A 72,089-nucleotide genomic window follows, 5' to 3' on the forward strand; every position below is an offset into this window, starting at 1 on the left:
CCACCAATTTTATGAAACAGTAAGGACAGCAGACGCTGGAAGCCAGAGTCAATAAATTTGAAGCTGGTAAAGCACAGCAGGTCAAACAACTCAGTCCTGATGAAGGATTTCGGCCTGAAACGTTGACTTTCCTACTCCTACGATGCTATTTGAGCTGCTGTGCTTTTCCAGCTTCATATCTATTGACACCACCAATTTTAGGGTCACCTGCAAACTTACTAACCATACCTCCCAAATTCACATCCAAATCATTTATATAAATGACGAAAAACAGCAGACCCAGCATCCATCCTTCTTGTATACTGTTGGTTACAGTTCTCCACTCTGAAAAACAAGTCTGTTCCACCGTAATGTCTCCTGCCTTCAAGCCAATTTTATATCCAATTGCCTAATTCCTCCTGGATTCCATGTGATCTAACTTTACTGACCAGTCTACCATGCCGAACCTTGTCAAATGCCTTGCTGAAGTCCATATAGACATCTTATGCTCTGCCTTCGTCAACCTTCTGTCATTTCAAAACACTCAATCAAGTTACTGAAACACAATTTTGTATGAGAGCATTGATACGTGTTATATATATTAATTGAGCTTCTTTTTGGCTTGACTGGGTAAATGCAGAAAGGATGCTTCCTTTGTGGGAGAATCTTGCATGCATAATCTCAGAGTAGGGATTTCTCATTTAAGACAAAGATGAGGAGGATTTTTTCTCTGTTGGAGGGAGTAAATGTGTGGAATTCTTTATCACAGAAGGCTGTCGAGAATGGGTCATTAAGTATATTTAGTGCTAAGACAGGTACATTTTTAATAAGGGAACCAAGGATTGTGGGGAAAAGGCAGGAAAGTGGAGTTGAGGATCATCAGTTCAGCCATGATCTCACTGAATGGTGGAGCAGACTCAATGGGGCAAATTAACTACTACTACTACTATATCTTACGTCATGTGCATACGAGATTACTAGAGCTACACTCAGGTGGTAACACACTTGCCTCAGAGTGAGACAGTGCTAGGTTCATTGAAATGACTTAAGCTCAAAACCTAGGCTATATTATGACAAGTTGAAAACTCAAAATACTACGAGCATTTTTATCCCTTTAATTCCAAAATGTGTTGTTTTAAAAGAGGATTGCTCCAGAGACATTAACTGCAGGTGTAAAAATAAAACCCGCTGTATGGGAACGATAGTATGTAACACCTAAAGCTGTCAAAGTAACCTCAAACAGACTGGACCACTAGATCGTGACTGCAAAGATAATGAGGGACTGACAATCCATGTTCAAGGTAAGCTACCCCAACGGATTATGTTTCATACTAAAGACACATTTTGTGTTTTTACCTTTGAAGAACATAAGATGACAGGGGTTAAAAAATATTTCAAGTCTACAAGGGTGGACTAGTGGGCAAAGTGCTCTCATGTGTACCAGCCTGTGTTCGAGTGTGAGAGTACTGTTAAGGTCACAGTCAAAGAACTATCGTTAGTTACTCCTCTGCTGCAGATAAGACTCTCTAACTCTGAGCACTGCAAATCAGTTAAAAATTAAACAGTATAATATATCTTTCTGACCCCAAATGCTGGAATTTCAATCAGCTTACAAAGCTAAGAATATGACTGTTCAACTATCAGCATCACACTACTGGTAACCATGACTTCAACAGCTACAATGTTCAGTTATCTGCTTTAAAAACATAAATTGATTTGGTATGAGAAGGGAATCCTTTTAACAAAACCTGTCGCAACCAACCAAGGCAGTGGGGTAAATAGAGAAAGGGATCCAGTGCAACACTCCCCACCCAGGAGCTTAACAGTTTCAAGTTGTGTCCAGAACCTTAACAGATTGGGAACCTCACCTAGAATCTAGTCATAAAAGCTGTCATGTTTCAGTAAGGTGGTACACTGGAAGTCAAATCTGCTGTTCCCAGAGTCATCAGCAAGTTAAAGATTTTTAAAAATCCATATATTGTACTGTAATTTCCCAAACTACCTCTTTTAGATCCAGAGTGACAGAAAATGTGATTTCTGTATGCAACTGAAAATGACTATTTATTACCAAGTAATCAGACTCCAGCTCCATGAAACATTGGCATATAACTCGGTGAAATCAAAATTTTAAACGCCTTACAAAGTCTCCCTTAACAGACAGGAAAAAATGGGTGTTGTAGACACAGGGAAAGACTGGGAAGGTAGTTCAGTGGTCCCTATTCATAAGAGTTGCCAAGGTGATTCTTGTGCTGGTCAGAATGCTGTTTCTCAGCTGCAAAGTTCCCCAAATCCTTGCGCAGGATGCAAGAGGCACCGGATGGCTGGTTCACTTAGCAAAGGTCTTTGGCTTATCAATTAAAAAATCACAGCTCACAGTAACTGCTGGAGGAAAGATAAACTGGTTTTCTCAAGGCTCACAACGTATTCTACTGAAGAGGAGAGAGACAGCAAGCTCCTGAGCTGGCAGAGATCTTTTTTCTTCTCCCTATCTTGTTCACAGTTCCAATCTGTTCAGCTGAGAACCAATCACATAATTGTTGGCAGGTATGAGGCATTTGTCACAGAAAACTGGTCACTAGTCCACAGACCAAATGGCTACTCGGACCAACTAAACTTTCATCTGTTCACAACCCTTCAGCCCCAGTTCATCTACAGCCACACTTTAATCACTGCTTGAACAAATATCTCTCCACCTTGCAGGCACCCTGCCTCTATTCCTGATGAAGGGCTTTTGCCCGAAACTTCGATTTTCCTGCTCCTTGAATGCTGCCTGACCTGCTGTGCTTTTCCAGCACCACTCTAATCTAGACTCTGGTTTCCAGCATCTGCAGTCCTTGTTTTTACCCTCTGTTAAAAATGTGCTTACATTAAGTTACTTGCTTCCAAACATATAGCAATTCTTCAGCCATTTAAACATTAATTTTCTCATTTCAATTCACAATTAATAATATAGAAAATTAAAAAGACTCAGTCCTTACATAGCTCATAATATAGCTGAGGGACTGCTGAACTGTCTAAGATATGATATGGTCATTAGCTCATTGCTATTTGTGGGACCTTGAATTGTGTGCAAAGTAGCTTCTGTGTTTCCCTACATACAACAATGAGTACATTTCAAAATGTAAAGCTCTTCACAAAGTCATAAGTCTATGAAATGCATTATATAAATGCAAATATTTTCATGCATACTCAAAAATATGAATTATTTATTCATAATTCTATTGCATCTATTGGGGATATTAGTGATAGTCATAGTTTAACTCCCATCAACTACTCAAGTAGCTTTGACGAAAAAAAAGTCTTAATATTGTTGAATGTTATGCAAAGCTATTTTTGCATTATGAAAATATACATGTCAATTATTGATAATGCTTCTGTTAAATGTCCTGAATTAGCTGATAATGTTAAAAGCTATGCAAGTACAACCTTATCTTAAATGGTTGTATAAATTGTTTATTGTTATGAGGAATTTGTGATTTCCAGAAGCCACATACGAACAAACAAGAAACATTCAACCATTTCTGCCTATTCTACAATGTGAAACATAAATGTAATATTATAGTAGTGCAAATCCTTAAATATAATAACTAACAAAATCAATCACATACTAAAGATATTCCTTTTGCGGCATTACAGTGGAATAGTATAAAACAGACAATATACACATTATAGATTTACACTAATAAGGTAGCCCAACTTGGTATTGATGAAAAATTCAATAACATATAGTTAGTGGCAATTTGTGGAAACTACATTGCCTCAGGCAATTTGCTTAATATATGTTTAATACTCTATTACTACCCAAATGGATTTGCATTAAAAATATTAAAGGTCTCACATTAATTAATATTTTAAATGGCACTTAAATATTATGCAGGAATTTTTGAAATATTTTGGTTGTATTTACTCACCAACATATGCAGAACTAAGTAGAACCCAATGTTCAACCTTTATGCTGTTAATTTGTTTTAAAACTTAATTAATTTGTGGATAAATCATAACCAATGCCAGTTTAATGGATGTGAGTATGTGCATGTTACAGTACAAGGAGTTCTTGATTATTCCAATACTTTTTGCTGGTAGATTTATTTTTATAGCATATTATGCTTTTGTACTGATCCCTGGTCACCAGATTAAAAATTTCCAGGTTTGGGTGCGCTGAGACCAACTGGATATACACACTGCCCTTCGTATTAATTTCTCAATATCAAATGTCAGTTGGCATATTTTGCACTTTCTTAGGGTCAGCATCAGTATTCTCTTCCATTAGCTAATTCCACATAGAGTTTTACCCCAAGAAAAATCCAAATATTAACAGAAGGATTTTAAATGTGGATTCCCTTGTCCTACCATTGCTCTTCATCTCAAATTACAATTCAAACAGACTGAATTAAACCACTTAATCTGTTTGAACAGCTCAATCATGTACCTTATAACATTTTCTTAAGTAGCTATAACTTCAATCTTTGCCGCATAACAAAGAACCCTCAGTGAGTGAATTGAGTGACAGTATGATTGGGGAGATTAGGTTGAGTATTTGGGTTGGTGGTTTGTGCAGCAATGGAGTAGTTGGTGTGGACAGATTTGAGGAGCTGGACTGAGGGAGCGATTGAGTTTTGCTTGGGGGTGCTTGGGATGAGGGATTGGTTGATTTTAGTTGGAGCAAGATTTTGGTCGGTTGTTTAGGTTGAGGGGTTGGCATGAGTTGAAGCAATTTGAGGAGTTTGCATTGAAGAGTCGGGTTGGGGATTTTGTTTGTAGGTTTGACTTTGGCAGGGTTGAGGGAATTTAAGTTAAAGAGTAGAGATGGGTCAAGAGTTGGGGCAGGGTTGAGATAGGTGGGGTGGGTTCGGTTGAGTTTTGCAGAGGGGGACTTAGTTGGGAGAGCTTGGGTTGAGTTGGAAAGGTTTAGATACAGCACTAGTATTGTGTTTGGATTGAGTTAATGGGGTTTGGTTGAAGCGTGGGTTGCATTGAGAGATTTGTTTTGAGTTGGAATGGAGTTAGGGTTTAGGGTGGGATGAGGTTGTAGGGATTTGGATTGAGTTGTGGAGACTTGCTTTGCAGAATGGGGTTGAGTTGGGGATTTTGGTTTCAGTTGGGAGTGGTTTGCACTGAATTGGGTATTTGGGTAAAGAGGTGTAGTTGATTTGGGAGCGTTTATCTTCAGGGGTGGGGCAAAACGGTATGGAGTTGCATTTGCAGTTATTTAAGTAGAGTGATGGGATTGATTTTAGGGGGGGAAAGGTTGAGTAGAGACATTGAGTTGGCAATAGGTTGGGGTGATTGGTTTTGAAATGAAGGGTGGGGATGCATTATGGTCATTTTGGTTGTGTTGAGTAAAAAGGATTTGCATTGGATGGAGAATCTGGGTTTAAGGGGAGGTGAATGGGCTGAGTTCTGGGGAGGATTCAGGTTGAGGTATGAGATTGTGCTCAGTTTGGGGGAGAAGACTGGGCTGAATTGCAGGTATGTTGGGATGAGAATTTGGTGAACGTTTTCAGGTTGTGGGGAGGTTTTGGGATGAGATTGAGTTGTGTTGGGGGGTGACAAGTTTGGCTTGAGGATGAGATTAGGGTAATCTGGGGAGTTTGGACTGAATTGAGGAGGAGACTCAGTTTTGAATGAAAGGTGTGATTTAGGTTTGGTTGGATTCTGGTCGAGGGAGGAGACGGGGCCGAGTTTGGGGGAAAGGGATTGGTGTGAGTTGCGTGGTGGGGTGGCAGGGAAGCAGGTTGGACTGAGTTGGGAGGGTTTGGGTTGAAGGAGGAGATTGAGCTAGCTTGGGAGGTGTATTGGGCTTTGGGCAGAATGAGCTGGGATAGTGACACTGTGGGCAATAGGAGATACTGGGTGGGGACGGTGACACTGAGAGCAGTCAGAGATACTGGGTGGGGATGGTGACACTGAGAGTGGTCAGAGATACTGGGTGAGGACTGACAAACAGAGCAGTTGGAGATACTGGGTGGGGACGGTGACACTGAGAGCAGTCGGAGATACTGGGTGGGGACAGTGAGGCTGGGGGCAGTTGGAGATACTAGGAAGGAACAGACACACTGAGAGCAGTCGGAGATACTGGGTGGGGACGTGACACTGAGAGCAGTCAGAGATACTGGGTGGAGACGGTGAGGCTGGGGGCAGTCGGAGATACTGGGTGGGGACGGTGACACTGAGAGCAGTCAGAGATACAGGGTGGGGACAGTGAGGCTGGGGGCAGTTGGAGATAATGAGTGGGGACGGACACACTGAGAGCAGTTGGGGATACTGGGAGGGGACGGTGACACTGACAGCAGTTGGAGATACTGGGTGGGGATGGACACAGAGCAGTTGGAGATACTGAGTGGGGACGGACACACTGAGAGCAGTCGGAGGTACTGGGTGGGGACGGTGAGGCTGGGGGCAGTTGGAGATACTGGGTGGGGACGGTGAGGCTGGGGGCAGTTGGAGATACTGGGAGGGGACGGACACACAGAGCAGTTGGAGATATTGGGTGGGGATGGTGAGGCTGGGGGCAGTTGGAGATAATGAATGGGGACAGACACACTGAGAGCAGTCGGAAATTCTGGGTGGGGACGGTGAGGCTGGGGGCAGTTGGAGATAATGAGTGGGTACGGTGAGGCTGGGGGCAGTTGGAGATACTGGGTGGGGACTGTCAGGCTGGGGGCAGTTGGAGATACTGGGTGGGGATGGTGAGACTGGGGGCAGTTGGTACAGTGGGTGGGACCGTGACACTGGGGGCAATTGGGGACACTGAGCTGAGATGGTGATATGGAAATTAATTTGGCAATTGTCTAACTGAATTAATGGAGCAATGCATGGATTCATGTGACAGATGAGCTAATGCTGAAGATAATAGTTTGCACAATATGATAGGCTAGTCAAATCACGTGATAGATGAGCTAATGCTAAAGACAATGGGGGTGTAGTGTGATAAGGTTATGTGTAAAGTAGAAGACCACTGTGGCAGAAGATGATTAGTTTAGAAAGACAATATGAGTTAATATGATTGGTTATGCTAATAACACCAGGTAAGCACAAGTACTAGAGGGGTATAAAAATATCGAGCCCCAAAATATTGCCATTTTCTAATTCTCACAGGTTTGGTTTGCAAAGTTTAACTTAGTGAAGAATTTTCTGTGTCTCCTGATGATTCTCACAGAACATCGGGTACAAACTCTTCATAACAGTGACACTGAGAGCAGTAGGGGATGGGGGGTACAGCGACCGGTGACACTGGGGGCAGTAAGGGATACCGGGTGGGGACAGCGACAGTGGGGACGGTCGGGGATACCGGGCAGGGACGGTGACACTGGGGGCGGTTGGGGACACTGAGCTGGGACGGTGACACGCAGGGCAGTAAGATAGTCAGAGAGATATACAGCACGGAAACAGATCCTTTGGTCCAACTTATCCCAACCCAATGTAGTCATGATTTTATAAACCTCTATCAGATCACCCTTCGGCCTCCAACACTCCAGGGAAAAACAGCCCTAGCCTATTCAAACTCTCCCTATGGCTCAAATTCTCCAACACTGGCAATATCCTCGTAATTCTTTTCTGAACCCTTTCACATTTCACAACATCTTTCCGATAGGACAACTACCAGAACTGCACGCAATATTCCAACAGTGGCCTAACCAATGTCCTATACAGCTGCAACATGACCTCCCACCTCCTGTACTCAAATACTCTGACCAATAAAGGAAAGCATACCAAACACATTCTTCACTATCCTATCAACCTGCAGTAAACTCTCAAGGAGTTAAAAAACCTGCACTCCAAGGTCTCTGTTCAGCAACACTCCCAAGGACCTTACTGTTAAGTATAATAATCAGGGCAGGACTTGCTTTTCCAAAATACCGCACATCACATTTATCTAAATTAAACTCCATCTGCCACTCCTCAGCCCATTGACCTTCTGATCAAGATCCCATTGTAATCTGAGGTAACCTTCTTTGCTGTCCATTACACCTCCAATTTTAGTTTCATCTACAAACTTACTAACTATACGTCTTATGTTCACATCCAAATCATTTACAAAAATGACAAAACGTAGTGGACCCAGCACCGATCTTTGTGGCACTCCACTGGTCACAGGCCTCCAGTCTGAAAAACAACCCTCCTCCACCACCACCCTCTATCTTGTACTTTTGAGCCAGTTCTGTATCCAAATGGCTAGTTCTCCCTCTATTCCATGAGACCAACCTCGCTAACCAGTCTCCCAACTTTGTCGAACTTCCCAACTTCAACTTTGTCGAACGCCTTACTGAAGTCCATACAGATCATGTCTACCGCTTTGCCCTCACAATCCTCTTTGTTACTTGTTCAAAAAACTCAATCAAGTTTGTGAGGCATGATTTCCCACACACAAAGCCATGTTGACTATCCCTAATCAGTCCTTGCCTTTCCAAATACATGTCCATCCTGTCCCTCAGGGTTCCCTCCAACAACGTGCCCAACACCGACGTCAGGCTCACTGGTCTATAGTTCCCTGGCTTGTCCTTACCACCTTTCTTAAACAGTGGTACCACGTTAGCCAACCTCCAGTCCTCCGGCACCTCGCCTGTGAGTATCGATGATACAAATATCTCAGCAAGGGATGCAGCAATCACTTCCCTAGCTTCGCACAGAGTTCTAGGGTAACCTGATCAGATCCTGTGAATTTAACCACTTTTATACAAAATACTCATTTAGTATCTCCCCCATTTCCTGCAGCTCCACACAAAGGAGCTGATTTTTGAGGGGCCCTTTTGTCTCCCTAGTTACTCTTTTGCCCTTAAATGTATTTGTAAAACACCTTTGGATTCTCCTTAACTATATTTGCCATAATTATCTCATGTCTCCTTTTTGCCCTCCTGATTTCCCTCTTAAGTACATTCCTACTGCCTTTATACTCTTCTAAGGATTCACTCAATCTATCCTGTCTATACCTGACATATCCTTCCTTCTTTTTCCTAACCAAACCCTGAATTTCTTTAGTCATCCAGCATTCCGTATACCTACCAGCCCTTTTTCACCCTAACAGGAATATATGGTGACACTGGGTGAGGATGGTGACACTGGAGGCAGTTAAGCTGGGACTGTGACACTGGGGGTAGTTGTGGATACTGGGCAGGGACAGTGACAAAGGGGGCAGTTGGGGATACTGAGGACACTGGAGGCAGTTAGGGACAGTGACATGGGGGACACTTGTGGATACTGGACAGGTGATGGTGACACTGGGGGCAGTTGGGAACCATGGGCAGGGTGATGGTACCACTGAGGACCATGGGCGGGTGATGGTGTCACTGGGGGCAGTTGGGGACCAGGGGCAGGTGATGGTGACACTGGGGGCGGTTGGGGACCACGGGCGGGTGATGGTGACACTGGGGGTGGTTGGAGACCACGGGCGGGTGATGGAGACACTGGGGCCGGTTGGGGACCACGGGCGGGTGATGGAGACACTGGGGGTGGTTGGAGACCACGGGCGGTTGATGGTGACATTGGGGGCGGTTGGGGACCACGGGCGGTTGATGGTGACACTGGGGGCGGTTGGGGACCACGGGCGGTTGATGGTGACACCGGGGGTGGTTGGAGACCACGGGCGGTTGATGGTGACATTGGGGGCGGTTGGGGACCACGGGCGGTTGATGGTGACACTGGGGGCGGTTGGGGACCACTGGCGGGTGATGGTGTCACTGGGGGCGGTTGGGGACCACTGGCGGGTGATGGTGTCACTGGGGGCGGTTGGGGACCACTGGCGGGTGATGGTGACACTGGGGGCGGTTGGGGACCACTGGCGGGTGATGGTGTCACTGGGGGCGGTTGGGGACCACTGGCGGGTGATGGTGTCACTGGGGGCGGTTGGGGACCATTGGCGGGTGATGGTGACACTGGGGGCGGTTGGGGACCACTGGCGGGTGATGGTGTCACTGGGGGCGGTTGGGGACCACTGGCGGGTGATGGTGTCACTGGGGGCGGTTGGGGACCATTGGCGGGTGATGGTGTCACTGGGGGCGGTTGGGGACCATTGGCGGGTGATGGTGTCACTGGGGGCGGTTGGGGACCACGGGCGGGTGATGGTGTCACTGGGGGCGGTTGGGGACCATTGGCGGGTGATGGTGACACTGGGGGCGGTTGGGGACCACTGGCGGGTGATGGTGTCACTGGGGGCGGTTGGGGACCACGGGCGGGTGATGGTGTCACTGGGGGCGGTTGGGGACCACTGGCGGGTGATGGTGTCACTGGGGGCGGTTGGGGACCATTGGCGGGTGATGGTGACACTGGGGGCGGTTGGGGACCACTGGCGGGTGATGGTGTCACTGGGGGCGGTTGGGGACCACGGGCGGGTGATGGTGTCACTGGGGGCGGTTGGGGACCATTGGCGGGTGATGGTGACACTGGGGGCGGTTGGGGACCACGGGCGGGTGATGGTGTCACTGGGGGCGGTTGGGGACCACGGGCGGGTGATGGTGTCACTGGGGGCGGTTGGGGACCATTGGCGGGTGATGGTGACACTGGGGGCGGTTGGGGACCATTGGCGGGTGATGGTGTCACTGGGGGCGGTTGGGGACCATTGGTGGGTGATGGTGTCACTGGGGGCGGTTGGGGACCAGGGGCGGATGATGGTGTCACTGGGGGCGGTTGGGGACCAGGGGCGGGTGATGGTGTCACTGGGGGCGGTTGGGGACCATTGGCGGGTGATGGTGTCACTGGGGGCAGTTGGGGACCATTGGCGGGTGATGGTGACACTGGGGGCGGTTGGGGACCACGGGCGGGTGATGGTGTCACTGGGGGCGGTTGGGGACCACGGGCGGGTGATGGTGTCACTGGGGGCGGTTGGGGACCACGGGCGGGTGATGGTGTCACTGGGGGCGGTTGGGGACCAGGGGCGGGTGATGGTGACACTGGGGGCGGTTGGGGACCAGGGGCGGGTGATGGTGTCACTGGGGGCGGTTGGGGACCATTGGCGGGTGATGGTGTCACTGGGGGCGGTTGGGGACCAGGGGCGGGTGATGGTGTCACTGGGGGCGGTTGGGGACCAGGGGCGGGTGATGGTGTCACTGGGGGCGGTTGGGGACCAGGGGCGGGTGATGGTGTCACTGGGGGCGGTTGGGGACCACTGGCGGGTGATGGTGTCACTGGGGGCGGTTGGGGACCAGGGGCGGGTGATGGTGACACTGGGGGCGGTTGGGGACCATTGGCGGGTGATGGTGTCACTGGGGGCGGTTGGGGACCATTGGCGGGTGATGGTGACACTGGGGGCGGTTGGGGACCAGGGGTGGGTGATGGTGACACTGGGGGCGGTTGGGGACCAGGGGTGGGTGATGGTGACACTGGGGGCGGTTGGGGACCACTGGCGGGTGATGGTGTCACTGGGGGCGGTTGGGGACCACTGGCGGGTGATGGTGTCACTGGGGGCGGTTGGGGACCAGGGGCGGGTGATGGTGTCACTGGGGGCGGTTGGGGACCAGGGGCGGGTGATGGTGTCACTGGGGGCGGTTGGGGACCAGGGGCGGGTGATGGTGTCACTGGGGGCAGGTGGCGCCCTCTTGCCGCAATTACCGAGCGCTCCCACAAGGGGCACCACGTGCCGGCAGAACGCCGCCTCGCGCGGTGGAAAGTTCTAGGCGGCGGCGATGTCCGGGAGGTCGCTGTTAAAACACTGGCCGGTTATGTCCAAGAGTATCTCCCGCCCAGGGACAAGCGCGTCCACTTCCACTCATCCAACTATCAAACATGACCGGGCAAACCATCAGTTCTCTATTAAGTTGGACGGTAAGTAAGATAAACAGAAGGAACCTCCGAACACGAGGCAGCAGCGAGGACACTGTACGCCTCCGGCTGTAATCCTTCCATCGACCTGGGCCGGGGCCCCAGCCACCCTACCCCGGAGCCTGAATATATCATAAAGAGTCTACTGCGCAAACTCCAGCGGCCTTCCGACAAGAATGACGGCAATGCGCATGCGCCTGTTTTCACTATTCAATTTATTGTGCTGGTCTCAATCTTTCCTGAGTTGTCATTCGTTCGGAAGCATTTCTAGAACCTTGTGGGGTTTTCATAGAATCCTTACAGTATGGAAACAGGCCATTTGGCCTAACAAGTCTACACTGACCCTCCGAAGAGTATCCCACCCAAACCCATCCTCTATTTGATTACATTTCCCATGACTAGTTCACTCACTTACACATCTCTGAACACTCTGGGCAATTTAGCACGGCCAGTTCACCTAACCTGCACATCTTTGGACTTTGTTCTCAGCAACACATTTTTGTTGTGCAAACATTTTCTTCTTACTGCAGGCCTAATTAACACAATTTACAAGCAAATGTGTGCAGAAACAATTCTGGCAGTTGTAACTGACACACCTGTGTAACTTAACTTACTAATATGTGTGTGGATTTATTGTATACTTTAGAAGCATGGTTGAAAGAGCATTGTGTCTAATGGACATTGATTGTGAAATAATTACCTCCTGGATACCTTTTTCCAACAACAAGTGCAAAAAAGCAAATTTGGACAAGGATCTCAATTGAATCAATGCAGCAAGTTCAAGACAAGGTTCCATGACAAGGATTCTGCCACGTTTATGAGACTGCTATCATAAACCATAATCATTGAAGTACTGGCATAGAAGAAGCTATTGGGGAGCGACAGATATGGGTTGTCTTAAGAGTGAGTATTTTTCCTATTATACTATGCTTCCCTATGTGTTGTACTGTATAAATTCAACATTAAATTGAGGACAGATTTCAAAACCTTGGCTTGTGTTCCCTTCAACACAGAAATTGGGCGGCACGGTGGCACAGTGGTTAGCACTGCTGCCTCACAGCGCCGGAGACCCGGGTTCAACTCCCGCCTCAGGCGACTGACTGTGTGGAGTTTGCACGTTCTCCCCGTGTCTGCGTGGGTTTCCTCCGGGTGCTCCGGTTTCCTCCCACAGTCACAAAGATGTGCAGGTCAGGTGAATTGGCCATGCTAAATTGCCCGTAGTGTTAGGTAAGGGGTAAATGTAGGGGTGTGGGTGGGTTGCGCTTCGGCGGGTCGGTGTGGACTTGTTGGGCCGAAGGGCCTGTTTCCACACTGTAATGTAATCTAATCTAAAAAAAATTGAGGGATGATCTGATCTAGATGTTTAAAATGTGAAAAGGCTCCAACAGAAACTATCCCTGCTGATGGGCGAAGGGAATCAAGATTGAGATATCACAATCTTAAAATAGGGTTAAGGTATAGAGCAACTAAATTAGGAAACACTCTTCCAGTAAAAGAATAATAGAATTTTGGAATTCTTTTCTGCCCACTTCCCCAACCACCAAAAGGCTGTGAGTTCAGGTTCATTTGGAACTTTCAGTACTGAAAGTAAGAGTTTTCTTTTTATGATCAGGATATGGATGGGGTTGATATGGGTTGAACAGCCATGAAAGGCTATTTGGCTTTTGTGCCTAAGTTCCAAAGTATTATTGGACGAGTTGGAATCTCAGTTCTCTTCACAGAAATTCCTCCTATTTTGTGTATGACACTGGATTCCAACATAATTGCCTCTTGAGTAACTCAATCTATATTCTTGTTTGTTTTCCACAGACGATCAGAACTGTTCACACCATTGCATCAGAAGGTACTCACAAGCTGCCTCTACTATACCAGGTACTTGTACAAAGACCAAATCACCAGAACAGCACATCAACATCGGCTAATATTTCACTCTTTTGCCACTATAATGTGCCATTTGATGAGCCCTAGATGTACTGCGGATGAATGCCACAAAGTTGATCCAGAGGAAGGAGATGTAAAGAATGGAAATGCTGAAATAAAAACAGAAAATGCTGGAAAACCTGGTAGCATCATGAAAAGAGAAACGTTTAACTTTCCATTTTCATGACCTTTCATTACAATAGGTTGGACTTGAGACAATTGAGTGCAGCAAGTTCATAGGATGGCAGGTTGGAATGAATGATGGAAGCAGTGAGATCAAGACGGTTACTGAGAACTGAAAAGATCAAGACCAGGAAGGAGGGTGGTGTCCAGTTGGTGTGAGACTACTAGAAATGAGTGAATGTGCCCATGCTGCAGTAGGAGAAAACTTGTAGGCCAAAGGGATCAGGAATTTGGCTGAAGAACTCTGTCTATTCATTGTTCTGGGGAGGAAAGGGACAAAGCTGAGTCTTTTACTGAGGATTGATCATTGAAGGTCAGAAAGAGGAATAGGGTTGGAGACTATCATTAATACATGGCAAGAGGTAACAATAGAAGATGTGATGAAGCCAATGTGAAGTGAGGGGAATGAGAGACCTGAAGGTGTCTTGGTAGCCATGAGTTGTTGGAGCTAGTAACTAAGGAAGATAAAAAGATTTTTAAGGCATTGGTGTTATGATCTTGGTTAAAAGCAGTAACCTTTTAAAAAGAAGAAATGCAAAAATATGAAATGCTTTTACCGAAGAAGTGAAGCCATGAAATTCTGTGGTTTAAAACAAAAATCAAACATTAAATACTGGTTTATGGGACCACCTGTACTGAAATCCAGAATCAATATATGTTAAGCATGAATTAATATGAAAATTGTGGTTGGTTATAAACTATAAATTATGGTAGATACAACTAAGACAGAGCTTAAGCATTGGCTTGGCAATCTACTTAGCATATATTCCATCAATCTCCTTCGCTTTTAAAATTTTGTATTGCTCTGAAACAATTTCATCACCTCTTCTTCCAGGGTGCAGTGTAGTCTTCTGGCAATACCCGTGCATAATTTAACTAAGATTTGTGTGCATCGTCCACAGCAAAAACGGCACGTGTCAGCAGCATCTCCTCAATTCCACTTTGCCGTAATTATCTGGATGATGTAGATCCCTTAATATTATGTTCAAGTATCAGGAAAAAAAAACGATAGCAATAATATATTTGCCAATTCTCAGTTTCTGGATCTGGTATCCTTTTGCACAGATATTAGGATTATCATCTCAGCTTTGCTGGCTCATGTTCTTTAATATAGTTTCAACCAATTTCAATCTTTGCAGGAGTTTTGGTTTCCAATCTCAGTCTTAGTCTTCCATTCCTTAGAAAATAGGAGGAATCAGTTTATTTCCTTGGTTTTCATTTCTCATTTAGTTTTGAAACTGCAAGTTCCATTGCATTGGATGAAATGAAGCTGTGAATCAGGAAAGCTTTGAGATAGTGAGTTGATACGACTGAAGAGAGACATTGAGAGAGCATGCATGTGGCACTGAATATGAATCTTGCAATATGGGAAGAACAGTGGTTTGAGGAAAGTGTATGTCTCAGAAATACCTATAATCATGGGTGGACTCAAAACATGTCGGGTAGAATTTTGGTTGGAATCCAAGTGGAATAACTCTGAGCTGAAGACCGTTGCTGAGGAAGATGTAGCTCTAAAGTGATGTTTGGTGGAGACGCAATCAAACAAAAGAAGGTCAATTTAAAATAATGAAAAAGTGAATGTGATAAGAGGGATCCCTTTGAAGAAATAATGAATGGAACTTTTTTTAATGTGGATGTTCCTGGAAGAAATGTTGTGCTGAATTAAGCACTAACACAAAAGCAAAATACTAAAGGTGAAAATTGAAATTGAATCATGAAATGCAGGTCTAGCAGGATCTGTGGACAAAGAAACAATTAACCTTTTCTGAAAGCAAGTGAATGAATGTGGTCCTTTTTAAAGGTATGTAAAATACTAAATGGAGTGCAGGTTAATTATAGGGCACCATTTTAAGTTAAATTATAATTTTATTCCCTGCCTTCCTATGTGTTTGAAGGTGACCAGCACTCGTTTCACAGAGAATGATAGAGGTGAAGGGTAGCCTGCTTGCTGTTGAATCTGGTGGGGGCCCCTAAGTGGGCCTCATCTTGACCATGCTGCTAATTTGTTTGTTTCAATAGAGGTAGCTTTTATCTATGGCCAAGTGGGTAACCTTTCATCTTTTGATGGATATGCTGGTGTCCACCAAGAAGTGGATATCCCTCTAATTGGTTGTGATGTTATGAGCATATATAATTCATCAAGAATTCACTAGATTTTGAGAGTGGATACCATCAGTTGTTATGGAAGAATTGTCTGACTAATCTTTGGTATTTTGTGTGAAACACCAGTTTAGACCGACCACCGACTGCAGAAAAGCATAAATCGCCATTGGGTGATGATGTCTTTCAGGAGGCTAATGAAGAGTTAGAACCAAATAAAGGAAGTGAAATTCGTGGGACTGTTTTCAAACTGCAAGTCATGAAGAACTAGTGTTTTATCCAGCATGTAACAGACCTGATATGCCTGTAGTATTGACAAAAGGCAGGTTACCTTTGTCTTCAATGCCCATAATGTGCTAGACAATGGTTGTCTGCTAAACACTGCACTTGACACTGTGCAACAGCTTGGAAGCTATACTGCAATGTAGTTATATTGATGTTCTGCATATCTCAGCTGTATGATGACTGCACACAATACTTAAAAGAATTGTGCGTTTAAAGAAACAATGGAGTTTTAAAGGGAACATTAATAGTTCTAGCCAAGTGCCTGTTGTGGAAATTTCAATAATTCAAATACTAACCAGAATGCTGCATAATACTGTGAATTGGTGCAGGATTTGACATTTAAGACTGCGTGTGGTGCAGAAAAGCATAGCCAATTATAGAAATTTCTCATGTAAGATTATCAGTCCATTCTTGAAAATCGTGACTTTAATAATCGATGCCTGTAGGATTCTATGTTAAAACTGCAGTTGGGTTCCTTTAGAAATCAGGCAGAAGGTTAATATGCTATACAACAAATAATCAGGAAAGCAAGGGGAATTAAATGCAAGAGTAGGGAGATCAGATTTGAGTTTTACAGGGGATTGGTGAGACCACATCTGGAGTATTGCATACAGCACAGCTCCCTGTAGATATGGAAGGATGTTAACGCGTTGGAAATATTTCAGTGAGGGTTTACCAGACTGAGTCCTGGAAGATGTGGATTGTCGTGTGATGAAAGGTGAAACAGGGTTAGGGCTGTATCCTGTGGTGTTTAGAAGCACATGGGATCCTGAGGGGACTTGAATGTGCAGATACCAAAGGAATGTTTCCTCTTGTGAGAGAATCTAAAAGTAGGGGTCATAGTTTTAAAATAAGGGGTTGCCCATTTTAAAACCGAGATAAGGAAACATTTTTCTCTCTCCAAAAGGTTGTGTGTCTTCTTTGCCTCAAAAGATATTGGATGCTGAAACTTTGAATTTTTTAAGGCAGAGGTAGATTCTTGATTAGCATAAGGATGAATGATTATCAGAAATACGCAGGAATCTAAGGTTGAGATTAAGTTCAGATCAACAATGATCTTGAACGGCGGAGGTGACTCAAAGATCCAAGTGGCCTACCCTTTATTCCTTGTTTGTAAAACAGATATACAGGGTGAAGTATAGTGCTATATATGTGCAGTATTGTGCATTCCTGGATAAGAACTTGAAAAGTAAAATAAAACATTACTTTTCAACAAAATATTGCATGAATTCAAATGAGATAAAACTGAAGTTTCTCACTTCGTAGGTACTCCCTTGTATTCCTGCTCCAACTCCAGTTTGATGGGTTTTTGAAATGGGTGATAAGTCCAGTGCAAAATCTTCAGTGTGTATGTCAGGCATTTGTTGCTTGAATATTCAGTTAGATGAATTGTTTTGAAGTTTTTTCATTTGCCTCTGCATTTTACTGATGAAGTCTATGTTTGATACCTCCCCGAACGAACCTTCTTCTATTTTGGTCAGTCACCATGTGTTGGCGGAAATAATTGATCCAGGAAGAAACATCTCAAGTATATGTTGAAATAATTTCGGCGAAGGTGCCTTTGAGTGATTAGTGTTTCAATAATATACTCTGTCACTGGTTTTAAAATAATCCCTCTATCTCACCTGTAGTAGAGTTGCACAGGGCAAGAACTGGGGCTCAAATAAATCAGAATGTTGCAGAATCTACTCATGAAGAGTAATCATTCCATCTAGTATTTCAAATAAACAAGGGACATGAAACGCAAATTTACCTGTGTACTGTCTGCAAGAAAATGCTTTGTGTGTGTGTCTCTCTCTCTCTCTCTCTCTCTCTCTCTTTCATCTCTTTAAAGTGGCTCATCTTCTGCACCAGATATACCTCAGGCTCCATTAGCTTGTACAGTCAAGAAATGGGTCGTCATAGAAATGAACAATCCAGATTTCAACTTGTCACGTAAAAAAAATCACTTTTAGTAAGTGTACACATTTTTCGCACATTAACTTGAGTTCTTCTAAAACTCAATCATGAATACTTCACCAGGAGAAAGTGAGGACTGCAGATGCTGGAGAGACGAAGGGCTTATGCGCGAAACATCAATTCTTCTGCTCCTCAGATGCTGCCTGACCTGCTGTGCTTTTCCAGCACAACACTCTTGACCATGAACACTTCAAGTGCTTCACCCAGGACTAATTTAGAATAGCACGAATAGGGTCACATGACTATATGAAACAATGACATAAAACAACATGAACCAACAAGGTGCAATGATGTGATGAGGAAGTGAAACAGCAGCAAATTCGAATTGGGTGCGTAACTTATTTATTCCAGTCCAAACACTGCATGCTTTTAAAATGAATTTTCCACGTTGTCAGGCAGTTGTTAATATTATAGCTGTATTGGAACAGCTCGCCTAGGGGTGTGGCAAGTTCTGGAGAATAAGATTTTGGTACTATTGCAGGAATGGTGTCAGGGCCCATAGCCTTTGCAGTGTCCAGTGCTTTCCAACTGTTTCTTGGTATCATGTGGAGTGAATCAAATTGGCTGAAGATGGTATCTGTGATGCGAGAGACTACTGGAGGAGACTGAGATGGATCATCCACTCAGCTCTTTTGGCTGAAAATTGTTATGAATGCTTCAACCATATCTTGGCTCTTCCATTATTGAGGATGACAATATTTGAGGAGCCTTTTCCCCCAATGGGTTGTTTAACTGTCTACCGCCATTCACAACAGGATTAAATTAGATTAGATTACATTACAGTGTGGAAACAGGCCCTTCGGCCCAACAAGTCCACATCGACCCGCCGAAGCGCAACCCACCCATACCCCTATATTTACCCATTACCTAACTCTACGGGCAATTTAACATGGTCAATTCACCTAACCTGCACATATTTGGATTGTGGGAGGAAACCGGAGCACCCGGAGGAAACCCACGCAGACACGGGGAGAATGTGCAAACTCCACACAGTCAGTCGCCTGAGGTGGGAATTGAACCCGGGTCTCAGGCGCTGTGAGGCAGCAGTGCTAACCACTGTGCCACCGTGCCGCCCACGCGGATGTGACAGGACTGCAGAGCTTAGATCTGATCTGTTGGTTGTGGCATGGCTTATGCTGTTTGGTAATCAAGTAGTCCTTTATTTTTGTTTTGGTAGGTTCACTAGGTTGATAGTTTGTGTAGGAAGCCTGGTACTGCTCCTGGTATGCCCTGCTGAACTTTCCATTGAGAGGTTGATCCTCCTGACTTGACAGCAATGGTTGAGTCAGGATGTGCTGGGCCATGAGGTTGCAGATTGTGTTGGCGTACAATTCTGCTGTTGTTGATGGTCCACAGCACCTGATGGAACGCCTGGTCTTGAGTTGCTAGATCTTTTCAAAGTCTGTACCTCACTGTGAAGATGGTACTTCATCTCAACAAAGACTGTGTGGTGGTTGCTCTTACTGAATTTTCATACAGACCTCTGCAGCAGCCAGATTGGTGAGGATGAGGCCGAGTCTGTTTTTCTATCTTGTTGGTTCCCTCAACACCTGCTGCAGATACAGTCTAGCAGCTAAGTCCTTTAGGACCTGACCAGCTCAGTCAGTATTGCTGCTTGGTAGTGTACACTGAAACCCCCCAGAATATATTCTGCACCCTTACCACCCTCAGTACTTCCACCAAGTGTCACTCAATATGGAGGGCTTTTGATTCATACTGAGGGATTTCAGTGCGTGGTATTCATCAAAAAGTTTCTTTTGCATGTTTAACCTGACACCATGAGATGTCATGGGGTCCAAATTCAATGTTGAGGACTCCCAAGGCAACTGGACTTGACTGGATTTAAAGACACTTTTATTGCGAAAGTTCTTCCATGCACATACCAGAAATTTCTCACCTTTCTTACCTTTGGCAATGTCTTTAACCCTGTCTCTAATGGGATAATTAAAGTCTCCTAGTATTACTGCTCTATCTTTGGAATGTATATTTGAAACTTGTTGGCAAATTTATTCACCTATGTACTTTTAAATGCTGGTATAGCCTGTATAATAACTTCCCCCCTCAGATTTTTAGTCTTAAACAAAATAGATTAATCCTAAAGTCATGTTGTATCCGGATTTAGTACTTGGTAGCCATGACTACTATGAATGTATTTATGACCTTGTTTGGGCTATGGTTCTGTTAATATAACCATATGACAATGTGTGCTTCTAACCCACTAACCTTATTAGTTCCATTTGATGTATACACAATTTAGGACCTCTTTACCATTATTATTTTCCTCAATATGACCCCTCTTTTAGGATATTTCCTAATTTAATGTTGTTTATATCTTTCTGTATTCGTCCCTGCTATTTTCACCTGCCAGATTCCTTCATAACCCCCATGTTTGGTAATTCTGAATATATATTTGTTACATTTTTCTATCCTTCTGACTCAAGATTATTAAAAAGGCTTCATGAGCAAGAACCAATATTTCTTCTCCCGCTCTTTCTCTTAAAGTAATACAGCATGGAAACAGATCCTTCGGTCCAATTAGGCTATACTTACCATGTTCTTAAACTAAACTAGTCCCACTTGCCTGCATTTGGCCCATATCCCTCAACGCTTCCTATTCATGTACTTACATCCCACCACTTCCTCTGGCAGTTCATTCCACACACCAACTACCCTGCTTTTTTAAAAAAGTTGCCCTTTATGTCCTTTTTCAAACTTACTCCACTGTCCTTTTAAAAATGTGCCCCCTAGTTTTGAACTCCCACACCCTAGTGAAAAGACCCTTGCTATGCATCTTATCTATGCACCTCATGATTTTAAAAATCTTTATAAGGTCAGCCCTCAACTTCCTATGCTCCAGTGAAAAAGTCCCAGTCTGTCCACCCTATTTTATACCTAAAGCTCTCCATTCCCGACAACATCCTGGTAGATCTATTCACCCTCTCCAATTATTAATATATATCCTGTCGCAGGGCACCAAGAGCTGTACGTAGTACTCTGGAAGAGGCCTCACCATTGTCCTGTACAACCTCAGCATGACATCCCAGCTCCTATACACACAGATCTGAGCAATAAAGCTAACCCGGGCTCGATTCCTGCCTCGGGCGACTGTGTGGAGTTTGCACATTCTCCCTATGTCTGCGTGGGTCTCCTCTGGGTATTCCGGTTTCCTCCCACAGTCCAAAGATGTGCTGGCTTGGTGAATTGGCCATGCTAAATTGTCCATAGTGTCCAGGCGTGTGTAGGCTAGTTGCTTTAGTCAGGGGAAATGTTGAGTAATAGGGGATTGGGGTTGGGTGGGATACTGTTTGGACGGTCAGTGTGGACTTGGGCTAATGGCATGTTTGCACACTATAAATCTATGCTAACTGCCTTCTTAACCACCTGTCTACTTATTATGTACCTGAACACCTAGGTCTCTTTGTTCTGCAACACTATCCAGTGCCCTAAAATTAATTGACTAAGTCCTACCTTTGTTTGTTTTACCAAAATTCAATATCTCACATTTATCCAAATTAAACTCCATCTGCCACTCCTCAGCCCATTGAACCAATTGATCAAGATCTCTTTGTAACCTTGGTTCTCCACATTCATGCTAATATTTAACTTTGTCATTGGCATTCAAACTGTAATTAAAGTTAGCGAACAACTGATAAGACTGTCCAACTTATTGCTGATGTTAAGCCATTTAAAAAAGTAAGCTTACAAAATGCACATTATTGGTTGTTTGGGAATTATTTTGAAATGTACTTCACATTTTATACATATAATAGAGAACAGTTGATGGGAAGCAAAGTTTTGTGATGTGACAGTTTTATGCTAAAAATAAACCTTACGTCACTAACTAGAATTCAGTTTGCTTCTGACCAACACCAATGCAATAAAATGCATATAAATGGATCAACACAGAATTCCCAGCAACGACTTCCCTTCCTGCCACTTCAATGCTGGAGACCTCAATAATCTATCCATCATCACCCTTTTGTACATTACCTTGAGATGCTGCTGTTTGGTGACCCCTGAATATGCCCTCTTCTAGCTTTCACTGCTTGCTTAAATCCTTAAATCTATAGCTCTGCAATTTCCTCTAGTGTTAACCTCAAACCACCCAAGCATGCATGCGATCTCTCTGCTCCTTTGATTCTGACCTTCTGCATTCACCAATATTTCAGCAACTGGTGGCCATGCCTTTATTCTATTTAAATACAATGGTATCATTTTTTATATACAAGTCTTTTGCGATGTACTTGTTGCCAAATTACTTTTTCTAAATATGGAAGCTGCAGGTCAAAATGATGAGAAATAATAGAACATAGAACATAGAACAGTATAGCACAAAACAGGCCCTTCAGCCCACGATGTTGTGCCGACCACTGATCCTCATGTATGCACCCTCAATTTTCTGTGACCATATGTATGTTGAGGAGTCTCTTAAATGTCCCCAATGACCCTGCCTCCACAACTGCTGCTGGCAACGCATTCCATGCTCTCACAAATCTCTGTGTAAAGAACCCGCCTCTGACATCCCCTCTATACTTTCCTCCAACTAGCTTAAAACTATGACCCTCGTGTTAGTCATTTCAGCCCTGGGAAATAGTCTCTGGCTATCGACTCTATCTTTGCCTCTCATTACCTTGTATACCTCAATTAGGTCCCCTCTTCTCCTCCTTTTCTCCAATGAAAAATGTCCGAGCTCAGTCAACCTCTCCTTATAAGATAAGCCCTCCAGTCCAGGCAGCACCCTGGTAAACCTCCTCTGAACCCGCTCCAAAGCATCCACATCTATGTACCTGCACCCCAAGATCCTTCTGTTCCTCCACACTAACAAGAATCCTATCCTTAATCCTGTACTCAGCTTTCAAATTCGACCTTCCAAAATGCATCACCTAGCATTTATCCAGGTTGAACTCCATCTGCCACCTCTCAGCCCATCTCTGCATCCTGTCAATGTCCCGCTGCAGCCTACAACAGCCCTCTATACTGTCAACGACACCTTCAACCTTTGTGTCATCTGCAATCTTGCTGACCCATCCTTCGATCCCCTCATCCAAGTCATTAATAAAAATTACAAACAATAGAGGCCCAAGGACAGAGCCCTGTGGAACACCACTCACCACAGACTTCCAGGCAGAATATTTTCCTTCTACTACCACTCGCTGTCTTCTGTTGGCCAGCCAATTCTGTATCCAGACAGCTATGTTCCCCTGAATCCCATTCCTCCTGACCTTCTGAATGAGCCTACCAAGGGGAACCTTATCAAATGCCTTGCTAAAGTCCATATACACCACATCCACAGCTCGACCCTCATCAACTTTTCTAGTCACATCCTCAAAGAACTCGATAAGGTTTGTGAGGCATGACCTGCACCTCACAAAGCCGTGTTGACTGCATTTAATCAAGCCATGCTCTTCCAGATGGTCATAAATCCTATTCCTCAGAATCCTTTCTAACACCTTGCAGATGACAGACGTGAGACTTACTGGTCTGTAATTGCCGGGGATTACCCTATTTCCTTTCTTGAAGAGAGGAATTAAATTTGCCTCTCTCCAGTCCTCAGGTACGACTCCAGTGGAGAGCGAGGATGAAAAGATCTTCGCAAGTGGCGAAGCAATTGCATTTCTCGTTTCCCAAAGCAGCCGAGGACAAATCTGGTCCGGGCCTGGCGACTTGTCAATCTTAATGTTTGACAAAATTTTCAGCACATCAGCTTCCTCTATCTCTATCCATTTCAGCAGGCACACCTGCTCTTCAAAGGTTTCATTCACTACAAAGTTTGTTTCTTTTGTAAAGACAGAAGCAAAAAACTCAATTAGGGCTTCCCCTACCTCCTCAGACTCCACACACAAATTCCCTGTGCTATCCCTGATCGGGCCTACTCTTTCTTTGACCATTCTCTTATTCCTCACATAAGTGTAAAATGCCTTTGAGTTCTCCCTAATCCGTTCTGCCAAGCCTTTCTCGTGCCCCCTCCTGGCTCTCCTCAGACCATTTTTGAGCTCCTTCCTCGCCTGCCTGTAATCCTCTAGAGCTGAGCTTGACCCTAGCTTCCTCCACCTTATGTAAGCTACCTTTTCCCTTTTGACGAGAAGCTCCACCGCTCTCGTCATCCAAGGTTCCTTTATCTTACCACTTCTTACCTGTCTCAGAGGGACATATTTATTCATCACTTGCAACAACTGTTCCTTAAACAGTCTTCACATGTTTATAGTGCCTTTACCATGGAACAATTGCTCCCAATCCATGCTTCCTAACTCATGTCTAATCGCATCATAGTTTCCTCTTCCCCAATTAAATATCCTCCCATTTTGCCTAACCCTCTCCTTCTCCATAGCTATGTAGAATGTGAGGCAGTTGTGGTCACTATCACCAAAATGCTTTCCCACCACAAGATCTGATACCTGCCCCGGCTCATTGCCGAGCACCAAGTCTAGAATGGCCTCTCCCCTCGTCGGCCTGTCAACGTACTGAGTTAGGGAACCCTCCTGAATACACGTTACAAAAACAGCTCCATTCAAATCTTCTGCTCGAAGGAGGTTCCAATCAATATTTGGGAAGTTAAAGTCACCCATTACAACAACCCTACTACGTCCACACTTTTCCAAAATCTGCCGAGCTATGCTTTCTTCCATCTCCCTGCTGCTATTGGGGGGCCTGTAGTAAACCCCTAAAGAGGTGACTGCTCCCTTGCTGTTCCTAATTTCCACCCATACTGACTCGATAGGCAGATCTTCCTCGACAACTGAAGTTTCTGTAGCTGTGATACCCTCTCTGATTAGTAGTGCTACACCCCTTCCTCTTTCTCCCCCCCGCCCTATTCTTTTTAAATGCTCTAAACCCTGGAACATCCAGCAACCATTTCTGCCCCTGAGAAACCCATGTCTCTGTTATGGCCACAACATCATAGCACCAGATCCATGCTCTAAGTTTGTCACTTTTATTCCTGACACTCCTCGCGTTAAAGCAAACACACTTTAACTGATACCTTGGTTCCTTGCCATGAAAATCCTTCCCACTAGCTGGTCTACCTCTTGCTACTGCCTCATCTGCATCAACTCTCATCTCCTATATACAGTTCAGGTTCCCACCCCCCTGCCATACTAGTTTAAACCTTCTCGAACTACTCATGCAAAACTTACACCCAGGACATTGGTCCCCTTCCAGTTCAGATGCAACCCGTCCTTCTTGTACAGGTCCCACCTTCCCCAGAAGGCATCCCAATTATCTACATATCTGAAGCCCTCCCTCCTATTGTCTGTTGCTTTTTTTAAAGTTTGGGTTGTATAACCTTCTACTGAAACTCCCTGAAGAGCAACATCTGTGTGAAGTCACTGTCAGTGAGCTGTAAAACACTAGCTTCATACCAAAATCGCAGCTGAAGCTATTTATTAGAAATAAGCTGTATTTAACCTCTCTGCAGACAAAGTACAAGTGTTGCCCATGTCTCGATGAACTCTCCCCATCAGCTCAATAACCTAAATCACATTCTGTTAATCATTGTTTGCTGCTGTGGACTTGTGCATCTGTAGGCTGCCAACAAAATAAAGGTTAAAAATGCTTTAGTGGTTTAACCAAACTGCAAACTGTATCCATCAGACATTAGGAGTTGAATAAAGGGAACTATGGAGCTATGAGGGAGGAGCTGGCCAAAGTTCAATGGTGCAATTCCTTAGCAGGGATGACAGTGGAGGAGAAATGGCAGATATTTCTGGGTATAATGCAGAAGATGCAGGATCAGTTTATTCCAAAAAGGAAGAAAGATCCTAGGAGGAGGCATGGGTGACCGTAGCTGACGAGGGAAGTTAAGAAACATATAAAGTTAAAAGAGAAAAAGTATAAAATAGCAAAGATAAGTGGGAAAACGGAGGACTGGGAAGCTTTTAAAGAACAACAGGGGATTACTAAGAAGGAAATACGCAGAGAAAAAATGAGGTATGAAGGTAAACTGGCCAAAAATATAAAGGAGGATAGTAAAAGCTTTTTTAGGTATGTGAAATGCAAAAAAATGGCTAAGACTAAAATTGGGCCCTTGAAGACAGAAACAGGGGAATATATTACGGGGAACAAAGAAATGTCAGAAGAATTGAATTGGTACTTCAGATCTGTGTTCACTGGGGAAGACACAAGACACTGAAGGGAATTTATATTTGCCAGGAATTGGTGTTGGAGAGACTGTTAGGTCTGAAGGTTGATAAGTCCCCAGGGCCTGATGGTCTACATCCCAAGTTACTGAAGGAGGTGGCTTGAGAAATCGTGGATGCGTTGGTGATTATTTTCCAGAGTTCAATAGATTTAGGATCAGTTCCTGCGGATTGGAGGGTGGCTAATGTTGTACCACTTTTTAAGAAAGGTGGGAGAGAGAAAGCAGGAAATTATAGACCAGTTAGTCTGACCTCAGTGGTGGGAAAGATGCTGGAGTCTATTATAAAGGATGCAATTATGACACATCTGAATAGTAGTAACAGGATACATCAGAGTCAGCATGGATTTATGAAGGGGAAACCATGCTTGACTAATCTTCTGGAATCTTTTGAGTATGTAACTCCGAAGCTCTCCTAGGGAGAGCCAGTAGATGATATTGTACCTGGACTTTCAGAAAGCTTTTGATAAAGTCCCACATAGGAGGTTAGTGAGCAAAACTAGGGTGCATGGTATTGGGGGCAAAGTACTAACTTGGATTGAAAGTTGGTTGGCTGACAGGAAACAAAGAGTAATGATAAACGGCTCCATTTCGGAATGGCAGGCAGTGACCAGTGGGGTACTGCAGGGATCAGTGCTGGGATCGCAGCTTTTTACAACATATATTAATGATATAGAAGATGGTATTAGTAATAACATTAGCAAATTTGCTGATGACACTAAGCTGGGTGGCAGAGTGAAATGTGAGGAGGATGTTAGGAGATTACAGGGTGACCTGGTCAGGTTAGGTGAATGGTCAGATGCATGGCAGATGCAGTTTAATGTGGATAAATGTATGGTTATCCACTTTGGTGGCAAGAACAGGAAGGCAGATTACTACCTAAATGGAATCAATTTAGGTAAAGGGGCAGTATAAAGAGATCTGGGTGTTCTTGTACACCAGTCAATGAAGGTAATCATGTGGATACAGCAGGTAGTGAAGAAGGCTAATAGCATGCTGGCCTTCATAACAAGAGGAATTGAGTATAGAAGCAAAGAGGTTCTTCTGCAGCTGTACAGGGCCCTGGTGAGACCACACCTGGAATATTGTGTGTAGTTCTGGTCTCCAAATTTGAGGAAAGACATTCTGGCTATTGAGGGAGTGCAGTGTAGGTTCACGAGATCAATTCCTGAAATGGCGGGACTACCTTACGCTGAAAGACTGGAGCGACTGGGCTTGTATACTCTTGAGTTTAGAAGACTGAGAGGGGATCTGATTGAGACATATAAGATTATTAAAGGATTGGACACTCTGGAGGCAGGAAATATGTTTCCTCTGATGGTGAGTGCTGAACCAGAGGACACAGCTTAAAAATACGGGGTAGACCATTTAGGATAGAGATAAGGAGAAACTTCTTCACCCAGAGAGTGGTGGCTGTGTGGAATGCTCTGCCCCAGAGAGCAGTGAAGGCCCAGTCTCTGGATTCATTTAAGAAAGAGTTGGATAGTGGAATCAAAGGTTATGGAGATAAGGCAGGAACAGGATACTGATTGAGGATGATCAGCCATGATCATATTGAATGGTGGTGCAGGCTCGAAGGGCAGAATGGCCTACTCCTGCACCTATTGTCTATTGTCATAATCACAGCTATGTGCTGGCCTGGGAGTACCTTAATTTATTAAAACACACATAAGAAAATTGAAAATATGCAATAAGTGAACTGATCACATTCTGTTTATTGCACTATTTCACTATTTGAGCAACTTTGCCTCAGAAGTTTCAACAAATCAAAAAAAAAGCCCATCATCATCACCACTTTTCCAGGGTAGCTAGTTACAGTCAGTGCCAGATAAATCTGAGAATTAATTACATTTGCTTCTATGTCTTTAATAAGTATATTTATTTAACAAAAGGTATCTAAAATTAGTAATTTGATGGCATCAAAATACTGCAGATGCAGAAAATCTCAAAGCAGAATATGATGGATAAGCTCAGCAGTTTGGGCAACATCTATGAAGAGAGGTACAGAAATAATGACTAGAATTTATATGTCTAGAAAGACTCCCCACCAAGAGAAAAGCAGGGGCTTTTCATGATGAATTGGCCTTGTTAGGTGCAAAATGCTATTTTTAGTGTAGTGTCACACTTCTGATCAAAACGATGAACCTACCAACGATGGCTATTGCCACTCAGAGACTCCTTCAGGTATCATGAAGCAAGCAGAAACTGAGCAACTACCCTTCACTCTGGAAGCCATTAGGAAACTTCCTCACAATCCAGTAGTATCTCTATGTGATGGGGACTTGTCCCAATATTAGTAAAATGTCAGCAATGGGGGAGGGAGGGGTTAAAGTCCCCACTAATTGGCCACTTTTAAATTAATTGGCTAACTGTCTCATGCTGGCACCCACTTCTGGGGATGACCCTGATGGCAGGAAGATGTTGGGCTACCCTCCTGAAGCCTTCCATTACCATTTTACAAGCTCATGCTCTCTCAGCCTATCTCTGGGCAAGATGATAAAATTCAGCCCAATGCTTCAGTTCAACAACTGCTCATCAGAGTGACTGCATATTTACAAAAATATATATTACTTAACTCTGAAAAAGATCACAGCAGTCAGGGGAGATGGTGGTGTCGTGGTAATGTTATTGGACTAATAGTTTATTCACTCAGGCCAATGCTCTAGGGTCGCCTACAACAGCTGATTGAATTTAAATTCAATGAATGTACCTGGAATTTAAAGACAGTAATGGTGATATAAAATAATTTATTTTTGTAGAACCCTATGTATTTCACAAACTTTAGGAAAGGAAATTTGTCATCCTTACCCAGTGTATTCAAGAGCATTTAGGGATGTGCAACAAATACTGACCTTCTAAATGCTGACGAATGCCAGTAATGCTCATGTTCTGTGAAATGCACACAAAGTTTCTTTCTCCTTTAAATCCTTATAGCTGTCAAAATCTATCCGTGCCTAAACCTCTTAAAAATATCTCTCAGATTTTTCTGTGTTTCAAGTGTTTCAAATTGACATATTCTAGCTTCCAAAAATCGCCTAGTTGATTGTGTGATTTAAAGAGAGAAGCTTAACTTTTCTATCTTGGGAGTTACTTAGACTTTGGATGTTGAATATCTGACTATATAACTTTAAAGGAAAAGCAGTCAGTGACATTCTGACATTCAGACTGAAGCAATCACAGTATTATTTTGATTTGAAAGTTTCCACAATCTAGCCTTGGGATAAGAAGCTGAACTGCTGTTGATTTTAAACTGCTTATGTACTTTGTTGAGACTGCAAGATACAATTACCACACCCAAGTTGGACAAAAGATACTTCATAATTGTCGATTGTTTTGAATATTGTACTTCTCATATCAAATCAATATCTAGATATTTAATTCCTTTGGCTAATGTGCCAGTTATGAAACCAAAAGAGAAAATGCTGGAAAATCTCAGCAGGTCTGGCAGCATCTGTAAAGAGAAAAAAGAGCTGACATTTTGAGTCTAACTGACCCTTTGTCAAAGCTAAAAAAAGGGAGAAATTAGGGAGATATTTATACTAGGCTGAGAGAAGGTGAGTCATGGCTCCAGAAGCAAAGGTAGCAATAAAGACTTGATAATGACAGTGCATGGAGGGATTATAGGGAGATTAGGAGCTGTGAATGACCAAGGCTGAAGCCAGTGCTATGTGACAAAATATGTGGGGGATGGGTGAAGCATAGGATTTGTGCGAGTTATGAATCTTTATCTTTATACTACTTCAAGCATCAATTTAACCAATCTGAAATAAAACCTGATACATGTTTGAAGCCCTCCCAAATTGTCAGCATGGGTGCATCCTTCTGAGAGGTGGCCTCCCAATTGGATTTGTTTTCGAGAACACACCAAGCCATTGACACATTCATGTATGCCAATGCAACTGTGTCCTTTGAACCAGCCATAGTGTCAGTTCTTGAGATATTGTATTTACAAATTCCCTGATTTGTTTACTTATTTTTGCCATTTCTCTCCTTGAATTGGGAGAAGGTATGATGCAAATTATAAGGCTTGAAAATTGCTAAAGCCCCAATCCATGGGATATAACAATGAAATTTTATTAGAGAGAACAAGAAAATGATCTTTACATTTTCTGATAAATTATCAAATTTAACAAGGTGGCCTGGGGCATTACTGAAGATTGTTGAAGTCAATATTTTCTTTGGCATAATATTCATTCCCAAGTAGGTATGGCATTTAAGGAAAAGCATTCTTGAAAAATTGTCCCATTCATTCAGTTTTTCTTATTTCATAGCCAAATTACGCTCAGATGTTCTTCTTGAGTAATCCTTTAAAGACTCAGAGTGGTACACCACAAAGGACTTAAATTTGAACTATTTTGCAGTTTCCCACCAAGCAGAAAAATTGTGTTTCTTTGGATGTAAACTCGGTGGAAAAGTATTGTTTGTGACATACACTTGGCATCTGAGAATCATAGGCAAATTACATAGAAACTTTTACTCTTACTAGAGGGATTAGTAATCACTGGGCATAGAATAAAGATGCAGAGCAGGAGGTTTAGAATGAATTTAAGGAAGAATTGTTTTCACCCAGAGGTAAATCACAATATTTAAGTATTGAGATGATTACTGGAAGCACCATAGCATACAAGACTACAGGCTAAGTGTTGGAAAATGTAACTAGAGTAGGTAGGTACTTGATAACTCATATGGACATTTGGGGCCAAAGGGTCTCACTGAAATTCTGACTTCTAATAAACTCCTGCCCCATCAACGTCAAATGTTTGTTTCAGTGGGGAGCCACTTTTCTCAATTTTATTTCAGGAAGTGAATTTTTCAGTTGATTTACAACCAAACTAACCACTTTACTATTCATCTTAATGACTTGCAAAAACAATGCCTCTTAAAATGTTGGCAGTCCTGAAGAAGGGTAATACCCAACATGTCGACTTCTCCATATCCTGATGCTGTCTGGCTTGGTGTGTTCTCTTAAAGTGTTAGAAACAACCATGATGAGCAGTAGAACTTGCCAACTGTGAATTTTCAGCCTGATCATTGTTTCAGTGGTGAGACAACCTTTTAGCTTTCACTTTACATGCCTATCACATTAGGAGAAATATATTGTATTGATTTTAGTCTTTCAGCCAGACTTCTTTTTAACATAATGCTACTGCTCATTTGACTTGTGTTGATAGCATGTAAACATTGTCACACTTGGTGGACTTCCTTTGATTTTGTCAACATTACTATGGATTGTTCTTATTGTGGTAGGAGGCACTCCAAGGGTTCTCCTGATAGTAGCTGCTCCAGCATCAAAATACCTTTTAGCCTCTAATTTAAAGTCTAAAGTTTTTCTTGCATTTTTTAAACCACCAGACTCACTACCATCAATAATTGGGTATATTTGACTCGCATTGACAAGCGACTGAATCAAAATATATTGTTATTGAGAATATACTTCAAACTAAGTTAAAATAGGCCTCTATATTCATATGTCAAAAGCAGTTCATTTATCCAAAGTAGTTTTCTATGACCCCATTGGCGAACTATGTAATAGCAAATGCCATGACATTAAAAGGATCTATTTTTCTTAATGTATTAATGAGATTATTACAAAACAACTTTGATCGAATCGAGGTTAATTGAGGAATTACTGTACTCTCAGCCTGCCCAGTTCCTCCACCTTATTTATTTTATCCACCAGGTTGACAAACTTTTCATTTATCTTGGCTTCGACAAAGTCCTCTTTCTTGTTAAATACTCATTTAATAATTCAACCATGCCTTATAGTTCCTTGAGTAGATCTCTGCCTTGGTCCTTAATTGTCTCCAGTAGGATGTAGAACAGTACAGCACTGGAACAGGCCCTTCAGCCACCATGTCTGCACTGACCATGATGCCATTCTAGACTAATCCCATCAGCCTGCACGTAGTCTGTATCCCTCTAATCCTTGCCTGTCCACATGTCTGTATAAATGTCTCTTAAATGTTGCTATTGTATCTGCTTTACCACCTCCCCTGGCAGTTCCTGATGAAGAGCTTATGCTTGAAACGCCGACACTCCTGCTCCTAACCGGCTGTGCTTTTCCAACACCACACTTTTTGACTGAGCACATTTCAGGCACCTACTACCTTCTGTGTTTAAAAAAAAACTTGCCTCACACATCTCCTTTAAACATTCCCCCTCTCACCTTAAACCTATGTCCCCTGGTATTTGATATTTCTACCCTGGGAAAAAGACTCCAACTACTCACCCTATCCATGCCTCTCATAATTTTATATACTTCTGTCAGTTCGCTTCTCAGCCTCAAATACTCTGGTGAAAACAATCCAATTATGTCCAACCTCTCCTTATAGTTAATACACTCTAATCCAGGTAACACCCTAGGAAAGCTCTTTTTCACCTTCTCAAGTCTCCACACCCTTCTGTTAGTGTGGCGACCAGAAATGCACACAATTCTCCAAAATTGGCCGAACTAAAATTTTAGAGAGCTGCAACGTGACACACCAACTTTTATACTCTCATGCCTTGACCGAAAAGGACAAGCATATCATATGCCTCCTTACTATCTTATCCACTCATGTTGCCACTCTCAGGAGACTGCGGACTTGCAATCCAAGGCACACTGTACATCAATACTCAAGGTTTCTGCCATTCACTGTTTACTTCCCTTCCATATTTGACCCCCAAAATGTATCACCTCTTAAATGCTGATATCGTATCTGCTTTACCAGATTGTCTGGATTATACTCTGTATGCTATTTCCCCGCTCAAATTTTCAATTGATCTATCTCCTGCTATAACTTTAACCATCTTACTCACTATCTACAACTTCACCAATTTTTGTGTCATCTGCAAACTTACTAATCAGACAATCCACATTTTCATCCAAATCACTTATTTATGTGACAAACGATAGACTTCTCTGTACTGATCCTTGCGGAACAGTGCTGGTCACAGATCTCCGTTTAGAAAAACACCTCTCCAAACTATCCTCTGTCTTCCGTGATCAAGCCGATTTTGTATACATTGACCAACTCACTGTGGTTCCCATGTGACTTAATCTTCTGGACCAACTTACATGAGGGACCGTATCAAATGCTTTAGTAAGGTCCACATAGACTACACCAACTGCCCTACTATCAATCATCTTTGTCACTTCTCAAAAAACTCAATCAAATTTGTGAGACAAGACCTCTCCCACATAAAGCCATCCTATCCTTAATATGTCCACTCTTTTTCAAATGCAAATGAAATGTTCTGACATTTTATTGTCATTGTAACTGGAGAAGGCCTTTGGTATCTGTTTTATGTTTGCCTTTATTCTGTTCATGTATTGTTTCTTTGCCCTTGTTTTGGTATGCGGCCAGGTTCTCCTTTTATATTATCAAGCTGACATCTGTTATATGACCCTTTTTCTACTTTATCTTAGTCTTTCAGTCCTTTGACATCCCGGGAACTCAGGTTTTGTTTGCTCTTAGTTTTTTCTCTTTGGAGGGAAGATGTTGAGACTATACTGAACCATCTCTTTATAGGCCTCCTGTTTGAGCATTGCATTTCTACCTGCCAGTCTTTGACTCTAATTTACCTGGCTAGATTCCTCTTCAGTTTGCTGAAATTAGCCTTTTCCTGGTTAGGTTTTTTTATTCTGTGGAGAAAGAGTGGAGCAATGGGTCTAATTGGTAGCGCAAAGAGTTGACACAGGTACAGTAGCTAACTGGACCGCTTCTGTATTTTCTGGTCTGTCATTGTATAATCAAGAAATTCACTGCAAATTGGTTAAAAAAGATTGCTTGTAAAATTATGTTGCATAGTTTTATAACCACTGTACACAAAAGTACTGCTGAATACTTCTGAGGGCTACTACAAAGAAAAGACATCTAGAGATTCAAGTTCTTGTTTAAAATTAATGGAAGGAAGTTTAGTTCCCTATTGCCATCAGGTGGATTCAGATACAGAGCTCCAGCAGTAGGTTAACTATTCAGAATTCAATTTGCCACAGCACAATGGTGACTAGTTAAGAAAAAACTGTAAAAGTGTGTGGTGGGTGCAAAGATGGTGGCTCAGTGGTTAGCACTGCTGCCTCACAGCACCAGGGACCCAGGTTTAATTCCGCCTTGTGCGACTGTCTGTCTGGAGTTTGCACATTCTCCCTGTGCCCACGTGGGTTTCCTCCAGGTGCCCACAATCCAAAGATGTGCAGGTCAGGTGAATTGGTCATTCTAAATTGCCCATAGTGTTAGGTGCATTAATCAGAGGGAAATGGGTCTGGGTGGGTTACTCTTTGGAGGGTCAGTGTGGACTTGTTGGGCCGAAGGGCCTGTTTCCACACTGTAGGGAATCGAAATCTAAAGTCTATTTTTAATGCAAATTGACACAAATCTGGCTGTACACTTCGGACATATTATTTTATTTTAAGCATTTGCCAATTAAGTTTATGTTATAACAACATTTGTGACAGTTATGCATGGAGACTCTGGATAATATTTTACATATAGTTGTCATTGTCCAGAAAGATCTTATAATTGAATGATACCAGTTGTGTATTAACAGATTCGAGAGATGAAGCTGTTTTGCGATACAAGTACATTGGAAAGAAAATGGTTGATCTATACTCCACTCAGGTGCCTGTTAAGTTTAGGGGACAAGGAATTGGCGTGCGACTGGCACAGGTATTGAATGTTCCCATAGTATGCTTTGAATTTTAAAGAAAATATGCAATAATTTACATATTTGGTGTGATCAAAGATGAGGAGCCAAAATTTTGGGTCAGCTATGGCCTAGTGGGAGCACTTTCAGCTCTGAATAAGAAGAGTTCAAGTCCCATCCAGAGACTTAAGCAGACCAGTTCCTGCAGGAGTGTTGTGTTGTTGGAAGTGCCATTTTTAAAATGAGCATAGGACCAGGAATAAACAATGTAGTTCTGTGTATGGTGTCTTTTAGTTAGATTATTGCTGATCTGAGACCAAACTCCATAAACCAACCTTAGTCTCCTATCTCCTCATATCTGTGAATAACAAAAATCTATGACTTGGTTTTAAATTTACCATTTATCTAGCATCAATTGCTATTTGTGGAAAAAGATCCACATTCTTCCCACCCTTTATAAAGAGAAGTTTTTCCTAATTTCTGGCTTGAAAGGTCTGGCTTTTGGCTTTTAGACTGTGCCTCTCAGTCCTAGACTTCCCTTCGTTGTCTCTGGGACTCTCTTTCTAACAGCAATTGTAGATGTACCTACATCCTAAGGCCAGTAGCTCCCTACCACTTTTTCAAAGGTAGTTAGTAATGGGCAATAAACTCTGGCCTAGCCGGCGACACTAACATCCCATGAGTGAAAAAACCTCCCCACCTATAAAAGTTGTTTCCCTTTACCTAGTTTCTTCCCCCAAATCTCTTGTAAACTTTGATCATTTCCCCTTAACCTTCTAAATTCCAACGATACCACCCTTGTTTATTTAAATTCCTGTTGTAATTTCACATTTAGTATCCAGGTATAAATTTGTAAACTTACTTTGCACATCTTTTTCTTTATACAGCAGTAGCATGATTTCTAGCCCAATGTTATCAATTCCTCCAGATTCGAAGGCCAATGATTCTGCATTCTATTCATGTTTTGAAATATTTTCTGTACCTGTTCATGACATTGTAATGGTTAATATACCTGAATCCCACAAATTTATTTGGATCTCCATTCTCTCTAGCTTTACAGCATTTAAAAAGTACCCTGTTCTAATTTTAGATCCAAAGAAGATAATGTCACCTTCAATTCCACGTTAAAATTCAATTATCACAGTTTTGCTCATTTACTTAATTGAACAATATCTCTTTGTAATTTCGTGCTTTCATCTATGCTGCTTACGTTGCCATCTATCTTTGTTTCATCTGCAAATGTTGATATGTGACTTTCTATCCCATCTTCTACCTTGTTAATAAATAAAGTGAATAGTTGATGTTTCAACACAGATTCTTGAGTCATCACTGCCACTTCAAGTGTCTGCTCATTATTCCTATGCTTTGTTTCCTTAAAACTCAAAGTGAGAAGTCACACAAACCAGGTTATAGTCCAACAGGTTTATTTGAAATAACAACTTTGAGTGCTGCTCCTTTGTCTGACACTTCACCTGATGAAGGAGCAGTGTTTCAAAAGCTTGTGATTCCAAATAAGCCTGTTGGACTATAACCTGGTGTTGTGTGACTTCTCACTTTGTCCACCCCAGTCCAACACTGGCACCTCCACATCCTTAATGCTGAGCAAACTCCTTCACCATGCCAATAATTTCCCTTCCATTTTGTGGGCTTTAAGTTTATCTAACAATTTCTCATGAAAGCCTTTATGAAATGCCACATGAAAGTCCATATAAGTAATGTCAGCAGGCATTCCCTTTTACACTTTTTAAATCACCATTTGAAAAAAATTAAATCTGGCTTGTCTTTTCATTTACAAATCCATGCATGCCATCTTTCTGATCAGTTAAAAACTTTAATGGTGTTCAGTTACTCTATCCTTAATTTGTAAACCCTAACTATATAAACAATTAATGTTAGGGTAACTGGTCTTGGTGGCACAGAATTTAAATGTTCTCAAAAAAGGACAAAATTTGAAGCTTTTCATCTTACACTCAATACAACTAGGACATAAGAATCAAACTTGATAAAAGGGACATGATTTTATGTCACGAGGCGAAGGTGCTGATTAGATGGGCTATCTTTGGTGCTGAGAACAGTTAACTAGCAATCTTAACTCTCAGAGTCTAGATTAGAGTGCTGCTGGAAAAGCACAGCAGGGCAGGCAGCATCCAAGGAGCAGGAAAATCGACATTTCGGACAAAAGCCCTTCATGAGGAATGGAGGCAGGGAGCCTCCAGGGTGGAGAGATAAATGGGGGGTGGGTGGGGTGGGCGTGGGACTGGGGAGAAGGCAGCAAAGAGTACTTTTGCCTAATCTTAACTCTCAGACCAGGCAGATAGATTCTGATTGGTCAGGTTGTTGCTCTGTGGATAGAGCTGAGATTGACTGTCTCCAAGAAAAAAATGCAGTGTTTGTGCTGTACAGATACATTTTGTGTACATAAAACCTGGGTGTTGTGCATTTATATATGTAGTTTCGAGCATGTGCAAATGAATCAAACTGACAACTCGACTGCTAATCTTAAATTGATTTACACTGTAACGCTAACCATAGTCTAATTAAATAAATGGTTTCCAAGCGTAGAATGATATCCAATGGTGGATATATTTTTGAGGCTTGCATTCATGGGCTGTTTGAGTGCAATCGGAATGCTGACCACTTTGGATGGTCAATGGGACGTGTTGTTTGATATTGTCCAGCAGTCATTGGGATGTATTGCCTGTGTACCTGGCATCACACCGGCACTGAAACTAATATATTTCTTATTTGTGTCGTAAAGTATCAAATTGGCTTAATGGCATCATTCTCTTAGTGGAGAAAACCATGCATAGTTTTACTGCGTAGTAGCAGTATGAGACAGAAAAGCATGCGTATGTTTACTGTGTGATAGCAGTACGAGACAGCTAGCTTTGCGTGCTGTTCAAATTTTTGAAACCTTTCAGCATAATCTAAAGGAGACTGGGTATCGCTCAGGGGCAAAAGTGATGGACATAGGCTCTCTTATGAGTTTGTGATAAAAAAGAGATAATTTGATCAACATAATTGTTATTATGGTTGATTGTTTTGCTGTGCATTATCTCATCATCAAACTTCCATGATGTATAGGTGGCTGAGGCCCTGTTCATGAGGTTGCCAGTAAGATATATCTTGTAGCATTGGACTGTAGGAATTCTGATATTGACCAATGAACGTAGGCTTTTCAGTAGATGGTAGTTAAGAACCCATTGGCTGGACTTCTTACTGGCAGCCTTGAGAATAGGGCCCTAAGTTTAATGAGTGCAAGATGAAACATTTCAATTTATTGTTTCCGTTTAGCAATGATCTATAATTCTGGGTTTCTCTTCTACCTTTCCTACATAGTGGATAATGTGCACTGGGGCAATGGATTAGGAGCATGAGAATTCTGGAAGATTTACAGTTAAGGAATCTGAAATGTTGACACCAGTACCCTTTACCATCCTGAGATCGTAATTATCTGACTTTGGGGTTGTCACTGTTTTTCACCATTATTTTCTTTATTACTGCAAAGTTTCTTCTGTTAAGACCTAAATCAAAATGGATCAAAATTAAGAATAGTAAGGGTCAGAAAACATTGGTAGGTGTGATTTATTGTCCCCTAATAGTAATGATACTGTTATACTGGCAAAGTATCAGGTAATGAATAATAGGAACCTATAACAAAGGCAGTGTAATAATCTTTGAGTCTTTAATTTTTGGATATAGAATCAGGCTGGGTAGGATAATAAAATAAGAAAGGTGGCAGCACTGGTACATTGTTAAGACATTAGGGTGGGTAAGGTCGCATAGGGTAGCTAGGATAACACGATGGTTGGTAGTGAGGTCAGGTCTGACTGGGGAGGTTAGTTGGAGAATGCTGCAGTTTCAAAGGTTGGGTGTGGTTATGGTCAGAGGGCCAGAATGTGTCGGGAGTAGGGGTTGGAAGTCTGGCGGGCTTTGGATTTTTGGGGATGGATCAAAGGGTTGGGATGGGGGAGTTGGATCTTATTGGGGATTCAGAGAATTGGGGATTGGGGGACTTGAGGGAATGTGAGGTTATTTATCTGGAAGTTAGAACTGGTTTTTTATGAATCTAGTTTCTCAGTAAATGCTAAGTAACTCAGATTTTTTTTTGAAGAGTTCCACATGCTGAGTAATTGCCCGTCAGAAATTTAAACTTCCTGGAATTCCCATGTTGTCATTGCGTCAGGACCTTTGAAGGGTCCTTAAAGAGCAGATTTGGTCTCTGACTAGCTGAAAGATCTGGACCAATATTGTATAAACTTATTCTGGGTGACCCAAGAAATTTATTAACATTTCTGCATATGTTAGTTTGCTTATTTCAATCAATTTGAAAATTATATTCCCCTATTAAAGCTGCTCTTCATTTGTTACAAGATGTAATCTCTACGTTTTTGCAATTCATTATTTCACAGCTGCTACCCGTAATCTATAGGCATCTTCTACTGCAATCTTAAATGCCCGTTACCATAATATTTCCAGTATCTGCTTACTACCCATTATGAAATCTGTGATTTCATCCTTCATCATGCATGTTACTTCTCTCCTCTTACCCCTACTTTTCCCGTAGACCTTAGAAACTGGTGTGTTTAGAGATATAAGACTAAGATCTTTTCAGTCCTCTCAAGTAGATAAATTATCCTGTAACTCAATTTTGAAGAAGGAACTGCTCTCCATGAAGTCTTGGCCAATATTTATTCTTAAATTAATATCACTAAAACATTATTTGAACATTTTTATTTGTGACATCTTGCTATTAATAAATTAGGATGCTCTATTTCCTATATTTTGATAGGAATTATATTAAAAGGGTAGTTGATTGGCTATAAAACATTTTGGAACATCTTGATACTGTATATGGTGCATAGAAACATAAATATTTATTTCCTAACATCGCCCATCTTTTAATATTTTTTATTAAATTGGACTTGTTCACAGGCTGCCATGAATTTTGTAGTGGAGGAGGATCTCAAGGTACGCACCAGCTGCTGGTTTGTAAAGAAATACCTGGATGATAATCCACTTCCCAAGTACACGGGACGAATAGTGAACTGACAGAGCAAATTGTTGGTCCTCTTAACGTTGGTTTTGAACAAAGGTCTCCGACCTTGCATTGTATAAAAGGAAAAGCACAAAAAACCCACCATTTTATTGTTTATCAATTATTTTGGTGCCACATTAACTGAATTATCATTTACAGATCTGAACATATAATATATATTTATGCACTAAATAGCTGATGTATCGAGTTGCTCTGATAATTTGAGAAGCTTCCTACAGAGCCTAAAGACCAGAATAGAGTTTTATTGAGGTGAGTGCATCATTTCTGTTCTGTTTATTGAATGTAATGTATTATTCCAGTAAAAGTAATATCAGAGAAGTTAAAATTTTAAGGTCACTAAACATAGGACACCCAAACAATAAAGCCCCATGTGCAATACAATTAGGACCTGGAAATAATTAAATCCCTTAATACATTTTAAGTAGTTGAAAGGTTCCACAGTGTTTATTTTCCTCGTTACTTGTTTCCTCTGGCTGAAATTTATTTTAGATTGTAACTAATTCAAAGACTTATTGTATTTTAAACAAATTACCCTTCTTTATACCTTGTATGTTATGTGCTTCCTTGAATTAGTTAACTTAAATGCCTTAATTATGAATGATTTTTACAGTGTATTTTAATGAAAGGTCATGGACCTGAAATATTTACTGTTTCTCTTTTCACAGATGCTGCTGTACATGCTGAGTTTTTTATTTTAGATTTCCAACATCCTCATTATTTTACTTGAAATATTGTTTGTTCTTGTTTTGACTTACCTGAACTAGGTATTTACATTTATATAATGCCTTTAATGAATCAAAATGTTTCAAAATGTTTAGTGGTTTGAATGGAGTTAGACCTGAGCTGAACTAGGAGGATGGTGACTGATGGCGCTCTGAGTTGGACAGGTTTAAAGAGGCTTTTGAAAGTGTAGAGAGGTGTGATTAGGCAAGTTATTTATGAAGGAAGTTACAGAGTGAGGACAGGTTGAACAATAGCTTTGCCATTAATGATTGAAGAGATGGAGGAAGAGGAACAAATAATAGACCAGATTGACTGAATTGACCATCATTTTCGTACTCTGTTTTTCTAGATTTAATGGCACAATATCTGCTTTAATTTTGATGGATATTCAGACTTCAGGCTGGGTCCAGTTGGAATTAGCAAGAAAGATCTATTAACCAATGCTAAACAATACTATTGACATAGAGATCCACCCATGGAGATGTGGAGTTATCATGTCTCCAATCTATGAAGTATTCCGTGAGATAAGTATATTTTGCCAGCAAATGGAAGAAATGGGGTACATCCAGATTATGATTTGGATTGCTGAAAAAAATCTCAAATTGAAGAAAAAAAAATAAATTCCTTCTTTCCATCTTGTAAAAAGATTGAACAGGACAGCATCTTTAATTCGATGAACCTTGTTCAGTTGTGGAAAACAATTTGATTCCCATATCCATCTCAACAATACTGCCAATTCCACAGGTTCAACAGGGAGAAGGAAATATTTAAAGACTCTGGTGTAGAGATGAACTGATGTTATGTATACTAAGCAAGTTTGAGAGTTTTGCTGTTGGAAAGTTTTGATATTTTTTGCTTTCCTGAGGAGGTGTATATGTGTAAATAAATTTGCTGTTTTTATTTCATGCTACTACTCAACCTTTTGTTTTTAATAAACCAGATTTGTAGTTTATAGTCTTAAGCTGCACGGTTTGATATCACAATAATTCTGACATTCTACAGGACAACATGAGTGGGTTTATGTCAGTTCAATGAGCTACTTTCCCTCTTGACCTCATAGGCAATCCTCCATTACCAGAAAGTTTGAGAATAAAATGGAACTCTGGTTTGTAGGGAGGAAACACTCTGGTACAAAAATGTGGTCTTGGGTGCTCAGCATGAGAAAAATGTTGAATACAAGACCTGAAACCATAAAACGTTTCTCCATACAGCAAGTATTAGCCTACTTCCCATGAACAGTGTTGGGTCAGATATGAGGATCTACGATGTGACATTGTAAGACTTCATTATCTGTTTAAATTAGAACTGTTCCTTCTTGCTCTTTTTTTCTACTTTTGCTATTCATCAGTAATATTACATAAAGTCTTCCCTCCAAATGCCACATAGACCTCCTGCTGTTTGTAAGGCTTTAGACCAGGAAGAAGATGCAGGAGTAGGCTGTTCAGCCGATTGAGAGTGCTTTGCCAATGAATCTGATAATGGCTGATATCAACTTCACCATTATTTACCCACCTCACTTTTGTTGTCTATGAGTATCTACCCTCCTAGTCATTACCCATCTCTGTCTCTCAACTCCACCCCGACACTTACCTCTGAGACACGTGTCAAGAAGTTTGTTCTTGTACAACTACCAGCTGCCTGTGAGGGTATAATAGATGCTGACAGCTGTCCAGATGGGATTAAAGCCTAATTTTACAATGTCAGCTTTTCTTTTGGAACTGGGTGTCAAATTTCCACCCCAAACATTTCTGCAAAAGAAAGAGAAATTTTCAATTTTACCTTCCAATGTTGCAGTGAGAGATCAAATGCCAATGGCTAAAAATACAATAAAATTATAGAATATTAGAGCACAAAGGAAGACAATTCAGCCTATTATGCTTATTTTGGCCTTGAAAGACTTAAATAATATGTAGTTTCCTTTTTTCTTAATTTCATAGAACAATGGAATCATACAATATAGAAAGAAGTCATTTTGCAGTAAAACCTGTACTTTTTTTAGTTTTAATCCTCTTTCCACACAGCTTTCCCCCACTCTGCCAATTCCATTCCCAACCTACCTCTTATTTTTTGCCTATTACCTTAAATCGATTTCTACCAGTTCCCAAACCCAGCACAGTTTCTGCCCGTATACTGTTTTAATACTTTTCCTTTATCTTCTGATTTTTTTAACACACCGCTCCCTTTTTAAGAAGTATAAACATTATCTCACCATACTGACTGCACCTCCCAAATCAAAGCTTCCAGGTAAATATGACTGCTGATGCGTGCACTGAATTAATTGAAGTACTATTGAAAGCGGGTAACCACGGGCAAATGCAGAATAAATATTGATTTCAGTTTCCTGGTTGCAAGTGCTAAAATCCTGCATGAGTTAGTTGCAATTTGTCAGTGGTTTCTACTGGGGCTATTCTAACATGCCTAGTTGTAACCTATAAAGATAATATTTAAGAATTAGAGCTCTTTGATTCAGATCTACATACCCGACTGTGGTCTAGAATAAAATGTTATTGACGTGTGTGAGCTTTTTCAGGGTGATACTAAGAGTAATTGTATGTTATTATGCCATCCTGATCACAATTGTGTGGATTTTCTTTTTATAACTAATACTTCTGAATTCCTTTTGCTGACATTTCATTTAGCTTGTGTATGGTAATATAATTTACACATTCCTGATGGATAATGCCAGTAAGGATTACCTTGAGCTGTTTACACTGCTGCTTATTCAGCAAATAGCCATCAATTATTGTGACTCTTGTCACTTACACTTACAATCTTGCATTTTTCTTTCCATCCTGAGCAGGCAACAGCCTGTTTCAGTTAAAACTCACATCTGTTGATTTAACATGTGGATCAATGTAGCTGTGATGCACTTCAGTAAAAGTTCCCAATGCCTTCTGCTTAAAGCCTCTCTGAAAGTCAGTAGGTTATTCCTAGCTGTTTCATAAAATACTTTAAAGAACAATTACATTGATAACTATCACTCAATTTTAAAAATCTTTTCCTGAACTCCTATCAATGAACAATGATCAACAGTAAAAAATGTCAAACAATGTCAGTTAAGCCAAACTTGGGTGTATCACAAAACCTATATTTCACACCCACCCTAAAAACCATGAAATCTGACACACCAAATAAAAAGTAGTCCAGAAATGTCTGTACCAGGGGAGAACGAAAACCTGAATATTGTTTGATTTGCTTGGATGGTTAAACTAACCCAGGAGACTGTAACTTTGTTTAATCTTACACGTTACCTGGCTCCACTACAACAGTCTCTGTCACAGCCAAGAATAGACCCAGCTCTGTTTTAAAATAAATTCAGTGAATAACATTTGTTGTGTGCTGTGATTCCAACCATTACAAGTTTAAGGTTGGGATAGTTTGCTGCCACCAGCCTCCCCTTAACTGGGTCTCAGCAGTTACTTGGTTTAAAGTGTGTCTTAACAAGAAGAGACTCATCTTAAACAATTTGTAATTTATTGCACAATAGCAATCATGTACAAGTTACATTAATGTACATTACACAATTGACTTGTTACTAAGACCATTGGAGACCATTACTAATTTATGGGTTGTCAATCTACAAGATCCTAAGTTGTTTTGCTTTTCCCATACATGTCCATATGATGTGACAAAGCAGACCACTTGATTGACACATTAATTTCCTCCACTGCTGGCACTCAGTAGCTGCAGTGTATACTGCTGACGAGATGCACTGCAGAAATTCATTAGGCTTCTTCGACAACAACTTCCAAACCCATGTGTATTCTCATCTAGACAGACAAGGATAACAGATACACAGGAACACCACTGTCTGCAGGTTTCCCTTCAAGCCACTCACCATCCTGACTTGGAAACATATCACCATTCCTTCAGTGTCACTGGGCCAGAATCCTGGAATCACCCTCAATGTACTTACATCAAATGGTTTGCAGTGATTAAAGACGACCGCTTTTCACCACTTTTCTAAGGACAAAATCCTGAACCAGGTAACAATATCCACATCCTATGACAATATATATTAAAAAAAAGAGATTGGTTGAGCTTAAATTTAGTTTTCAACATTAGATCTTTCAGAGCCATTTGCTTATTCAATTGCAGCTATTAAATGAGCTGGCAGCTTCGTCAATGGATATGCTATCCTCTGGGAAAAGGTTAACACTCACACAACACCAGGTTATAGTCCAACAGGTTTATTTGGAAGCACTAGCTTTTGGAATGCTGTTCCTTTGTCAGGCAGCTAGTGGATGAAGGACCAGCGCTCTGAAAGCATATACTTCGAAATAAACCTGGGTGTTGTGTGATTTTTAACTTTGTCCATCTTAGTTCAACATCAGCTACCATCCACACTCTGGGAAAAAGACCACCTTATCTAGTTATGGTCTTATATAACTAGAGACTGTGACCACTGGCCTGTGCTACAAATGTCCACTTCTGGGGCTTCAGTACAAACCCCTGATACATTTGTGGAGAGATATAGTGTTTCCTTTACAAACTAAGTGGCAGTTTAAATACCTTAAACTTAGCAAATGGAAGGCTATTGCTGGTGCTTTGGAGCTTGTATTTGCTAAATACTCAAATATTTAACTGAACCAGCCACATAAATGCATGACAACCGGAGCAGTTGGAGATAATCTATGACAAGTGGTTCATCTCCTGATCTCCCAATGAGTTTGCAGTACTGGTGTTGGAACTATTGATGCATCAGGGCTGCAGTGTGTACTACCGACAGAATGGATTGCAGCAATTCATCAAATCATCTTTGACAAGTAGAGTTAAGTGTGAGATCATCCGCAATTGCATTTGAATGAAGGAGTAGACTCAAGTGGGCTATATGCTCCAAATCAAACCTGTGACTTCAACCTTCGAGAAGATTGTAGCCAGCAAATGCGTGGAAACGCCACCACCTTCAAGATTCCTACATCATTCACTATCCTGTCATCTCTTCATCACTGGACCAAAATATTCAAATTTCCCACCTGACAGGAATGCGAGACTCCTTTCACCATGTATTCAGTGGGTGATGGATCTGAATTACGATGGATGAACCTTTTCATCCCTGCAGCTGAAGAGATTACAGTAATTTGAATGTAATTATGTAGAGACAGAAAATGCTTTCCTTTTCTGGGAAATCCAGAATGTTAAGCACATCATCTTAAGATAGGAGGTAAGCCAGTTAAATTCAGACCCAGGAGAAATTTCTCCACATTGAGGGTTATGAAAAAAGTGGAATATACTTAGAAAGCTGTTGATGCAATGTTAAATGAGATGTCTAAAAAGGAGTTTGGTGTTTATTTGGAAACAGGAAAAGCTTGACAACAGTCAATAAATTTGTATGAGATAATGGAGCTGCCATGACGAATAGAAATTGTAAATTTTCTAAATCAATTTGGTCCTTGAGTTTTGTGTTTCATTCCCATTTGAACTTGCCTCAGAAATAGGTCTTAAATATTAACTCTATCCAGTGGCCAGCAAGCTATGCTTTTAGTGATAAGTCTGCCCTGTTCAAATAAAGAGATTGTAGTTTCAGAATTTAGTTTGGTGCAGTTTGATTTAATGTTCAGCAGAGGGAGTTATTACTACTCCTCATGTGACGTAAACACAGCTTTGCTATTTAAAAGATTCTGGAAAACAAAATGCTGAGCTGTTATTCCTTAACTCAGGCACTGAAGCTGACACAGCTAAGGAATTTAATTTAACAGCTCCCTAATCTTCTTAGCTCAGTTTACACATTTTGCAATGATTTGAGGGTGGACTGGGGTGTACAATGTTAAAAATCACACAACACCAGGTCACAGTCCAGCAGGTTTATTTGGACCAAGCTTTTTTACATATGAAAGAACTGAAATCAACGTGGTCATTCTAAAAGATGAGAGACTTAACAAACTATCCTGGTCTTTTACAATATATAATTTCAGTTACATTACACTGTAAACCTTTGCTATAAATTCTGTGTCTTACAATCTTATACTCCACAACCACCTATCTGTTATGAAGGAGCAGCACTCTGAATGCGAGAGCTTCCAAATATACTTGTTGGACTATAACCTGGTGTTGTGTGATTTTTAACTTTGTATAGTTTTACCAACAAAGCCACTTCAGTGAACTCATTAAATATTATGTGGAGGAATAGGTGCTGGACTGGAGTGTACAAAGTTAAAATTCACACAACACAAGGTTATAGTCCACCAAGTTATAGTCCAACAGTCAACACAACCACCTGATGATGGAGCAGTGCTCCAAAAGCTAGTGCTTCCAAATAAATCCTATTGGACAATAACCTGGTATTGTGTGATTTTTAACTTCATCATTAAACATTAGTCTGATTCAAATATGTTTTGAATGCTCTAAAATGTGTTCTACTGTTCACTCTGTAGCTATGGAATTACAACTTGAAGCATTGTATTTATGGTACAAATTATGGCAGCAGAGGAGGCAGTGTTTGGGCTCCTGAGCCTGAGCTCGTTTGCTTTTCTTTGTGACTTTTTAAAAACTTTTTACTCACCTTTTTGTGAAGAGTTTGATAGCTACCAGCACGAGACCTAGCAGCATCAGTGAGGTGGTTCACGCATGGATATGTTGAGGCGAGTTTGGGCCCAGTGTGGGACCCAGCAGCATTGGCAGCGGCTGCATCAGCAAGGTCAGCTTAGCACAGCGGTGATGGTGGAAGTAAGATGGCACAGGAGAGGGACAACTCTGTTCCAGAAGTGTCAGTGCGGCAAAGGGACGTGAAACCGGTGACAGTCTTAGCATTGGCTGTAGGAGCCCGGATCCAGGCCCGTGGTTGAGCTAGGATGAGATAGCCATTCCAAAAGATCACTTAACAATAAAAGGAATGTAAAGTTAAACTTCATTGCTTTACTTTCTGCCTTGTCCTGTGTTTTGGTTTATTTTCTGTGTTTTAAGATGACACTGGAGAGTAGTGACACTGTAACAACAAAATACATGTGACAATAACTAAATGAATTCTAAATTCACCCTCAATTTTCCAAAATTTTAGGCTAAATAGCTTGTCAACAACTTATTGCCACACTTCACGTGAGTACTATATCAGATTTTAGAAATCAGATTTATTTTGATGTAAAAGGCATTTGACAAGGTTCTGCATGGTAGACTGGTTAAGAAGCTTACATCACATGGAATACAGGGAGAACTAGCCATTTGGATACAAAATTGGCTCGAAAGTAGGAGACAGATGGTGGTGGAGGGTTGCTTTTCAGACTGGAGGCCTGTGACCAGCAGTATGCTGCAAGGATCGGTGCTGAGCCCACTGTTTTCTTTTTGTCAGTTATGTAAATGATTTGAATGTAAATATAGGAGGTAAAGTTAGTAAATTTGCAGATTACACCAAAACTAATGGTGTACTGGACAGCGAAGAAGGTCCAAGGAATGGCAGATTGAGTTTAATCTAGATAAATGTGAGGTGCAACATTTTGGGAGGGCAAATCGGGGCAAGACTTATACACTTAAGGGTAAGGTCCTGGGGAGTGCTGCTGAACAAAGAAACCTTGGCATGCAGGTTCATTGATCCTTGAAAGTGGAATTGTAGGAAGTCAGGGTAGTGAAGAAGGTGTTTGGTATGCTTGTCTTTACTAGTTAGTGCAGCGAGTATAGGAGTTAGGAGGTCATGTGGTGGCTGTACGGGGTATTGGTTAGGCCACTTTTGGAATACTGCATTCAATTCTGGTCTCCCTGCTATAGGAGAGATGTTGTGAAACGTGAAAGGGTTCATAAAAGATTTACAAGGATGTTGCCAAGTTTGGAGGGTTTAAGCTGTAGGGAGAGCTGAATAGACTGGGCTATTTTCTCTGGAGCGTCAGAGGCTGCGGGCTGACCTTATAGAGGTTTATTAAATTATGAGGGGCATGGATAAGATGAATAGTCAATGGTCTTTTCCTCAGGGTAGGGGAGTCCAAAACTAGAGGGCATAGGTGAGAGGGAAAAAGGTTTTAAAGAGATCTAAGAGGCAACTTTTTCACTCTCAGCGTGATGCATGTATGGAATAAACTGCCAGAGGAAGTGGTGGAGGCTGGTACCAATACAACAATTAAAAGGCATTTGGATGAATATATGAATAAGAAGGGTTTTGAGGGATATGGGCCAAGTGTTGGCAAATGAGATTGGATTAGGTTAGGATATCTGGTTAGCATGGACCAAAGGGTCTGTTACCATCTTTCTGATGATATGTATTTCTAATTATGTTTGCTGTTGCTATGAATTGCCAAATTGAAAGATAAAATATTTTTTCTGAAAACATGAAATAACAGAAGTATAAAATATCTTTCAAGCCCAAATAAAGAACTTGCACTGATAATGTGTTTTTCAAGTACTCATCATGCTTTAGAGACCATTCCAGCCTATGTTGTAGTCACCAACAAAAAATTGGAAAGCCAGCAATTAATCCATTTGTGTACAACAAAATCCCACAGACTGTAGTGTGATAAGCAATTTTTGAGATATTGGTTGAAGCATGAATATTGACAAGATACCAGAGGAATTATCTTGCTCATCTTTGAGATGTCATGGGATCTTTTATGTCCACCAGACATACAGTTTCTCCAACAGTACATCATTCCCTCTGAAGTGCACTACATTGGTGTGGAGGGCTGTGGGACATGAGCATACAATGTCTGGCAGGCAATCAAGATTGCCACAATTGAGCCACAGCTAACACTGTTAATATGAAAACAACTGCATATGTAATTGGATTTTAGCTGATGTATAACAATATTAAGCTTTGCTTACCTCGTACACATACTCCCACAAGATAATGCTTCATAGACATACAATTAAAAAGTATTAATCTGATTGATTGATAGTAATGTTTTTTCTGACACTCATTAACATTTTATTCTGCCTTGTGTCTTTAATATACATTGGCCTGGTACTTACCAGGTAAGTGATCTACCAGGAAGCACAGTGAGAATTTTCTTGAGATTTTATTCTTTTTTTCTAATATACAGTTTGTAAAATGCACCTGGCAATGAAAGCAAAATAATAAAGATCATTTAAATTAATGTTGACTGCTTTCAATAGGGTAACAGGTTTAAAGGAATAATCAAAACCACAATTTGCAAGAGGAAGGATTAGATTGTTCCATGTTTAAAAAAACAACTAACTTTAAATGATTTGTTATGTATATGGTGTCAGCACAGAGTACCTTGAGATTAGTTATCACAGTGAATGTTTAATACAAAAGTTCTGTTTATGCTCCCAATAGAGCTGAATCATTACTGGTAAAACAGTCATTTTCTCACATTTGAGTTAATATAGTGCCTAAGCATCACAGATTGTGGCTCCCACATGGTACGGTTATGCACATTACTGTAAAAATGTATATTTGTTGTGGTTCTGTTCGCCGAGCTGGAAGTTTTTGTTGCAAACGTTTCGTCCCCTGGCTAGGCGACATCATCAGTGCTTGGGAGCCTCCTGCAAAGCGCTTCTTTGATGTTTCCTCCGGTGTTTATAGTGGTCTGTCCCTGCCGCTTCCGGTTGTCAGTTTCAGCTGTCCGCTGTAGTGGTTGGTATATTGGGTCCAGGTCGATGTGTTTGTTGATGGAGTTTGTGGATGAATGCCATGCCTCTAGGAATTCCCTGGCTGTTCTCTGTCTGGCTTGCCCTATGATAGTAGTGTTGTCCCAGTCGAATTCATGTTGCTTGTTGTCTGCGTGTATGGCTACTAAGGATAGCTGGTCGTGTCGTTTCGTGGCTAGTTGATGTTCATGTATGTGGATTGTTAGCTGTCTTCCTGTTTGTCCTATATAGTGTTTAGTGCAGTCCTTGCATGGTATTTTGTACACTACATTCGTCTTGCTCATGTTGGGTATCGGGTCCTTCGTTCTGGTGAGTTGTTGTCTGAGCGTGGCTGTTGGTTTGTGTGCCGTTATGAGTCCTAGGGGTCGCAGTACCATACATCAGGAGCATCTCGGAACTGACTGCCAGACTACTGCATTCATCCACAAACTCCATCAACAAACACATCGACCTGGACGCAATATACCAACCACTACAGCGGACAGCTGAAACTGACAACCGGAAGTGGCAGGGACAGACCACTATAAACACCGGAGGAAACATCAAAGAAGTGCTTCGCAGGAGGCTCCCAAGCACTGATGATGTCGCCTAGCCAGGGGACGAAACGTTTGCAACAAAAACTTCCAGCTCGGCGAACAGAACCACAACAACGAGCACCCGAGCTACAAATCTTCGCACAAACTTTGAATGTATATTTGTATTTCTGTAGTGTCTTCACCATGCATTGGACATTCCAATGTACTTCACAGCTAATGACGTACATCAGAAGAATAATCAAAGGGAAACTCAAATCTTGTGGCAAGATTCCACAAATGGGAAGTAGATACATGATCCAATTATGTAGTGCTTCCCAAATATTTTTCTACCGTGGCCTTGTTTCAAGAATGGAAGATTGGTATATGCCCAAAGAGAGAGATGGAGTCGGGAGGGAAGTTATTGGATGGGGAAGGGTAGGCTATAACAACAGAAGTGTGATGCTGGAAAAGCACAGGTCAGGCAGCATCCAAGGAGCAGGGGAGTTGACGTTTAAATGACTGTGTTACCAGTAGTGATTCAGCTCTGTTGGGACTACAAACAGAACTTTGTATTAAACATTCACTATGATAATTAACCTCAAGGTACTTGATGCTGACACCGATGAAGGAGTTATGCCTGAAATGTCAATTCTCCTGCTCCTTGGATGCTACCTGAACTGCTGTGCTTTTCCAGCGCCATACTTTTCGACTCTGATCTCCATCATCTGTAGTCCTCACTTTCTTCTTGTATAGCAGAAGGGGGAATTGCATAGCTGTGACACCGAGTTGGGAGTTCCTTTGAGGATTTGAGGTTATGGGAAGTGGAGAGGTTTGGAACGGGTTAGAGCTGTGAGAGCCATGTGGGTTGGAACTGGGAGTTGGGGGTGGGGTGGAGGGTGATATAGAGCTATGGGAGGAGAGCAGGAGGTATGATTGGAGAGCAGACAGTGATGCTTTTTCTGTGCCACCAGGCCTCAGATCATTAGCTCATGCCTTCTGAACCTCAGTAAGAAGGAAAACATGCATGTGCATTTCATCTGGCATAGGGTCTGATACCAGGGCTCCAGTTCTGACCTCCTTGTTATAGGAAGGATATTATTAAGCTGAAGAGTGTTCAGGAAAGATTTACCAGAATAATTTACCAGTTTGAGTTATAAGAAGAGGCTGATAGGCTGGGACTTTTTCCACTATAGTGTAGGAGTTTGAGGAGTGATCTTATAGTGGTTTATGCAATCATGAGGGGTATAGATAAGGTGAATAGCAGGTGTCTTTTCCCTAGAGAGGGGGAATTCAAGACTAAGGGGTATATTTTTAAGGTGAGAAGAGAAAGATTTAAAAAATACACGAGGGCAATTATTTTTACACCAGAGTGGCATGTGATTCGCATGTGGAATTAACTTCCACAGGAAATGGAGGATGTGTGTACAATTACAACATTTTAAAAGACATTTGGATAAGTACATGATTAAGGAATGTTTGGAGGGATATGAGCCAAGCGCAGGCAGGTGGGACTAGTTTAGTTTGGGGTTATGGTCAGCATGGACTGGTTAAACTGAAGGGTCTGTTTCCGTGCTGTCTGACTCTATGAATCTAAGTGAGTCTGAACCCAGTGAAGCCAGGGTTCATCGACCAGAGTCCACAGGTGCCATTGCTGCCTTCAGGAAGGGAGCTTGAGACCCAATTGTTGTTTCTATGACCCAATTGAGAATCGGGATCCATAGTTTAGGAACACCTGAAATCCTGGACAAAGCTGTTGGCTTTCTGGAAGTCGGAGACTGCAGAAGTCCTAACACAATGAGTGAGCAGGAGATGCCTGGGACGTTTGCACTTCTGATAGGAAATTACCTTCTGAGGTAGAGTTGGAGACTTCATTGAGTTCAGACTCACTTAGGTTCATAGAGTCAGACAGCACGGAAACAGACCCTTCAGTTTAACCAGTCCATGCTGACCATAACCCCAAACTAAACTAGTCCCACCTGCCTGCGCTTGGCTCATATCCCTCCAAACATTCCTTAATCATGTACTTATCCAAATGTCTTTTAAAATGTTGTAATTGTACACACATCCTCCATTTCCTGTGGAAGTTAATTCCACATGCGAATCACATGCCACTCTGGTGTAAAAATAATTGCCCTCGTGTATTTTTTAAATCTTTCTCTTCTCACCTTAAAAATATACCCCTTAGTCTTGAATTCCCCCTCTCTAGGGAAAAGACACCTGCTATTCACCTTATCTATACCCCTCATGATTGCATAAACCACTATAAGATCACTCCTCAAACTCCTACACTATAGTGGAAAAAGTCCCAGCCTATCAGCCTCTTCTTATAACTCAAACTGGTAAATTATTCTGGTAAATCTTTCCTGAACACTCTTCAGCTTAATAATATCCTTCCTATAACAGGGAGGTCAGAACTGGACTCAGTACTCCAGAAGAGGCATCACTAGCATCCTGTACAACCTCGACATGATGTTGAACTCCTATAATCAAAAGACTGAACAATGAAGACAAGCATGCTAATGCCTTCTTAACTATCCTGTCTACATGTGAAGCAACGTTCAGAGAATTATATATCTCTGAAATACTATGTATCATTTGGGCGGCACGGTGGATCAGTGGTTAGCACTGCTGCCTCACAGCACCAGGGACCCAGATTCGATTCCAGCCTCGGGCGACTTGTCTGTATGGAGTTTGCACATTCTCCCTGTGTCTTTGTGGGTTTCCTCCGTGTGCTCCGGTTTCCTACAACAATCCAAAGATGTGCAGGTGTGGTGAAAGGGTTAAAATTGTGTCCCAATACATGTGTGAATCTAACCGAAAATGGAAGGTGTCGCTTAGTCCCGTGTGAATCTTATTATACACCTTCCCGTGTGAATCTTCTTATCTGTATGTAACCAGAATGGAATGTGTTTTTTAGCCTTGCTCTGCTGTTCACATGAATGTTTATATCTGGAAAAGAGTATATCAGCTGGAAAAGTCTCCAGTTCGGTAGAGTCTGCTCCGGGGTTGCGTTTAACCGCCGAGCGTGGGTTGTTGGCAACCGCTCTACGAGAACTGACGGCTCCCAGTTCCGGTAACACGTAGAGTGAGTATAAACCAGACCCGTTGTAAGTACGAGACCTGGTTGTGGCGACGCTGCGGGGAATAAAACACTTATATTCTAGCAGACTCGCCTCTTGGCTGTTTGTTCTGTGTCAGACTACTTTCCTGCGAGCCTGGTCCTTGACCTTGAGAATTTTTTAAAACATTTTGGCGTAGCCGGCAGGATCAATCGCAATTGAGGAAAGATTTTGATACAGAACAATGTTTTGGAAAAAGGCTAAGAAACCAGAGGAACAAACTGTGGAGGTCCCGACCGTCCCGGGATGGCATGGACCGTGGCATGGCGTGGCAGTTTGTTTGAGAAATGGTGGGGGGCGACCGGAGAACTGGGAGGCCGAGGGCGTAGGAACCCCAGGGTCGCTGCTGTCCACCCTTGAGAGGATCCCAGTCCTGCCGAAGAACCCCTTGCCTGGGGTACAGCGGAGGATGTGGGCCTGTGCGGCGGCTTGTAGACAACAGTCAGACAAGCGCCAAAAAGCTGAAGCAGAATTAGCCCTCCTGAAACATGAGCAGGGACTCAGTTCGGGAGATGCCTCTATGTTGAGGCAGGAAATTATGAAGTTAAAAGCTGAATTGACAGCATTAACTGAACTAGCAGGACGAACTATTATGTATCTGTCTGCTAAGAAACGGAAAGAGAAAAGGAAGGTCCCTCGAACCCCGGACCCGGTACAAGTACGGGCGTTTGTAGCCCAGTTAAATAACGGGGATCGGTGGGATATCGATCATTGGGATGGGAACATTTGGGGAGATTCAGATGATCAGTACGAAGAGGACCCACCCGTACTCCAAGCTAAACCAGTGGTTAGGAGAAAGCAGGTTCAGAGACGTCTCCCAGTGCAACGGGAGGTAATGTTAGATGAGGAAGGAAACCCTATACGGAATGAACAAGGGGAGGCAATTATGCATGAATTACCGCGGGCTCAGCCTCCTGCAGAATTCTCTGAATTAACGGAAGACTTCACTACCGATGAGGTGCTGTTTATCACCCAGAAAACCCGACGTAATCCTGGGGAGCCGTTAGAGCTATGGCTAATTCGGCTCCTCGAGGAAGGGGGGCAACAAGTGCAGGTAGACTATCAGGATGCTCCCAAGTTTGGTGGATTAGCAAAGGATGCTGCCATAGACCTGGGGTACCGCAGACAAGCCAAGGATATGGTAATAGATCGCAGTATGGGGACCTTATTTGGGATGTATGCCAGGGCAGTGGCCGAACAGTATCCCTTCCCGTCCGATTGGCCCCCCTTGGAAGGAACTTGGACAACAATTAAGGAAGGGGTTCAGAGGCTAACCCGTTTGTGTGTGCGGGATGCCCTGTTGCTGGGAGTGCTGGACGAGGTAGATAACACAAATGTTAGTAGACAGACTAGAGACCACCTAGTGAAGACTGCCCCCCCCCCATTATAAACCACTGTTATTAACCATAATGTTGAGTGGACGGGGAGAAACCCTAGGAGATGCCCGTAGTATGATGAGGGAGATGGGTGGTTTGGGGGATTGGGGACCCACAACCCGTGCTTCTCAGGGGGGCACGGAGGGGCGTCGCCCTGAGGCTCGGGCAGGGGGAAAAGTAAACCCTAATCAAGGAAGTAACCAAGGCCCCTCACGGCGTGCTTTGTGGCAAGCTTTGATACGGGCGCAGGTCCCAGCATCGGAGATTGATGGCCTACCTACACCGGAATTAAAAGACTTATGCAGACGAAAGGGACTGAAGGTGTCCCGGGTAGAGACGGAGTCCCGACCCACTATGGAAGACCTAGTGGAATTACTAACACAAAAATGTCAGACACGGGGTCCGGTTGTTAATGAGCCTCGAAGGGGTAGAACTTCCACTTCCCAGCGGTGGGAATCCTCGGAGGACGAGGAGGAGGAGGAGGTACGGCCTCCCCTCCGAGAGTGTTATAAAGTGGATAGGCGTGGCCGGAAACCTAGTAAGAAAGGCAAGAACAAAGAAGGGCGAGGCAAACGCCTTTACCCAGTGCTGTCTGGGGAAGATGAATGGGAGGAACAATAGGAATCGGGCCAAGCCCCAAGGGTTTGCCCACGAACGAGCCAATGGTCAGCAGACGACATTCGACCTCATGTATCATTGACTATCTATTGGCGCAAATCCGTCCAAACCGTTATGGCTCTAGTGGACACAGGGGCGGAGGCCACCTTAATCTATGGGACGCCCCATAAGTTTAAAGGAACCCCAGTCACGCTGGTTGGGCTGGGAGGTAATCTGATTGAAGGAAAAACAGTACAATTGCTCCTAAAGATAGGTACAATGCCCATTAAAACTTATTCAATTATCATTACACCGGTTAGAGAATGGATCCTGGGAATGGACATTCTGGCCGGTTTAACACTTCACCTCCAACAAGGGAAGTTTGAATTTGGAATCACGAAAATGGCTTTGCGCTGTAGGACGGTGTTAGTGGGAAAGGTTAAAATGGACCCCTTCCCCATCCCGATCGCCGATCGCGTAATAAGTCTTAGACAGTATAGGATTCCCGGCGGACATAAAGAAATATCCGCCACAATTAAGGATTATTTGGAAGCGGGAGTGCTTAGGACATGCACCACGGAGTGGAATAACCCCTTATGGCCCGTACATAAAGCCGATGGGTCATGGCGGATGACGGTAGATTATCGGCAACTAAACCGTCACACTCCGGCCTTGACGGCAGCGGTCCCGGATGCCGTCACTATTATAGGACGAATCCAACATCATCCAGGGGTGTGGTACGGAGTAATTGATTTGGCTAATGCCTTCTTCACAATTCCTATTCCCGAAGATAGGCAGGAACAGTTCGCATTCACTTGGGAGGGTAGACAATTCACGTTCACGCGATTGCCCCAAGGATATCTGCATAGCCCTACTATCTGCCACCGGATAGTTGCAGAACACTTGGCTGCCTTTAAAGTGCCTGACGAAGTGATGATCTCGCACTATATTGACGATATGATGATACAGGGGACAAGTCAGAAGCAGGTTCAGGAATTGCTGGACCAACTGGTTCAACATATGCGAGGATATGGGTGGGAGATCAACCCAGCCAAAATCCAGGGTTCCTCACAAACGGTAAAATTCTTAGGAATCGTGTGGAACAAGGGGGAAAGGGAAATCACTGCGAAAGCTAAAAATAAGATTCAGGTCTTTGCCGTCCCTCACACCCAGAAGGACGTGCAGCAATTTATTGGGTTATTCGGATTCTGGAGACAGCATATTCCCCATTTAGGACAAATTTTAAAACCTTTGTATCGAGTTACGAGGAAAAAGGCAGCGTTCGAATGGACGGAGGTCCATCAAACTGCATTTGAAATGGCCAAGCAAGCGATACAGCAAGCTGTATCCTTGGGAAAGATACAGTCAGGACCTGTAGAACTGCAAGTCTCAGCACAGGGGGATTATGCCAATTGGAGCTTATGGCAAAAACAGGGAAGAACCCGTAAGCCACTGGGATTTTGGTCCCGAAAATTACCCCCGGCAGGGGAACGGTATACCCCCTTTGAGAAACAGTTATTAGCATGCTACTGGGGCTTGGTGGAAACCGAAGCCCTGACCATTGGACATGAAGTGATCATGAGAACAGCTATCCCTATTCTTCCGTGGGTACTTAGTGACCCCACTACCCACCGAATAGGAACTGCCCAAGAGAGCAGCATCATTAAATGGAAATGGTATGTGTCGGAGAGAGTGCGGACTGGACAGAAAGGAGTGTCAGTCCTACATGAGCAAGTGGCGGAGGCCCCTGAGGAAGGGGAAAAACGGTTTGAGGTGATTGAATACAAGGAATCACCCGTTAAGATGGGAAAACGGTATGATGAACTGACCCCGGATGAACAAGCCACGGCTTGGTTCGTAGATGGGTCAGCCCAATGGAAAGCGGGACAGCGTAGATGGAAAGCTGCCGCCTTTAACCCAAAACAAGGCACTACCCTAGAAGAATTAGGGGAGGGAAAAAGTAGTCAGTGGGCAGAATTAAAAGCAGTGCATATGGTAGTCATGCAAGCAGGGGTCATGGGAGTTTGTTTGTTCTCTGACTCGTGGTCAGTGGTTAACGGCATGACACAATGGATGCCAACTTGGCAGGCCAATCAGTGGATGATCCAGAATAGGGAAGTATGGGGTAAACAGTTATGGGAAGATATATGGGAGAAAGCTCAATACCTGGTCATATACATCACCCACGTAGATGCCCATACATCTCGAAATGATGTGGAAGCTCTACATAACCGATATGTGGATGGTATCGTCCGAACCATGATGGTGCAAAGGGGCACCTCAGTGGACCTAGCTAGATGGGCACACCTTAAGGCTGGGCACTGGGGAGTGCAAGGAACCTTGCAATGGGCTCGAGACCGAGGAATAGATCTTATGGTAGATGATGTTAAGACTGCAGTAAACCAGTGTGAGCAGTGTCAACATCAGCGGCAGGGAGTGCCCCAACACATGATGGGACATATCCATCGGGGGGATGGTCCGGGACAGAGCTGGCAAATGGACTTTGTGGGTCCCTTACCCTCCTCACAAGGATGTAACCACATATGTACAGCTGTGGACACTATGTCTGGGGTTTTGGTAGCCCATCCCTGTCGTCACAACAATCAACAGGCTACCTTGCGATGTTTAGATTTGATTGAACAATTTTATGGATTGCCCATACAGGTCCAGAGTGACAATGGCTCCCATTTCACAGGAAGGGCGGTAAAGCAGTGGTGTCACGATAACCACGTGGAATGGGTTTATCATGTACCCTATCACCCACAAGCTGCGGGACTTATAGAACGAATGAATGGGCTTCTGAAGTCCTCACTACGAAAAGCAGGAGGTTGCAATGACTTAACAGGTTGGAAGAAGCAACTAATTCGGGTGGTGAAACAAATTAATAACCGCCCATTAGGAAATGGGGTAACACCCTTGAATAGGATGATACGAGTATGTGATACCCCAAAGACTCAGCCTATTAAAATGTGGAAATTCGCTGAGGAAGCTGATATTCCCGTAAGGGCCACGCCGGCTTCGGCTGGACTGGACCTACGAGCACTAACTGCCCAGACTTTGATCCAACAGAAACCTACGGTGATTAAGACCGGATTAGGATTGATTTGTCCCCCTGGAACCTATGGGCATATCCTCCCGCGGTCGGGACTGTCACTAAAGGGGATTGATGTGATGGCAGGCGTAATTGACGCGGACTACCAAGGGGAGTTGGGGGTGATCCTGGTCAACATCACCGCTGAACCTTACGTGATACAGAAGGGGGACAGAATAGCGCAATTGGTCATTAAGCCATGTAACCTTACAACGGTGGAAGAGACGGGAGCTCCCGTTACGGTTACTGAGAGTGGGACAGGGGGATTTGGGTCTACTGACACTAAGGGGGCCAAGGTATGGGTGCGCCAGACGACCGGCCCCCCCAGGCCGGCCGAAATCATAGCACAGGGGAAGGACAGTCTGGTCACCATTATGTACCCCGGGGACCCGACCTGGGCAAACGTCCCGGCGAACCAGTGCTACTTACGTGAGACCTAAATAATGTTGTAATTGCTATGCACCCGCAGGCTGGCCCTCCGCCTTGAACATGGGGTGGTCATGGGGATTGCGACTCCTATTGGCGATGTTCGCGATCGGATGGCCACTCCAGGGCATCGGTATCACGGCCTGGACGCTGGTACCGGTCGCCCGCCATGAGGTGCGGTGGGAGGCCAGTAGCCAGCGACGGACGCAGGACAATTTTACATGTGAACCCGGTCAGCAGTGCGTTGTTCTGACTCTCACCAGCGACTGTCAATTGTACACGTGTGCACAGTGCTACATGCGCCGGGATGGGGAAAAATATGACATATCGTTCATACCGCCTAATTGCACCCTGGTGGTAAATGCCCAAGTCAAGACGTGTTTGTGGGACCGACGCACCCAGACATGCGGGACAACGGGGACTCATTGGGGCGTCACAGCTCGGGGGGAAGATCTGTGGCTGCGCAATGCCACCGATATTCGGAATCGTCATCGATTCATGTGGTTAATAATGGTACTGCCCTCGACGAACGCCCCGTCTGAGGCGTTATTAAACCCCACGCGGGGCGGGCCAGCCACGGGGGGCGTGCGGTCGCATCGAACACAGTTGGCCCCTATTATGTCAACTTGTCAACAGATGGCCCGGGCGGTACTGCACACTGATGTTCATTGGCGGGTACAGTTGCCCCTCATACCCGAGTGTCATACCAAGAGGCGGCGACGAGCGTGGTACGACACCCTGCTGGGAGGCGCAGGAACTGTTATGGGTATCTCGAATGCCATTGACTCTGAGGTGACCCGTACTAAATTATCTAACACGGGACAGGCCACCTCACAAGGACTACATACTATTGGAAGGTGGATGCCATCCGTAATGATGACTCAAGGAGAGACAGCTGAAATAATGATACGATCTCTGCAATGGGAACTGGATGTCTGGGGTGCCACTCAGGAACTGTTTGAGAACATTACGGCTCAGTTAAATTGGACTGCCTGTCATATTCAAATGTTGCATGCTCAAATACAGAAAGAACGCTTTTTGCGTGTGGTAACATCCCCCAATGTACAAGCGTGGAGGGGACTATGGAATGTATCTGAGAAATTGTGGATGATAACCCATCCAGAGCGAACATGGTGTAACGCAACTATGTGTAACGGATACTTTGTTACCATGAATGTAACCCACACTGTTACGGTCTGTCGATATTATGTATTACCAGTGATTACATCTTCTGGATATTATTTTCTGAAGACAAGGGGACAGTGGTTTAGCCCAGATACCAATATTACCTATGATCTGTCCGCTTGTGAACAGACTGATCAGGGGAAAACTTGCCTACTGATGGACAGGTATCGGGACCCTTGCTTGACTAAGGGAACGGCCCTGTGCGAATGGACTGTTGAGACTCCAAGGGACATGATGTGGCAGATTGGGCCACACACGCTCTGTGTGGCTACCAATAATCCACATCCTATGCTTCCCTCAGCACCGTTCTCGGGATGCCTCTCAAATGTCTATCAGTGGCACTGGCAGAATCACACCTATTTTTTGACCACTTATAGCAGTGCTCGCCACTTTACCAAGGTGCAGTGGAAAGTGCTGATGAATCCTTGGAACATTTCCCTGGATCGGTTTAAGCGAGCATTGGACCGATCCGAGGAGCTTAAGCAGATATTACGAAAGCATCAAACCAATGTCACCAAGGTTACGGTGTCTACCTTTATACATGGACAGGAGGTAGTACATGCTGCCCGTGTAGTGGACGTGGAGTCAGCTCATCATTGGTGGGACATATTGAGTGGTATGTCCTCCACTGCGGCGACATTCCTGTTCCCACCCTTGTCGATCCTGGTAGCGGTCCTGGTGATTTTAACATGCTGTAATGTCCTGACTTGCTTGTATATTTGGCGTGTACGTAGGCGCTTGTTAGAAAGGATACATATGGGCATAATGTAACACATGTATTGGGCCAAGCAGTGGAATGTGGTGTAAAATTATGTCCCAATACATGTGTGAATCATAATGCAACACATGTATTGGGCCAAGCAGTGGAATGTGGTGAAAGGGTTAAAATTGTGTCCCAATACATGTGTGAATCTAACCGAAAATGGAAGGTGTCGCTTAGTCCCGTGTGAATCTTATTATACACCTTCCCGTGTGAATCTTCTTATCTGTATGTAACCAGAATGGAATGTGTTTTTTAGCCTTGCTCTGCTGTTCACATGAATGTTTATATCTGGAAAAGAGTATATCAGCTGGAAAAGTCTCCAGTTCGGTAGAGTCTGCTCCGGGGTTGCGTTTAACCGCCGAGCGTGGGTTGTTGGCAACCGCTCTACGAGAACTGACGGCTCCCAGTTCCGGTAACACGTAGAGTGAGTATAAACCAGACCCGTTGTAAGTACGAGACCTGGTTGTGGCGACGCTGCGGGGAATAAAACACTTATATTCTAGCAGACTCGCCTCTTGGCTGTTTGTTCTGTGTCAGACTACTTTCCTGCGAGCCTGGTCCTTGACCTTGAGAATTTTTTAAAACAGCAGGTCAGGTGAATTGGCCATGCTAAATTGCCCATAGTGTTAGGTGCATTCGTCAGGGGTAAATGAGGGAATGGGTCTGGGTGGGTTATTCTTTGGAGGGTTGATGTGGACTTGTTGGGCCGATGGGCCTGTTTCCACACTGTAAGGAATCTAATCTAATATCTGAATTTCTCCATGAAGGACAGGTTATACGGAATGGTCTAACAACTTGGAGTGATCCATGGTGCTGAGGCCAGTCCCATCCTTTGCAACATCAAGGACAGGCAGAACGTCAGTACATAGTGACACTTAGTGTTTGCTAGCCAAGGGTCTACACACAGCTTCATGCGGTTACACACAAAGGTGGCCATCAGGATGAGGACTGCTCTGGGTATGTTATTCCCCCCCCTCCCGTCCCCTTATCAGAGCTTTGTACATGTCCCTGCGGACATGGTCTACCTTTGACCTCCAGCTGAGGTGAAGCTCCAGTTGGCCCGGGTGACTGCAATGGCACAAGTTTTGGAATGGGCCAGACCTGTACCATGTATAACAACAGAGAGAGTGCCTCACACCTGATGACCAGGTTTTACATTGGAGAGGGAATGGTGCTCCCAAAAGCACAGTTTCTGCCTCACCTTGGTCACCTCCCAAGTTATTGCGCAAGTCCTGCCCCTCTGAACCATGTTGCAGCACCTTCAGGTAAACTGTCCTGATGAAGGGGATAAAGGATTAGTCCAGTTCCCAAAGAGCATGGCCTTGCTCTTGCCTCAATTTACCTTAGCCTCTGAGGCCAGTTTGAACATGTTGCAAATGCTCATGAGACTGTGCCCTGAGGATCTGAGCAGAGGCGTTTGGGGAGGTGAAAGCCTAGTGGTATTAGGTGCTGGGCTGTCAACCCAGAGATCCATATATTGAACTAGGGGCCCATATTCGAATCCAGCCATGACAGATGGTAGAATTTGAATTCAATGAAAATATACAAAATTTATTCAAATGAACACAATGAATCCATTTTTGATTGTTGGAAAAACTCATCTGGTTCACTAATGTCCTTTAGGGAAGGAAATTACCATCCTTACCCGGTCAGTCCTATATGTGACAACAATGTGATTGACTCTTAATTGCCCACTGGGCAATTAGGAATGGGCAATACATGCTGCCTGGTCAGTGATGTCCTCATCCCATGAATGAATAAAGGAAAACAGCAATGTCATCCTAGTGAGACCTAGATCTGCAGGCCTTCGCTGCCAACAAGTCACCTCAGGCTCGCATCCTTCCTGACAGACTCAACAAAAAGCTCTATATAGAACACAAACAAGGCAACCCTGTCTGAATTTGGATCTGATCAGAAAACCTTCTGATTCTCACCCATTGATTGAGACTGCACTACTGATGTTAGTGTAGAGCAGTCAGATCTATTTGTGAATTCCCATTCCAAAGCCTATTTTGGAGAGCACGTCCTACTTGTGTGATGTCTTATCAAAAGCCTGCTCCTTGTCTACACTAAGGAGGCAGATACCTTTCCTCATGGATTCACATATGCTACCAGCCAGAAGTATACTGTCGGACATCTTCAGCAGATCCTGGCCAGTCAGAGCTGACTACAACTGGACTGTTAAGCCATTGCTTCTGGGAGTTTTATTTTTTTCTAAAGAATTTGAGAGCCTTGTCCAACTTATCAAGAGATAACGGCTGGACCAACCTCTCCAGCATGCTGTTGTCTATGACCTCCATGATAGTGGACAGGAATGACTGGGAGACTGTCTGTGGGCTCTGTGTCATACAGTCTGGCATAAAAGGAATTGCTGATCTTCAGGATGTCAGACTGAGATGACGTCACCCAGCCATCTTCCTTAAGGTTGCTGAGCACAGAGCTTGCCTTGTCCACCTTCTTGAAGAAGAAATGTGAGCTTGTCTCATCCTGCTCCACTGAAATGGACTCTAGACTGGAAGATTATCTTGGAGGCCTGGAAGGCAAAGATTGAGGCTTTCTGACTCTTCACCTCCTGAAGATCCACCTTGACATTGACCCTCATTGTCTGCAACAGGAGTTGGTTCCATATGCTTTTCTGGAATTTGGACAGTTTTCCTTGTCACTCTCTCACCTTGTGAACACCTTTGAGGAAAATGGACCTGCTGCTGCCTCCCTTGACTGTTTCCCAGCAGTCTGCTGGAGACTCAAAAATGGGCTTCATGATTCTTCAACCTGTGTAATTACTTTTGACATCCTGAATGGTTTCTGGGGTCAACAGTTTCACATTCAGCTTCCATGTTACCTTGCCGGTCTTGTAGATGACACTTCGCCATTAGGAGGCAGTGGTCAGAGAAGAACACCAGCTTGACGCCGATGGATCTGACCGAGAACACTTGGGACACAAACAGTAAATCTCTCCTTGAACAGATAGAGCTGTCTGCCTGCAACCAGGTGTATCTATGCTGTGCTCTGTCTGTGAGGTATTGAAGACATTATGCAGCTTGGCGTCTTTAACTGTTTGCTGTCAGCTCCTCTGGATCGTCCATCCATATTAATGAGACTGTTGACATCTCTGGTCAGAATAACCAGCCTGGATATTGCTGGCAGCAGTGGGAGCTGTTGTAAGACGGCCAGATGCTTGCTCTTTGCCACTAGGGTGTACACATTAGTCAGTCTTCACGGAGTATTTCTGTCCATTATAGAGTCTATTATGAGGAGGCACCCGCCCACCACCTTGGAGACGGTGAAGTTGTCACCTTGTAGCAGAATACCCAGGCCAGAGGAATGGCAATGATGCCCTATGACTAAATTGAAGGATTGTGCGCTTGTAAGATTGACCATTTCCTGTAACTGCTGAGGTGTGGTATCCTGCACTCCTGCAGAAACATGAGGTCCATATTGATGTTAGTCAGATAAACCAAAATAGAGACATGTTGTAAAGTGAATTACCTGGAAAAGTTAGAAGAACTAAAATTCAGACTCCCAGGTAATTATACAATTGCCCTTATTAATGCCCCACTAGATATGAGAAAGGTGAGGACTGCAGATGCTGGAGAGTCAGAGTCAAAACGTGTGGGGCTAGAGGCAGATACTCCTAGAAGCCTCTAGAAATCTTGGAAAAGATTCCCAAGCCATGATCTAAAAAGGATCCAAGATCATGTTATTCCAGGACTTTTCCCCAGCTCTGGTCCGAAAGAGGAAGGCATTCGACGAGGCGAAGAAGTGTTTAAGGGACTTAAATATTCAGTACTCCTTACGCTACCCAGCGATGCTACACTTTAACCATGAAGGATCCATGTATAACTTCGGATCGCCAGAAAAGGCTAAGGAATTTTTGGACTCTCTTAGATAAATTGTAAGAGATAATGGATGTTGGTTTGCCTTTCCCCCACTCCGGTTTATATCCCCCCGCTTTTTTTCTTTTTCTTACCTTACTGTTTAATATTGTCTTGGGGGGTGGGGAGAGGGATTTATTTATTTGTTCTCTATTTAATGATTTTCTCCGCCCCTTGGGGTTGTTTTTTTTTTATTATTCTATGTATGTATGTGTATATATATGTATGTATGTATGTATGTATGTGTATGTATATATTAGCCGGGGGGGGTTTAGTTAATGTTGGTGGGGGGAGGTGGTTACCTTATTCTATTTTACCTCTGTCTCTAGGAGCAGGTTTGTTTTCCCTTGTTGTTTTGTATTATTATATTTAATTTATTTGTTGAGGTTGTAATTTTATAGTTATATGTGTTTATACATGGTATTAACATTACCAAATATATCCAGGTGTTGGTGTGGGTGGGGGGGGTTGGTGGGGGTAGGGTGCTCAATGTTAACTCTAGCTTTGTATTATATCTGAATTCTCCTCATCCTATTGAGGAGCGCCTGGGTGAAGGGTGGGGCATTGGTTGGGAGAGGATACGATGGATCTTTGGAAAGGAAGTGACACCCCCTGGGAACAAGGGGGAAAATCTCCATTTAAGTACGTTTTATTTTTTTTTATTATTTAGAAATAGTTTTTTATTATACTATTGTGAGTGTATAAGAGAGCCTTTATTTTTGTGAATTCTATGTGCTCTATGATCGGGATGTTCTGGATAGGGTTTCCCCTCCCGAGGGGTCTCGGATTTGCCTGGATGATTATGGTTGATCAGTCAGTTAAGTGGTGCACCTGGAATGTCAAGGGGAGTAATTCGCCAGTCAAAAGGAAGAAAATATTATCAAATCTTAAGAAAGAAAGAGTTGATATAGCTCTCCTACAGGAGACACACCTGTTGGATAAAGAACACTTGAAATTACAACAGGGTGGATTTGATCAGGCCTTTTTTTCTTCTTTTAGCTCAAAAAGTAAGGGAGTTGTTATTCTTGTTCGGAAGAATTTCCCTTTCAAAATCCTAAATCAGATAAAAGACGAATCTGGACGATATATTCTGATTAAAGCCCTTATAAATGGAGGGGAATATGGGATTTTAAATTTGTACTGCCCCCCCGGCACACCCCTTTAAATTTATAACCCAAGCCTTCTCAAAATTGATGGCTCTTGGTGCTCGTCATATAATTATAGGGGGAGACTTTAATTGTATTATGGATCCGGAAATAGATAGGATTCCCAAGAGTACTGCAGGAGTATCTCCCAGATCTAGACAATTGGTGGATCTGAACAAAGAATTAGGATTAGTAGATGTATGGAGATGTCTTCATCCACAGGGCAGAGATATTTCTTTTTACTCCAATCCACATAATGTCATACCAGAATGGATATGTTTTTTGCCCCCTCGATTTTTTTAAATTCCATATCATCCTGTAAAATAGGTAGTATAGCAATTTCCGACCACGCTGCTGTATATATGGAAACCAAGGCGAGGAACAACGGGACATCCCCTCGGCATTGGCGTATGGACCCCTTCCTAATGAAAGCTAGTAAATTTGTAAAGTACTTCTCTCAAGAATTTAAAACTTTTTTAGAAATTAATTTAGGTACGGCTAGCAACCCATCAATGATGTGGGAGACCATCAAAGCTTACACGCGAGGTTTGATCATCTCCTACTCAGCGACCCAGAAAAAATTAAAGGGAGAACAACAGCGTCCGCTCGAAGCTCGCTTAAAAGCAGCTGAAACAGCATACGCTGATATACCTTCTATTATTAAATTGCAAAGGATTACGGCCCTTAGGACAGCTCTAAACACTACGCTCACCCAAACGGCTAAAAGGGAAATATTATTTGCAAAACAAAGGTTATATGAATTTGGCGACAAACCGGGTAGAAACTTAGCATTTCTTGCAAAGAGAAAAAAGGCCCCTCAAACTATCACGTCTATCAAGGAAAGTATGGGTATTTTGACTCATGATCATAAATAGATTAACGCAATCTTTAGAAAATTTTATTCTGATTTATATAAATCGCAGGATTGTGAAGACAGGACTAGGAGGATGCAATCATTTTTTAAAAATTTGACCTTTCCGGGCCTAACTTCAGAACAGGTATCGGTCTTAAAGGCTCCCCTAACAGTCAAAGAAATACTTGACACAATCAGGCAACTTCAGAGCGGTAAGGAACCTGGCCCAGATGGTTTTCAAGCTGAATTCTATAAAGAATTTACAGAAATATTGGCTGGTCCACTTATGGACATGTATAACTATGCATATAGTCAGAGCTGTCTCCCACCTTCTCTGAAAGAGGCAAATATCTCTATTATCCTTAAAAAAAGGAAAGAATCCAAAAGATTGTACGTCATACAGACCAATATCCTTGCTAAATGTAGATTTTAAAATCCTTTCTAAAACGTTAGCATTGAGACTAGAAAGGGTACTGCCACATATCATAAAGGAGGATCAGACTGGGTTTATTAAGGGCCGTAGATCATCCAATAATATTAGAAGGGTTTTGAATATGATTCAAGCCTGCCATCAGGGAAAGATACCAGGAGTAGTAGTTTCATTAGACGCGGAAAAGGCATTCGATAGGGTTGAATGGTCATATTTGTTTTACACATTGGAGAGGCTTGGCGTTGGAAAGGTGTTTACCAAATGGGTCTCAACATTGTATAGTGATCCCAAAGCAGTTGTGGTTACCAATGGATTAGGTTCGGATAGCTTCAGTGTGAGTAGGGCCTGCCGTCAGGGATGTCCTCTCTCGCCATTGTTATTTACACTAATAATTGAACCACTAGCAGAAGCTATACGGGTTGATCCTAATATAACGGCCCCGATGATTGGTACAGGTAAATATAAAATTACCCTTTATGCAGATGATGTTCTTCTATTCCTCAGTAATCCTCTGATGTCCGTACCTCGCTTAATCCAAATTATTAATACATTTAGCGCATTCTCAGGCTATAAAATTAATTTCTCAAAATCGGAGGCTATGCCAATGGGTGGTCTTGCTATGATACCCCATTTAGTGGACGGATCCCTTTTTCCCTTTTGTTGGTCCCTGGAGGGTTTCTTATATTTAGGCATTTTTATTACCCCAGTATTTGGTCAGTTATACCAGGCTAACTTTGTGCATTTACTGGAAAGGATAAGGCAGGACCTCCAGCGATGGGGAGACCTTCCAATTTCCTGGCTGGGTAGAATAGCACTAATTAAAATGAATGTCCTGCCCTGTCTCCTATATCCTATGAGAATGCTTCCGGTGATGCTGCCGAGGCTGGCACTACGTAAATTATATGGCTGGTTGGATTCCTTTATCTGGAATCATAGATGTCCCCTCATTAAGCTGAAGAAGCTACAGCTTCCACAGGCAAGGGGAGGATTGGACTTCCCAGATTTTAGGAAATATCAGTTAAGTTCCCTATTAAGTTACATAGCTGATTGGGTCTTGTCTGATCCACAGTCAATCTGGTTGGACATCGAGGCTTCTCAAGTAAAATACCCACTTCTTAACCTTTTATTTTCAGACAAGAGGAAAATCATTACGGATCACTGTAAAAACCCTATAATACTAAACACAATTAAAGCTTGGAATATAATGCGACAAAATGAGGGCAACTCATATAAAACATCCCCCTATGCGCCGATAGTGGGAGCATGGGGATTCCAACCGGGGTTTACAGATGCCACTTTTAAACTCTGGAGATCCAGGGGTATCTCATGTCTAGGGGACCTATTTAAAGATGGGGTCCTGATGTCTTTTGAACAGCTGCGTCAGAAATTTGGATTACCTAATGGAGACCTCTATCGATTCTTCCAAATTCGAGACTATATACAGAAGAAGACTACGTTATTAGATAGTCTTTATAAATCAGATAGAGAATGTAGAGTAGTACGATCAATGGGGGTATCCTCCATCAGTACTATTTATCATTTACTACATGATGAAGTTTCGGGAGATATGGACAATCTGCTTAAAACATGGGATCAGGAATTGGGACTAGAAATCTCTATAGAAACGTGGAATGACATTTGGGAAAACGCCAGAAGAATCACCATCTGTAACAGAACCCAGGCTATCCAGCTGAAGATACTTCATAGGGCCCATATAGCACCGGATCGATTGGCAAAATTTAAGGCAGGAGCATCTCCAATGTGTCCCAAATGTAAAATAGAGGTGGGCACTCTTGTACTTTGCCTATGGACCTGTCATAAGATCCGTACATACTGGACTAAAGTAGCAAGTACCCTGACAGGAATTTTAGGAACGGAAATTAAAGTGGACCCTGTATCTCTCCTTTTGGGCTTTTCGAACTTTCCCTCTCTGGACATGTACAGGAAGAGACTATTTTCTATTCTTTCTTTCTGTGCAAGGAAAAATATTTTGGTAAACTGGGTGGCTGAGGGCCCCCCTGGACTTTCAAATTGGCACAGATTAATTATGGAATGTATTCCCCTTGACTTCCTTACAAATATGGTGCACCGAAAGACCGAATTATTTTATAAAATATGGCAGCCCTTCTTGAATTATATGAATACAGATATTTTGGCTATCCTAACAAGGGCTTTTATTTAATTGAGATTATGAACCTGGCTGGTCCGGGGCCCCTTAGGAGAGGAATGCCGCACGAATACGGGTTTTGTTACATTTGATGTTAACACATTCCGAGCATGTATCTCACTACCCAATTTCTATGTTATCCGTTGTTTTTTTTGTTTGTTTTTTCTCTTTCTCTTATTTGAATAATGTAAGAGACTTAAATAAACCCTCTGGTTAGTTGTAGGTTAGATTAGTAGTTAGTTGAGTTTTGTATTTTTTTCTTTCTCGATATTTTTCTTTTGTTAAATTTTGATGATTATATATTTAAGATTTAATTGTATATCAATGTTTGTACTTGAGAGTTTTGTTTATTTTTGTAAACTTGTAAAAATGTTAAATTTCTAATAAAAATATCTACTAAAAAAAACCGTGTGGCTGGAAAAGCACTGCAGGTCAGGTGTCTGCCTTACCTGCTGTGCTCTTCCAGCACCACACTTTGACTCCTCACTGGCTCCTCCTTGACCATCTGACTACCTTCTGCTTATTCTTCCTGACTATCCACTTGACCCTCTGACTAAACTTATGACCTGACCTGATTCCCCCAATTCCATCACTCAAATGACCCACAAAGACCTCCTGATAGCCCCTGACCTGATCTGCCTTGCCCAACTACCTGATTATCTCCTTGACCTGACTGACCCTTGATCCAGCCTATCCACCTTAGTACATTGGTACACACCTACCATCATACCCAGCACACTCCTTTGACCATATTCTCTCTCTCATTACTCTTCACCACTCATCCACTTACTTTTACTCAATAGCTTTTCACGGGGTTTTGAGACCTTTTAAATCTGCTTACCTATTGAAATTAGTAGCTAGCATGTAAAAAGTTTGCAGCTTCTACAATGATGCTTTGCATTGTTCTGTGAGGATTCCTGTGCTTGAAGAGTTCTGCAGGATTTGCCATCAGAAACCAGGGCTCAAAAATTAGTAATAAGCAACTGCATAATATTTTGTCTGATCTGGTTTGTGGATAGGAGTTCTTATCTAGCAAAGATAATGGGGATACCTCCCTGCTATTCAGATTGTGAGGAGTATTCATGAGGACCTTTTGAGGTTTAAGTTTTCATTTGAAAGACTATTGTTCAACAATGCAGCACTCTACTGAAGTGCCAGCTCAGATATCTGGAGTAAGGTTTAAAACCACGAACCTCTCATTCAGAGACAGGTATGCTACCAATGAGCCAAAGTAAATGCCACCAATGACAACTTATCTGGCTGTGGTCTTGTTGCTTTTCATTCTTTAATAAATAGGATATAGCTCATTAAGCCCTGCTTTAAAACCAGTTAAATACCTCAAGCAATTTGTTGGAAATTGGGGTCCCCCATTAAAGCTGTGTCCTGTTAGCATTCTGGATTAGTGGTGCTGGAAAACCACAGCAGTTCAGGCAGCATCCGAGGAGCAGTAAAATTTTACTGTTCCTCGGATGCTGCCTGAACTGCTGTGCTTTTCCAGCACCACTAATCCAAAATCTGGTTTCCAGCATCTGCAGTCATTGTTTTTACCCTGTGTCCTGTTAGTATCCCATACATAGTATTTCTTCTGTAGCATGAGATCTCATTTAACTGTTACAATAATAACTAGCCTTCTTCAAAAGTAAATTAAACAATTATTGGACAGTGCCCTAATAGGAGTACAGTGCGTTCAAAAATAAGTTGAATTTTGTTCTTGGAAGCAATGAAAACTGACCTTCAAGTGGAGATGAGTAAGTGGATAATGGTCATCCTGGAATCGAGTAGCTGTCCATGGTCATTAGCCAAGAGGTTTTAGACAGATGTTTGACACAGCAGAAATGGCCAGTCCCAAAGTAAAGAATATCAACGGGTAAGTGGGGTGAGAGTGAAAGAGAATCCAGGGGAATGTGTCACTATCTCCTTGGGACAAACAAGGAATTCCCCTAAATCAGCCTGAGAGAAGAACAGAGGCTGTTACTACCAAAGATTTCACAACATCAGGGACAAACACTCCATCACTCCAAAACCTCTGCCCCGTTCCTCCATTCTGCAAAGTGGATTTTGGATCAGTGATGCATTCTCATCTGTAATGGTTGAATACTTTCTTTGCCTAAGTAACAACGTACCACATCTAAACAACTGCTTCTTAATAAACTCAATAAATTATCAGAAAATTTCTATGAATTATTCACAGTCTTTATTTGGTGACTATGATTGTGAATTCCCAAAAACAACACATTTTTTTCCAATGAAGATTAGTATTGGAACCATGGTGAGTTGTGAAGCAAGTTAACTAGG

At 42.7% G+C, this 72,089-nt stretch overlaps 1 protein-coding gene across 9 annotated transcripts; it reads left to right on the forward strand.

Annotated features, from left to right (window-relative positions):
* Positions 1–11,452: 11,452 nt before the first annotated feature.
* On the forward strand, positions 11,453–41,626 carry LOC122562016 (protein NATD1-like). 9 transcript variants are annotated; one of them, XR_015761369.1, is made up of 6 exons: positions 11,600–11,736; positions 12,380–12,636; positions 13,543–13,605; positions 34,844–34,962; positions 39,875–40,247; positions 40,664–41,626. XR_015761369.1 is itself a non-coding variant. In XM_088000451.1 (5 exons), exons 1-4 carry the CDS (start codon positions 11,598–11,600, stop codon positions 39,989–39,991), a joined length of 438 nt encoding a protein of 145 aa, XP_087856577.1. In that variant the 5' UTR covers positions 11,453–11,597; the 3' UTR covers positions 39,992–40,034; positions 40,137–41,626. The 9 variants fall into 9 exon arrangements, 3 of the variants coding, with proteins under 3 accessions (XP_087856577.1, XP_087856578.1, XP_043570350.2); XR_006315190.2 differs by having other exon boundaries at positions 11,619–11,736; positions 12,462–12,636; XR_006315187.2 differs by lacking the exon at positions 12,380–12,636 and having other exon boundaries at positions 11,453–11,736.
* The last annotated feature ends 30,463 nt before the right edge of the window (positions 41,627–72,089 follow it).

The sequence above is a fragment of the Chiloscyllium plagiosum genome, unplaced genomic scaffold, assembly GCF_037043375.1.
Source record: "Chiloscyllium plagiosum isolate Xiang-an unplaced genomic scaffold, Cpla_swu_hap1 HiC_scaffold_25, whole genome shotgun sequence".
Lineage (NCBI taxonomy): Eukaryota > Metazoa > Chordata > Chondrichthyes > Orectolobiformes > Hemiscylliidae > Chiloscyllium > Chiloscyllium plagiosum.

Bases quoted from the DNA above. Each gene is read 5' to 3' on its own strand.
- LOC122562016 (XM_043714415.2), top strand. From the start codon at position 11,598: ATGTCCGGGAGGTCGCTGTTAAAACACTGGCCGGTTATGTCCAAGAGT. The intron at 11,737-13,542 runs GTAAGTAAGATA...TGTTTTCCACAG, and splicing joins GTTCTCTATTAAGTTGGACG to ACGATCAGAACTGTTCACAC. The intron at 13,606-34,843 runs GTACTTGTACAA...GTGTATTAACAG, and splicing joins AGCTGCCTCTACTATACCAG to ATTCGAGAGATGAAGCTGTT.